The sequence below is a fragment of the Ammodytes marinus genome (assembly GCF_949987685.1).
Source record: "Ammodytes marinus genome assembly, chromosome: 23".
In the NCBI taxonomy this organism is placed as follows: domain Eukaryota; kingdom Metazoa; phylum Chordata; class Actinopteri; order Uranoscopiformes; family Ammodytidae; genus Ammodytes; species Ammodytes marinus.
Genome location: NC_137227.1, coordinates 9,258,708 through 9,330,796, shown reverse-complemented (window position 1 = coordinate 9,330,796; position 72,089 = coordinate 9,258,708). Strand labels below are relative to the sequence as shown.

The 72,089-nt window shown below is 39.2% G+C and overlaps 4 protein-coding genes across 4 annotated transcripts; 1 reads left to right on the top strand and 3 right to left on the bottom strand.

The window, feature by feature from the left end:
• The first annotated feature begins 851 nt into the window (after positions 1–851).
• LOC307269125 (BPTF-associated chromatin complex component 1) lies at positions 852–4,249 on the top strand. Its single transcript, XM_080051967.1, has 5 exons — positions 852–1,148; positions 1,550–1,644; positions 2,222–2,451; positions 2,873–2,980; positions 3,700–4,249. The coding sequence occupies exons 1-5, from the start codon at positions 1,128–1,130 to the stop codon at positions 3,762–3,764; spliced, it is 519 nt and encodes a 172-aa protein (XP_079908093.1). The 5' UTR covers positions 852–1,127; the 3' UTR covers positions 3,765–4,249.
• A 16,526-nt stretch (positions 4,250–20,775) lies between these two features.
• Positions 20,776–22,182, bottom strand: LOC307269473 (P2Y purinoceptor 3; the record flags this gene model as incomplete). Its single annotated transcript, XM_080052442.1, has 1 exon — positions 20,776–22,182. The coding sequence occupies one exon, from the start codon at positions 22,180–22,182 to the stop codon at positions 20,776–20,778; it is 1,407 nt and encodes a 468-aa protein (XP_079908568.1).
• Positions 22,183–25,844: 3,662 nt separating this feature from the next.
• On the bottom strand, positions 25,845–37,942 carry LOC307269124 (schwannomin-interacting protein 1). The gene is made up of 7 exons (XM_080051966.1): positions 37,621–37,942; positions 36,054–36,325; positions 34,502–34,623; positions 33,595–33,700; positions 30,880–30,990; positions 30,665–30,782; positions 25,845–30,109 (listed from the first exon to the last, which is right to left on the bottom strand). Exons 1-7 carry the CDS (start codon positions 37,682–37,684, stop codon positions 30,009–30,011), a joined length of 894 nt encoding a protein of 297 aa, XP_079908092.1. The 5' UTR covers positions 37,685–37,942; the 3' UTR covers positions 25,845–30,008.
• A 7,610-nt stretch (positions 37,943–45,552) lies between these two features.
• Positions 45,553–70,177, bottom strand: ache (acetylcholinesterase (Yt blood group)). Its single transcript, XM_080051962.1, has 9 exons — positions 70,048–70,177; positions 54,087–54,602; positions 53,201–53,424; positions 52,849–53,109; positions 49,518–49,740; positions 48,838–49,083; positions 48,366–48,558; positions 47,751–47,929; positions 45,553–45,698 (listed from the first exon to the last, which is right to left on the bottom strand). Exons 2-9 carry the CDS (start codon positions 54,517–54,519, stop codon positions 45,577–45,579), a joined length of 1,881 nt encoding a protein of 626 aa, XP_079908088.1. The 5' UTR covers positions 54,520–54,602; positions 70,048–70,177; the 3' UTR covers positions 45,553–45,576.
• Between the last annotated feature and the right edge of the window lie 1,912 nt (positions 70,178–72,089).

Below are 72,089 nucleotides of genomic sequence, written 5' to 3'. Positions count from 1 at the left end.
CTGTGTAGTCTACAACACCGGAAGTAGAAAGAGTTGTTAGTTCAGAAAAAGTTAGGCTGTAGGCTAGGCTATAACCGACTTAAATATCATATCAAATAGACAATTTAATAAATATAGGCTAGGATATTTGAACGAAAATAAGTAACCTACATAAGATAGGCTATTTAAAATAAAAACGTACTGTCTTATTTTAATTTTATTATTGATAATTATCAGTAAGGAAGTAACAGTGTATCAAATGTTAGATGTTTATTTAGCAACAGTTTTAACTTCTTCCCCCCGCAAACATGAAAAACATTATTTTGACGTTTACCTAGCCCTTATAGGCCTATCTATGCGTTTCTCTTTAGTCACGTGACGCTTCCCTCTGTTGACCTGCTGAATGTCTGCTAAATGACTTGAACATGGAAAACGCGACTCGGGGCTGTTGAAGCTTTTTAACTTTAGTGTTTAACTTGTAGTAACACCAGATGCATTGCCTAAAATAACTTATTGTACTGTCTAATGTAGGCTATTGAATGCTGCGTCATGTGTTACTACGCTGCATTCAGGTAGTGTCGGATATTCAAAAATTTTACACCTAAAGGAATTCAGAGGCAACAAAACGGAAAATGGTCGCCAACAATTATTCCTTGTTGTTTACAAAAAATAACAATACGAAAATATTTATTATGATATTAATAGCAATAGTACAAGAGTTTTATTTATGTATAGCCTAATCTAAATGTAGCCTACAGTGGAGTTTGATTTATTTAGCCTACAGTACAGTAGGCCTGGGCTACGAGAAAACATTGAAGGCAGCATAGTACCCGCCTCCTCGGTCTGTGAACACAACGAGCGTACCCTGTCCCTTCTGTCAATAGTGCTACTGTATTCACCGTAGACAAAAACTATCACAATATGTAGCGGTCTATAAAAACGAATGACTTCTCCATGTTCCGACACTAAAGAGCAGCTGTAAAGCATATTTGTAGCTGTGCTGCTGCATCAGGAGGCGCACCAAACGCTACCTAGCTGCATTGTTAGCATTTTAGCAGCTGCTCCGTCCACTTGAAGCAGTTATCATTGAGCCCCATTCATAGATTCAAAACAGTGTGTGGTAGTAGCCTACCACATACATCAGCAAAATGACGTCAGCTTCAACTAAAGTAAGTAGGCCTGTTTATTTTTTTTATTTTTTTTTTACACATGAACCAGTGAGATGAAGCATAATCTGAATATCATAATTCGACTCTTAATTGGTCCCGAGTTTACCCTTATACGTGTGTCCTTAATGCTTCTTCATACACTATGCTAAAGTATGTGGACGTCATCTTCCCAATTCAGCATCTTTGGTATGGCAGGCATAATGACAAAAATATGTTTATTTTCACACAAAACTGGATACATAAGCATAATGTGATTGTGTCCACCCCTTATAAAATGACACATAAGTTAAAGTATTTCGTGGAACTACATGTGCATTAGCCAGTGAACCGGGCAGCAGGAACTGTTGCATATGGTCCAGTTTTTAATCATGATAGGTCCATGGTTGTGTGTGTTAATACAGGTTGGTGAGATCTTCTCTGCAGCTGGAGCAGCCTTCACCAAACTAGGAGAGCTCACCATGCAGCTTCACCCAGTGGCAGACGCCAGTCCTGCAGGGTAACACACACACACACACACACACACACACACACACACACACACACACACACACACACACACACACACACACACACACACACAATCAGCTTTATTGTCTAAATACTGTATGTAGCACACTGTACATTTGTTCCAGATAGTTCGGCATAAAGGCTAGGAGTGATTCCCACTGTCTAAAAACAGGTTTAAAGGTGGAGTCAGTGATTCTGGAGAATGCTTGTTGTCAAAATCAGTTTGTGTCAAAATCAGTGAATATCTCATAACAATCCACTACCTGTCTGTACTAGGCTACTGTGTTTGCACTGAAAAACAAATCTGGGGCCTAGGCTCTGTAAACTGGTATGTAAACAGAGGACATGTAAACAGAGGGGGCCCACCGACCGTAGCTAGCGACATTCCAATTTACAGAGCCGTAAACACCAGATTTAGTTTTCAGCTCACACACATTACAAACAGGTAGGCTATAGCTGATCGTGAGGAGATATTCACCGATTTGAATAAAGTTGAATGAGTGCTGTCTTCCCCTTTTTAATGGAACATACTAAAGTCAGTTTAATTCCCATGTTCTCCCCTCCAGTGGTCAGACTAAGAGCACGGTGAAGAGGAAGCTTTATGAAGACGGAGCTCTGCCCGTGAAGGCCGTCAAGAAAGCAGCAGCCACCACCGCCGCCTCCTCTGTCGCCATGGCAACACAGCAGGCCACACCCACCACCGTCTCCGTGCCGCCGACAGCTCAGGTCGCCATGGTGTCAGGACTACAGGGTTCCTCCTCCAGCCAGCCGCGACTGAAGAAACCCAAGGCTGCAGGCAAGTGTTTTTTTTTTTTTTTTTTTTCGTCTTCTGTTTTTGTTGTTGTTAGTGTATTATGTGTCTTTTTGTTACCCAGCAGGACTTTTTACCAGGTGTCATACACACATCTGTACAAGCTAGAAGTATTCTGATGTTAACATTCCAATCGCTTGGTCTTCAATGCTGATGATGTTCTGACCTGTTTACACATGTTTTATGCAAATTTGAATAATTCAGAGTAATGCACAACCAATAAAGCCCTTAATTTTGTGTTGTAATAAAATCAAATAACAGAATCCACCCACTTTTATTATTTACATATCTCAAAATGATGGTACCATGGTTCAACTTGTCTAGCTTCAGTACTGTAGTGACGACAAGAGCAAACTGTATTTGTATTTGTGTGTGTGTGTGTGTGTGTATGTGTGAGTGTGTGTAGACGTCACCCTCAGCGCTCTCAATGACTCAGATGTCAACAGTGATCTTGTGGACATGGAGGGGCTAGGTGAAGGATCCAACTCCAAGAAACTCAACAACTTTGATCAAGGTGAAGCTAAATGTCCTAATCTTGACTTATTATGGCTGCTAACCCTAACCCTGTGTAAAAACAACCATTAAGCATCTGACAACTTTGGCTCCTTTTGTCCAATTAAACACGCAAAATAGTTTGGTAGAGAAACTTGTTCAAAAGTTTGGAAAATCATTTGGGAGATTGTATCGGCATTGATACACAGGCATCATACAGTATCAGCACTAGTGTTAACAAATGTTTCTTCATCACCATGAACACACACACTCTCCCTGTGTGCCAAATTGCATACTCTCTCTTTTTACTATTCTAGTACATACTACGGCTGATCATAACAAGTATTTAGTTAGCATGCAGTAGGCATACAATTGGGACATACTCGTACTTATTTAATTCATCATTACATTGCACTTGCATATATCTGTTTCTTTGTTGGTGTTTCCCTTGAAAGCTCCATCAATGTAGTCAACCGGAAATAGTAGGGCATCCAGGTATTTTTAAGCAATGCTGCATCTGACCACATATATTGGTACATCCTAAATCTTTTTTTTTAACCATACTAAATAACAGGGAAGTACGGGGATTGGAATGCAGCCTTAGCTTTTAATAATTTTGACTGAGTCCCACATACAGAACCCTTATCCTGCTACCCCACATTTTCACTAGACTAGGGCTCCATATGTTTACCGTAATAAATAGATATGTACAAACTAAATGCTGGTGTTGTGTCTCCATAGATAACCTGAACCTGGACTCCAGCCTCATCATGAACCCCAGTGACCTCCCTCTGCTCTCCCGTTGACTTTAACCTCCTGTGGACTTAACACAAATGATAGACAAAAAAAAACTATTAAAATAAGAGCCACGTTGTCATAAACTGTCCTTTAAGCCAGTTGATGCTGACCAACAACATTGGAGTGAATTGTATCATCATGTATTATACTGTAACTGTATAATTCAAAACATCCCACTTGTCGGGACTGTCAAAAATAGGTTTGCTGCGATCTTTTTTTTTTTTTTTCCTACTACAAGACATGGTTATTTTAGACCGTTTCTCCTCCTCTGCGTTGACGATTGATTTGTATGGATGTCCAACAAGCCTGTTTTGCAGTATATTTCATATTGCAGTAATTGTACACAAAGTCAGATCATTCACTGTTATCATTATTCATTCCAATTAAGGTGAAACTTAATTTGTCAAGAGTATTTTTGAGTGATATTTTAGGGCTTATATAGTGAATTAAAATAATAATTGTCTCCTTTTCTTGAGACAAATTGTTTTAGAGGTGCAGGTGATAGTGTAAATATTTTGAAGCCTGCGATATCAAAATGTCTGACAATAAAAAAAAAACTAAAAAACAACATTAAGCCTACTAGCTTTTTTTCACCCACATTAAAGTTTCCATGAGCAAATGTTTTTTATTTTTTACTCTAACTTTGGACTCGATGCACAGACCAGACTTATTTAGAGATGACCTTGGGAGATGATTGAGATCTTGAATAATTTATTTTATTTAAAACGTCATAAAGTAAAAAATAAAATAAAAATTCATCTCAAGCTAAGGTCTTTAAATGTCAACAACTTCTTACTTCTGTACTTAAAGACCCACTTCACCGATGGTAATATGAAGGTGTATTGAACTCTGAGATCCTATGTAGTGTAAATGTGCAAAATATTTAGAAATCGGTTCATCCTAGCCTGAGAAAAGGTAGAAAGTGTTTTATGGTCTCACTGTCTAACCCTACATTTTACTAGTGTGACATCACACCAGTAAAAATGTAGGGTTAGGATTAACAGGACAGGTGGGCCAAGGGAAGAAAAACCTCATTCATTATATTATAATAGCGATTTTATAATGATAGAACGCTGGTTCCGTATGGGTGAAGTATTCCTTTAAGGAATAAAAATGCAACCAGAGGTTTTATTTCTGTATGAAAGGTTAGCCAAGGATAATCCTACTATTTGTCTAGGCAGAGTTCTGATAAAAAATATCCCATATTCATAATGCATGTAGAATTAAGTAATGGAGGTTGAAATGTCATTGCAAATTATTTATTTCTAAAGTCAATATTGTATAAAAACAGTTGTCTGATGTATGTCACATTTAATGGACATTACCATAAAGCAAAAGCATGCTGAGAATGTATTATGTATTCTCTTATTTTCATTCTTGTGGTTGCCATTGGATTTTATCCATGTCAGTGATATAGGTATGAAAGTCAACATAAAGACACTTGATATGGAGTTTGGCAATCCATGATGCTGCTTTAATTGTTGAATACAGTAAGACATCGCATTATTTTTGTCCCAGGATATGTCAACACTCACCTTTAGAAATACACTGAACCCCAAATTCCTCCCGGTGTAGCACCCTCCGTGTGAGGTTGGATGTTCATTCACAAACATGGAAGAGCAGACCAAACCTTGTGAAACATTTCCATAAAATCTTCAACGTTCTACTGATGTGTCAGGATATATACTTCATAACCAGTGAAAAGTTAAGACAAGTTTTACCTGCACTGAGGCAAATCCTTCAATTATTTACTGAGTAATATCTTGTAGCACTCAATGACAACTGGCAAATATCTGCTGAGCTGGAAAACTTGTATCATCTAATCAAACTGTATTTGTATAGCACTTTTCATACACAGTGAAAGGTAACACAAAGTGCTTTACAGTAGGCATAACTTTAAAACAAAAATAAAGAGATTTTAGTCAAATGTCAGCTATTCATTTACGACACAAGATTTGTGAACCTCAGTATTTTTGATTAAGAATTTCTAGAGACACTGTGATAAAGTATTCATCTCAAACAGGTTTCAAGTCTGAATCATTGCACTAAAATGATGTGAAACCAGGTAATGTGAAAGGCAAGAAAATCACAAGTCCTAATCTCACATTTAGAGATATGCCTTGGGAAGTAATGATAAAATATGCAGAAATGGTGGTGTAGTAATTTGAAGGTGCATATAGGCTACTGTTTAATAGACTCCTATGGTGTGAGGGACTGTGTCATAGATCATGCTAATACAGTTTATTTATAGTTTGTACTGATGACTTTTTTTTTTGAACACGTGATTTCTCGACCGGCTGCCCTAATGCTCTGCACAGCCACCCCAGACGGTCAGCAGGGAATACGTCTAAATGCATGTACGTCATTATTTGATAAGCTAGTATGGTTAAACATGACTATAAATCATTATAACAATGTTTATAGGTCATAAAAGTCAAAAAGTATCATAGGTCCTCTTTAACAGTGCTAATCATCACATTGGTTTGGGTTAGCCTACTACTAGCCTCGTTCGACTTGGAGCCGTCTTGCTAAGACCTGCGCAATTATGACGCTCGGCTTGCTGAGCACACAACATTTTTCCAGCATTTTTGTTGTGCGCTCAGCAAGATGCGCGTCATAGTTGCGCAGGTCTGAGCAAGACGGCTCCAAGTCGAACAAGGCTAGTGTCTACAGCACTTGGTAGGCGGGGTTTATGCCTGACGGTGATAGCAGCTGTCAGAGTAAACACTAACAGTCTATGGATCAGCTGTTGAACGGCGCTGGCTCGTCCATAAGCAGATTGCTGTTTAATGTTTGTTTTACCTTTACTGATAGTTGTCCATGTAGTGTCTGTGCTGCCATCAGGATGGGTCAAAAGCTATACAGTCCATATTCAACATGCAGCGGCAGCAGAACAGAGCGTTAGCTCCTTAGCATCCTGCTAGCCTCCTTATCCGTTCAAACGAGCCCCGTGAAAATCCGCGGTTATACGATCCCCCAATCCATCTTGGTAGATAGGCTACTTGCTTGATGGTTACATTTTGTCTGGGAAGGACCTAGTCCTTTTAATGACATGATCAACTAGCTTGCCAGCCTAGCCTGAGTTGATATAAAGTTATCTGTGTTGGTCTTGAATATGACCGCTCTGGGTAGCAGACCGGACATGTGACTGTATCAGTCACTGTAATTGGTTCATTGTTTACTGTACGTAGGACCATGGTTGGGGCAAGCACCCCCTGAATCTCCATGCCTGAACCCCTAGAGATTGCATTGCGAGGCCTGCAGTTTGAAAAAACAAAAAAGTTTTACATTGATGTCTATGAGAGCGCTCAGGGCGATTTTCAACCAGCCTGAAATCGCCCTAGAGTGACGGTACAGAACACAGACGCTGATTGTAGGCCTACAATGATATTCAGACTTAGATGCAGGTAAAAACTGTATTGAAATCATAAATTATGGTTGTAAATAAATATATCTATATATACATTATCATTAGGCCTATTATATTTTTGTTTTTTGCTGATACGGCTCAAGGAGGGCGGCGCCCTATCGCCCTCTATTGGCGAGCCACCGCTGTTTCCTCCGTTCTTTTAGTGAAGTCATCTTTTCCACGGTCCAGTTTGAGATACTTCTTTTTCCCAAAGGCATTGGCAACTGGCCACTACTGGCTCTGTCAATGGCACTCATAAATTTAAAATAAAAACGTGTAAAAAACAAAAACATGAAAGTAGACATTTTGTTGTTAAAATATTTGGCTTTTATTAATAGTCCTTGTAACAATCAATATCCAAGGTTGTCTCTTATCTGTCACCTTTCAAAGACCGATACGTCGAACTTCAGTCATATTTACTAAAGGCTACATCTCATATTGTATTCATGGATCACAAGTATTAAAAAGGTACAAATATATTACTTGGATTGTTAGAGGGTGATGGTGTTGAAGAGGAGAGTGTGTCTGACAGGAGCAGCACATATCATACTGGCAATGCATAGAGAACTACCAGTAATGATGTGCTGCTATAGTCTGATGCACTGATAGCCTTAAAAAAACACACACATTTCAAGTGTCAGAATGTCCGTTGGCTGTAAAACATCTGTCCACTACTGCTACATTTCTTTTCAGAGTCTCTCCAACCGTTGTTGGTCAATGAATTCACCGTTTGTACAAATCATATCCTGTGTTTGAAATTTTTAGGAGGATTTGTTTTATGCAAAAATGATTTTGGATTTACAGACCACATATACCACAGTAACCACAACACAGACTCAGATGGCACATAAACATTAAAGCAATGCTATGTGAATATAAGTCTCCATGGAAAGTTTTAGTTAATTGATCTGCAAATATTCCATTGCAGTGTTCAACTGTTTTTGTAACTTGTTTAGAATAAGCTAAAATAAATATATATATATATATATGTTTGCACACGCAAACTAGTTAAATATGTTCCCTGGTTGAGATCTTGGCCCCCAAGATCTCATTGCTCAAGACTCATTGCTGAACCTCGTCCCGAGGTTGGAGTAGAAGTGGCCTCTCTCTTGACCCTGGATACCTGTTCAGATTTCCAATAGAGGACTTCCAAAGAGTCCTGTGATCTGCAGAAATATTCACATGACTAAGCAGTCGTGGGTGGGGTGTGTCAGTGCTGGACAGGAAACCGAGAAAAGGGAACTTGTAGACTGCTTTTCATTAAAAAAAAAAATTAAATTATTTGTTATTTCGCATTGACTTTCCTACCTCATTTTGTTTGGGTATGGAAGTAATTTTCTTTTGGAGATAAATTTAAGTTATGTATGTATGTATCTATCAGATGGCTAAATTACTGTGTATATTTTATTTGGGATATACTTTGCTACATTATTTAAATAAAGGACGTCAAAGATAACAAAATGTTATTGAACACGATTGACATATCTCACACTGAATTAAACATGTGAAGGGGCATTCAGGGGAAGGATTAAAATCCTGATTCGGATTTCTGACCTATTGGAAAAAAATTGATTGGTGTAGATAAGGTTGAGCTAATGTTGTTAATGTATGCCCAGTGCACAACTAATGTAAGAACTGTGTGTTGCAAATCATAAAGTGAGTTTGAGCCAATAAGGGCAGGGTATAATTTACAATGTACAATTGTATTCGATAGTTAATGCACCATTTCTATGACAACATAAACCTTAGGCCAAGTTTTTCGAGATAAAACTTTTGAGTTACCTGTTTATTTGTTAGGACATATAAGATATAATAGTATTTGAATCCTGTTCTGAGGATTTTTGTTTTATTATTCTTCAATATAATCTAGCAAGCATCTCAAACAGGCACTGCAAATTTATAATACAAATAATTTTCTTTATGGATCATAATTCACTGTTTTTTCTTCTTCTGAAAACCAGATTCATGTCCAGACATTTAAAATATGTCCCCTAACTGTGCTCAATCGATCAGTCCATGCTTACAGTTTAAACACAAATATTTCCACAATTTTTTCCCTAAAATACGACCCCACACAAGAAACATGCAAGTGCTATTTCATTAAACCTGGTTCATTTTGTCACCAAGTTTCCCAGTATTAAGTTAAACAATGATATTGAATGAGTGAATTAGGAGGTTGTCAGCTGTTCCTTTATTTTGTTAAAAATGCTGTTGTTTGCCTTTATGAAGGTACTGACAACCATTAGGACAAGAGCCACTGCAATGAGTCAGCTGATCAAATATCATACATGTAGCATATTCATTTGGTTTCATTAGTAAAAAAGTTTATTTTTGTCTGTAATTTTATTTTTTATACAATAAAGTGACATTCCTCTCTAAAAATCAACTTAACATGTCATTCATTATATTTTTTCTCAATCAGATTAGATTACATGTTAAATTTCCCAGACAAATAAACAATTTAGAACATTTCCACAAATAAAGTTTTCCTTTTCTTTATACTGTACAGTAGATTAATATTTGTTTCTATGTCTTTTGTTTTATGACACGGACACTCAATTATTTAAAATATCCTATAACGAACAACTGTTAAAATGATGTGGGCCTATTGGGCAGGATGTGCTGTTTGTCAGAAAAAAAGGGAGATCACCATTTGGTCCATTTTTCACAAAAAGTGGTTGAAGCACATGGCTGATCATTAAACATCCATATTGTTAAGAAAATGATTCATAATGGTGCAATGCAATTCCATTATTATTCGATTCAGCTGAATTAAACATTTTTTTTTTTTTTTTTTACAAATACCTGAAAACCAAATAAAGCAAGTTTTTCATTGATAATTTGAAGCTCCATGGCAGGCCTTCAGATGAAGCTGCTCTCTCACACACACACACACACACACACACACACACACACACACACACACACACACACACACACACACACACACACACACACACACACACACAGAAGTGGTAACAGGAGTCAGTGCAGGTGTAATACTGGGAGCTGTTCCCAGTGTGTTGTTGCTGGGACTCCCGGGGCTCACGGTGGCAGCACATAATGATTTGGAGTGATTCCGTTCATAGCTGCAAAACATGATGTGCTGCTAGAGCGCACCCTAGACACACTCCATTAGATATACAGCCTCACACTGCACACACTCTGGGGAAAAACACACTAGTTGAACACCTAATCATCCTTCTTTTTCTTTTAACTATTTTCCAATTTTGGAACCCATTAATTACAAATCTTATTCATTCTCCTAAAGTCTGCCTTGATATCGTACAGGAAAAATTTATTATACATGCATAATGGTTGCAAATTGCTTGGATGTAGGTTCTCTTCTGGAAGTTCACTTCAGCCAATATTGTTAGTGAACGATACAATTCATCAAATTAATCATAACATTTTCAAAGGAAATCCAACACACAAAATGGTTGGAGAGGACAAAATGGAGAAAGAGGAAGGAAGAGAGAGAGAGAGAGAGAGAGAGAGAGAGAGAGAGAGAACCTAATCAACTTTAGGACACTGTAGATAGATTGAAAAAATCTGTATTAAAGTTGATAGCTATGTGGAATAAATAATCTCACTTTCCCCTTTTGTGCTAAGTGAACAAAAATGTTTGTGTACATTAACTTGCTCATGTGTCTTTCCATGTCCTTTTCCCTTATAAAAAAAAACCTTGTGTTGAATATCTCTTTTTCACACGAAAAACATTTGTTTTTGTGTATCACAGAAACATTCCTAATCCAATGGAACATTGAGTATGAATATGCATTACTACTGTTTACCACATCATTCATTGATTTCAATTATACTGACCTTGATCCCTCAAATTGGCTTGTGAATTTGAAGCAGATCGATTAGTGTGCTACCTTGACAGCATCATTTTTCCAATTTAAGACAATTCTCTTCGTTTTAAAAAGATGACTTGAGACAGAAAACACCAAATGTGTATTATAATTGAAGTGAAGGAGAAAACAATATTCCATTTCCTACATTATCATTCAAACTGATAAGTCGTGGTTTTACAAATGCTAATATGATAGCAGGATTTTGTTTATACGGTAGTGTATAGGAGAGAGATGGATAGGTGTGATCAGCTGAGCAGCATCTTACCTGCAGGCCTGTGCAGACGGTCACACACACTGGAAAAGGAAAAGATGAGTTAGTGGTAGAGAAAGGGGGCTGGTGTGAAGTCAAACATTGCTGATGTGGTTCTTAGGAAATAATCAAGATTCATGCCACATAATTTGTATTAAAATTTAAAAATGTATTGGCCTCTCCATCCATATTCACAACTTTGATCAATTCACTATAATTACTGAATCTACCCAGTCTGAAGTTAGACTTTAGCAGACAATAATGTAATAACTTAACCAATTTTTTGTTTTTATTTTAATGAAAGCTGATTATGTAGTAACTTGCTAATAAGGTAATACAATCTCTGAACCAATAACGTAATAACTTTTTGCCAATATCTAAGTAAGTTCTTATTAGCCTACATTTTTGTAGGCTGGTTTCTACATTATTGGGATTTTTTTCTTTTCTTAATCCTTTAACTGGAGTGCATAATTTAATAATATACTTGTATCACTTTATTTAGGTTTGATTTATTGCTAAAAAAGTATCAGATTTCCTTACTATTAATTACTCTTTCAAATACCTGCTTAAAGATCTGACCACACAAATAACTACTTAACATTAAGGGCAAAGAGTGATTATGTTTCACATTATGGGCTTTTATTACACATCAAACAATGTCAACACTTCAAAGTTTGGTTTGTGATTGCTTATTTAATTTTGACCAATATATTCAATGTATGTATGTAGTTAAATGAGAAGTGTGAACTGTTTTACATTATCACTAAACCAGCCTGGTACAGGTCAGCTTGATCCATAAGTCAAGTATATTCGGAAACATAGGAATAAAAGTGTTAAATGTAGATTTATAAAGATATACACCTGTTATAATCTTCTCATTATCATCAGTGTATAATTAAATATGTGCAATATTGTAAAGTGAGTGATATGGTGAATTTTCTGGAAAACCAAATCTCGAAACTGTTTAACGGATAACACACCCAGAGGACTGAGTCTGTCTTTTGCTAATTAATTACATGGCAAATTAATTTCATTTCAATAATGCAAAAATCATAAAAATGTTTTATCATCATAAACTTTGGCCTCAACACACAAAACCGATTTCAAATCGATAGACACCTTGGTGAAAAATATATGATCACATGTTTATTTTTATATACGCATGGCTCAAACATTACTACTAAAAAATGATAATTATACAGTAAAGCTCAATTAATAACATTTTTGATAAAATGTCATTCGTTTTAGATTGGTTCAGAAACTGGTGCAAAACTCTCATTGTAATTTTCAGTCAAAGTACACAACTTCAATTGTTTTGTCCAACAATCACAGTTGTTTCTGATAATTAGTGGCTAATCAATTAAAATAGTGTTGTTTGCGCACTTCAGTACAATACACACAGAACAAACGGTGTAACTGCATTGAGATGTGTGTCCCTGTAAATGTTGTTAATTTTATTAAAGTAGCACTTCAGTGATAAAAATGCTTAGTGCTCTGATACAAATTCAAAATCTGAATATTAAATACATTTAAGACATAAAAAATTAACGATCAAGTGCAAAAAGCAGGGTCACCCATGCTGAGCCTCCACATGAATCCTTATAGAGCTGATGATGGAAGGTGATTGGATTTGAAAAACAAAAAGGTCACGTCAGCAGAGAGAGCAGCAACCCATAAGCATTGAATTCAGACCCAAAGTCGCAGCCTCATTCAAAGAAATGAAAAAACCCACACCATGTAACAGAGAGAGGTAGACAGAGGAGGGGGGTTAGGGAGACGAGGAAGGAAAGAGTGCAACTAAAACTGTGGTGGAAGGAAATGGAAGAGAGAAGCAACGCAGATCGGAGGAGAGCCTCTCTCTCTCTGTGGCCTGCTGCTGCTGCTCTCTTCATTCACAGCAACAGAGGCCATTTTAAATGCTTCAGAGAGAGAGAGAGAGAGAGAGAGAGAGAGAGAAAAAAAAAGATTCACTTACCGTAGTGCTGTGAGACCATAACCTCAAATGATGGATGATGGACTAACTAGCTCTAACTACCAACTGACTACAAACCTGGTAGTTAAGTGAACACACAAGTCCCCCCTCACTCTCTCCCCATTCAGTTTGTATGGTGGGTGCTCTTACCATAAGGCCACTGTAGTTATCACTAAAACCCCCAAAGAATAATAAATAATGCACAAACCAATTGAAAAGAAACAACACATATTCTGCATTTTAGTCTACTACGGGATGACACGTTAAATTAAAAATTAAAAACGGCATGCCTAGAAACGTCACTTAAAACACCCACACACATGCTCCATACAAAAATCTCAATGGGAATATAGTATACCCAATCTACTATAATGACAGTGAGAGCACAAGAAGAAAAAAAATAAGGCCTGTTAGGGGTTTCTGGTTGCCCCTGCTTCTGTTCCTATAAGAGGGGGGGATTGTCAGATGGGGTTTGAGGCGAGGGGTCCCAAAAATTGCCCCACACAAAAAAAACTGAATCCCCACCATCACCACCCACCTCCCCCCTGCCGGGCCCTTAACATCTTCACCTTCCTAGCCTATGTGAGTGTGTGTGGCTCCCAGAGTCCTCCTCCTCCTGTGCTGCCTTGCCTTTTGCTGCTGCCTCGCTGGAGCCCCAGCTACGCACAACTGACTGAGACAGTGAAGGAGGGCTCCGTAGGCATAAAAAACCTTACAGGGCTGCAGCCTTTTTCCCTGGCCATCACTTTCTACAATACAAATGAAAACATTTTCGGGGCCGCAGAAAAATCGGAAAAAAAATCGGCTGGCCCCCCCGGGGATGTGTGAGACAGGTGTGAAAGGAGGGGTCTGAGGGAGCTACCGTTCCGGAGTAAAAAAATATATTGTCGGAGGAGGCGAAGGGGGGCCGGCTGCTGTAGTGTGTCGAACACAGGGGCTGTACGCCTGCCAAGCTGCTCCGCTGTCAGACCGAGAGAAAAAAAGACAGAGGAGGGAGAGAGGGAGGGAGGGAGGGAAATAAAATGAAGAAAGTGTGGCTCTGAGAGGAAGCGCTCTAGATTTGGTGCGTGAGGTTTGAGAAAGTCTGCTTTTAAGGGGTTAAGATGCCAGAAAGAAAACCATAGAACCGCAGCAAAGACGTGAGGGAAGTGAGTGCAACGTGTCGGCTTTAATACAAGAACACACATAAGGAAAAGGGCTGAGCAAAGACACAGGTGGACTGGCATATACGCAGGAACATGCCGTTATTGGCCACCGATTGCCGGGCTAAGTGTGTGCCAAAGGCTCCTTTTTTTCTGGTGTTATTCAGTCATGAGATGAGATTCGACGGGAAGGAGGCCGGACCTCAGACAGCTGAAAGTGCAGCTCTCAAACTATACACCACTTTACCAGGAGGACACGGAGGCCCTGCCCACTCTAGCTTTCTGTTGGTTGAAATCTGACTTGAAAAAAAAAAAATCTTTACCCCAGACACAAAATGGACTGAATATACTCTAGCAATATTTCCAGTTTGACACTATAATCTCACACAGTGGAACATACAGGGAGACCCTAAGTATAGATTAGAGCATTCTGATTTCACTCTAATTCAATTCAATAGAATTGATCTCACTAACTGTAATAATAGCGTACGTACCACAGGCTCTAGACTCACAGCAACCCATAATTTTAACCAGGGTGTAATCTAGCAATGTAAGGCAATGCAAGGCATTAAAACTAGCTACATACGATTTTTTAAACTGTCTTTGAGAACCCTCTAAACAGTTTGAGCAACACCCGAAATGTTGACCTTAAATGTGTTCAAAGCAAAAACCGCCCACCTAAATATTTGAACTATATACCCCAGTTAGATGGTCTGACTTGTTGAGTTCAAATTTAAATAAAATCTTTTCAATATCTCGAAAATATGTTTGTGTTAAGACAACATTAAAAGTGTGATGCAGATATTTTTTTCAAGTAAAATGTTTTATGAAAAAAAAAAGAAATTGTATAATCTGTAAAAAAAAAATCAATGTGGACTGATAAATTATTTTAATATCAATACCTGGTTGTAGGTTTATTCAGCATATACATTTGAACTTCAGTTTTCCTTAAATATTAAAATGAATGTTAACTTTTTAATTGAATTGTTCAATTGTTAATTCATTGCAATAAAAAAAGGAAAAATCAAACATCATCGAGCTAAAATGAGAGGATTTGCTGCTTATCTTTGTTTTATATCGCTGAATATATTTGTGTTTCTGTTTATTGGTCAGATATCTTTGAACTTTCATGGGAATGTTTCACTATTTTCTGACGATTTATATACATAGTGGTTCATTCAAAAATATATGTCGTAGATAATAATGAAAAAATATCGATAGTTAAAGCCATATACTGTTCATTAGATTTCTTCCTAAAAATACAACAAGGAAAGTATTTTTTAAGTACTTTTTTCTTCTATAATAATGGCTCTGAAAGTTATGTCCACAGTGCAGTGTGCAGATGGCACATTTAAGATGATAAAAAATGGTTTATTGTAATATGAAAAGGCTATTTCATATTTTGACATTTCAGTGCTTCAATCATTTGATTGTTACATTTCAGTCCCAATAATCAAAAATGCAATAGTCACCCCCTTTGAAATTTCGGCCTACTTGCACCGTAGGCTACATAACTCGCTTTACCATTATGTTACTGTGTTTAGTTGTTCTACTAAATGATCAATTATGCTATTATACATTTTGCTGAAAAAATGTCCCTATGTGGATAGGCTACAACCATGCCAGCTATTGAGATAGCTCACTACGTATTCTGGCATGTTTGTAATGAGTAGCTTAAGTGTGGAAGGCCCTGTTTTAGTAGACTATAATATAACTTGTGACTAATTTGATAGCCCCCTACAGTAACAGTTGTAATGAAGTAGCTAATTAATATTTTAGCTACAATTGTGTTAAAAAGGACGCTTACTTTGTTTAAAGCAAATTATCATCCAGTTAAAGCCCATTATAAGGAAAATTGCACCTGTGACATTGTTTATAACGAGCTGTGGAAACGTCTATAAGTGTCGACAGTCTGCTTACAACGCAATGGCAGGAGGGAGACAGGGCGAGTCTGCGGCAAACTGCTGAGTCAGTGCTTTTTTTCCTGGTAAACCGAAGAGTTCGTTTTAGCTCGAGCTCTCTTTCCTTCACGAGCTTGGAGTTCGATTATAGATAGTTTTTCCTCACAATTAAGTCTCAAGAAGTTGAAGCTGTTTGGTTTAGAATACGGGTTTAAGACGTGAATTATAGACGGAGTGGACGGCAGGAGGGGGCTGGGGTCTTTGGGGAGGGGGCTGTGTCTGTGGGAGTGTCCGCTTCCTCAGCTTATTTGTGAAAACTCTTTTGAGGAGAAATATAAAACAATTCCTCTAATGTCAACGTCAGCCTATATAGCTGGAGAAACGCCGTACACATTTTTTTTCCCTTCAAACTGACCTGACTTGTCGACAAGGATAAGGCAGCAGCTGATCGTGGCCGTGCAAATTTGTGTTTGTAATGACAAACAGCAGTTCGGCTACAGCCTGCTAAGCACCATGGCTCCACTGTAATGTTACAGTTACAGTATCACCAAATCCACTCAGAAGTAGCTCTTTTTCTTCCCCTAGAACCATAACAAGCTACAACGTATGTGATTTAACTATTCATATCAATAACTCAATAAACAACTAAATGTATAACCTATAAAAAAACTTAAATATTTAAAAACTGATTTACTTACCTTCCCGAAGATAAAACTGTCCAGAAGAGAAATGGTGTTAAGATATTCCTCGTCATATAGTAATTATGAAAAAGAGAAATTAAGTTATGTGTAAATGTATTTGAAGCCGGACTCTCATTCTGTGTCAGTGGAGGATTTGAAAGTGGCGCCAACTGCTCTGCTCCTCAGCTCTCCACACAGCCGTCACACACACACAAAAAATAAATAGAAAATCAAAAGCGCATGCTGCAATATTACACTTTTATCAAAATGTGCCTCTCAACCAGCACAATCGATCCCCGTCGTCGCTTTGTAATAATATTGCTCCTGTGATTTTATTTTATTTTTTATGTTAAATTAAAATAACCGTCAGAGGGTTTTCTAGGCCGCGGTGCAGGACGGGAGATTGTTCAAGGCGGGTTGTGTTTTGAATTTCTAACCGGTTTGAGAGAGGAGGGCGGTGTCTCCCCCTGCAGGGCTGTGTGTGCGTGTGTGTGTGTGTGTGTGTGTGTGTGTGTGTGTGTGTGTGTGTGTGTGTGTGTGTGTGCGCGCGCGTGTGTAGCCTACTTGTCAATGCAGCTTTGTGAGGACCATCAAAGCTTTTAACTTTAATTGAGGACTGTTTTTTAATTGTGGACATTTTGGCTGGTCATCACTTTTTCAAAGGGCTGTTTGAGAGTTAAGACTTGATTTATAGGTTCAGGTTTAAATTAGTTTTCTAGGTTAAGGGTAGTGTAGCCTTTAGTCAGGGTAATGCATTGGTGTCCTCACAAAAAAATATAAGTAGGCCTACAAGGCTACATGTGTATCTCTTTTTGACTATTTTAACCTGAATAGGCTATACTTAGTAGCAAGTAGCCTACAAGAAATTTTTCAATAAGACAAAAATCTGAAATCTAAAAAAGTAGGTTACATATCAAATGAGATTTACATTTCCTCTTGGCAATTGCAAGGCCATAGCCATGATTAAGCAAATAATAATAATACTACAAATTAAATAGTTATACCTCAAACCTCATTACGCTTTTATATACAATGTTTTGACTAACCAGGAACATAGTTTTATTGTATCATTATAAAGGTGCTATTTTATTTTATTTTACTTGTGGCTTATATGTTAAAGCAGGCTCACATTTCATGGCAGAGCAGGCCCACATGTTCCAGCAGTGTCCTAAATGCTTTTCTGGAGCCCTGAATGTAATGTGTGGTGACTAGGTGTGGTATGATTTTAAATTAAGGGATCTTTGTTCAGTGTTTTGTTAAATCACTTATTTTGAACTCACCTGGAATACAGCCTTCTTTCTCTTCATCAACTATTTACCAGCCGAAAGTCCAAGAAAAGTGTCAAAATCATAATGGTTATCAAATAAAATATTTATAGAGTAAAAGTAATAAATGGAGCATACTTTTTTTTTGCATAAAAGTCTCTGATAATAGACAGAATGCATAATCAGGCTTGAACACATCTAAGCAGATTTCTAAAACTATGATTAACACTTTACTTGTACAGTTTCTAATACAGTTACCTGCACAATACATTGCACATCACACATTCATTATAAATGCTGCTATGAATCTTAATTTTACATTATAATACAAGTATAACAAAAGTCATAAGTAGTTTGGAGACTTTTGGGATGCCCATACACTTCCTAAAATCCCACTTTCCTGTTTTCTGATTCTACCTTTTGTACAGATATTCCTAGTACTCAGTGAATCCTAATGTGGTGATCCCAGGATATTTCCTCAAATGCCACCAAAAGGTCAAATTTGTACATTTGGACAACACATTGAGGCAAGTCAAGATTTATTCAATTGCATAATTACAAGGTGTATCATTTTACAAAAATACAATATCAGCACAAGTATAAACACTGTAAGCTGCAATAAGAGAATAGATCATTAAGAGAAAATAAGAGTGTTTAGATACAGTAATACCTAGTAAAATGTAACAACCTTTATGATAAAACTATGTACAGCAATGTAGATTAACAATAGATATTGGTGTGATCAAATGTTCTGTGTAAAATTTGGATTCTAGCAGCATTTTTGTGAACAATTTGCAGGCTTTTGATAAAAGACAGGCTGAACAAGAAACATTGACAGAAAGCAGTCAAGTCTGGAGGAAATGAATGTGTGAATCCCAAATAAATTATATGAATAATTAAAAAAATATACACTGTAGCCTATATGTTGCACTGATGACGAAACCTCTCAACAATAACCTTAATAGTTCAGTAGAATAAGTATACTAAGTGTTCTGTGAATATGCATTTGATGAAGGTCAAAGGCAAAAGTGTTTCAAGTTGTTCAAAATGGCCACATTTGGAGATGGGGATAATGTTGCAGTTTTAAGATCCCTCTTTGAAGGCATTCATTGAGTTGCACTTGTTTGTACACATACAAAAACATATCCACACACCTGCCAACCACGCCCCCTACATGCACTGTGAATTCCTCCATCACATCGGGAGGCATTTTACTTTATTTATTGAATGGGTGGGGTCTGACGGATGAGTAATATTTTACTCAACTTTCATCTTTTTGTTGTTCATCATTTAAATTACCGCTATTTAGTTAATTCCTATAATTCCCAATTTTGAATATTCCCAAAATTCCAGACTGAAAGTTCCCATGGAAAGTTTCTGTAAACTTTCCACCCCTTTGCAACCCTAGTCCACAGTATCATGTTAGTGTAGGGCGGGATTGATATATAGCATATTTCCATAGATGTGTGTAATATAGCAATCTCAGGGGTTCTCCTAATAAAGGGAAGGGTGTATGTTTTCAAGGTCAAAATAACTGCACCAGCACACTGACAATGAAATATTCCCGACACACATACATTTGAAATGCCACAACAGCATTGTACCGGGAACCACATTGTTAACACTACCTCAGCACCTGAGTGAAGGGCTGCTTGCTTGTTGAATCACAATTTATTCCTTTTCATCATATGTTAAATACAAAAATGCAATGTCAAATCAAATCAAATCAGTTTTATTTGTATAGCCCAATATCACAAATTGACATTTGCCTCAGTGGTCTTTACATTCCATACAATATGATACAATATGATACAATATGACAACCTGCCCTTACACCCTTAGCTCGGCTGAGGAAAAACTCCCAGTAAAAAACCCTTTACCGGGATTAAAAAAAAAAAAAAGATTGTCTAACACAGCATCAGAAACCCCCTTTCTGGCCGCAACAGTATATTTAACTAACTAACATACACAGCCACTTTATATCAGCAATTGGCAAGGTGTGCAAAGGTCTGAACGTGGGCATGGTTTGAACATCTCTCTAAAGCGGTGTTGTTGCAACTGCATTAAAATGTTCACCAATATTCCCATTTCAATCATCATTGCATCTCGCCGATCTCCAAAAGTGCAACCAATTGAAACAGGTAGAAACACCTTTTCCTTTGTGTTTGGATAATATGTCCAATAAACAACTTAATTTCTAGCATACCTTTGCCTCAGAGGAAATCAGTGTTGCACGTTTTACACCATAAATATGAACCCTGTGACACAAAATAACCGATTAAAACCATATGTTGAGAAGTCACATTTGCATTCATGTTGAATGTACCCTCTAGGTGACTTTCGAAGTATGAGTAGTAGCAAACCAGAAGAAAGGCACATACAATTAGAAATAAAAGGAATATTAGGATTCCTGCTTGGGTATTCTTTAATCATTTATTTTGCTATAGTGCTTATATTATATTTTGTATTATGTTTAGTTTTACAGTTAAAGACAAACTGAGGTGTATCTTAAATTCATGTTTTTGCAGTCCTCATGCAGACATTCATTCAACTATATATCTCACTTTTGTTCTGTTCATGTATGGCAGACTGTTGTGAAATTCTTTATTATCCTTATTGTTAATGCAATCTCCGATCCCTCCCTCTTCCGCACCATCTCCTCTTCCCATCACCCTCAGTGGCAATAGAAGCCCAGCATTTTGTTGGGTGGGGGTGTTTGCCGCCTGGCAGCAGTGAGCTCCCCCCTTGTCTTTAGTCAGGAAGTAAAGGAGGGCATTGAGCCACGCATTGAACGACGCCAAAGGCCTTGTGATCTTATAGCACATGGAGACCATGGTCATGGTGTGACAAGGGGCTCCCTTGGTCACTTTCAGCAGGAGGAAGATGGTTCGAGTAACATGAAAGGGGAAAAAACACAGAGCAAAGAGAAGGGTGATGGTGATGATGGTCCTGATAGATTTACGCCTGCGATTGGCATAAGGGGAGTGGGCCCCTAGAAAAATAGAACCTTCATCTCTCCCCAGCGACTTTGACATTCCATTGCTTCTTCGTCCTTTTCCAGTTATTGCAGGGCTACTTCTGTCTCTCCTATATATTCGTTCATGTCCTCCCTCTCTCGAATCTGTGCGGGATGAGGGTTGAAAATGCAGTGTCTTAAATATGGTCAGAACAACATGAGAGTAACACCAAGCGATTATAGAAAAAGGCACAAAAAAGCCCACCAAATGGAGTATGATGCCATAGGGCACATAATCAGGGAATTCCTTGTCTATGGCATCGTCCCAACAGTTCTGGTACTCCTCAATGACTCCTCCCAAGTGACCATAGCTGGCATTACCATTTATCAGTGATACCTCATTGCTCAGGTTTTCAATGCTGCTTGCATTGCTGCCAACCCCTGCTAACCGTGTCACGTGACCAGTCTGAGCAAACCGGAAGATAGGGCAGGTCAAAGCAAACACTACAATCCAAACCACAACGCAAGTGCTCTTGACAGCCCTCTTGGTCTCCAGTGTGATGACTTTCATCGGGTGGCAGATACCGAGGTACCTGTGGACAGAGATGCAAGTGAGGAAGAAGATGGAGCAGTAGAGGTTAAAGTAGAAGAGAAAACGGACCAGGCGGCACATGAAGTCCCCGAAGATCCAGCGGTCACGCATGATGTAACTAGCCACGAGGAATGGCAATGACAGTCCATACATGAAGTCTGTGGAGGCCAGGTTCACCATGTAGATCAGCGAAGCATTCCAGCGCTTGGTACGGCGGATAGACCGGTAGAGGATGATAGAGTTCAGGGAAATGCTGAAAATGAACGTGAAAGAGTAACAGATGGGGAGGAAGATATACTTGTAGGACTCGTCTATGCTGCAAGACGGAGATGGAGGGGTGGTGGACGGAGGAGGCGAGAAGGAGCTGAAGATGTCATGAGGCATTCCTGGTCCTGATGACATTATGATGGATTAGGTGATTTTCACATGAGGGAGAAGCTGAATAAGGCTGTGGCTTGCACGTTTGAGGTTTTTTCAAGCGTCTTCTCTGTCATTCTTGTCACTTCTGCTGTGTATTTTGTATGATCCTGTACAGTAGATCCACACTTCCAATGGTTTCAGAGGGTCAGATCCGTGAGTTTGTGCTCACCTAAAGATAAAGGGATTAGAATTAGTCATCCATCTGTAGTCATTTAGCACTTCACACACTTAATCGTTACAGCTGGTTTTAATCAAATACGCTTGGATACTGAAAAATCCAATTGTCGAATACAACTATTTTCACAGCCATTTCTCTTAGCAGTTATTTCACAGCTGTTTAGTTCCACAAAGATAACATTAAAATGCAAAAAAATAAAAATAATAATATAGCAAAGATGGTAAACAATACCAGTTGACAAATTGTCAACTATGTGAGTATGTTAGCATGCTGATGTTATTTAGCACCAAGTACCAAACCAAAGAAGTATAGCCTATTGCTTTAAAAAAGCGTAAATTTGTTTTCTTCTGATGTTGAAGTAATGGAAAGAGGTTTGCACTTCCCGCCTCCCTACCTCCCCCTCGTCTTTGAATGTTGACGAGGGGGAATGTTTACGCAATCTGTTTGACCTCCTGTATGCTGCTGATTCGTAATGCTTGTTTGCCTTCCTGTGTACAAGGGTATGCTGCTGATTCAGTTCTTCTTTTCACCCCATTAACTCAGCAATAAGTAACCACACTTCCCGTAGTGCTCTGTACATTGGTCCCCCTCCCACCTCAGCTGACTGTATACTATATCTCCTCAGTGCAGTCTTTATAATCCTGTGATGGGTTAAGGCATCGTTTATGTTCACACTAGTCAACTTAACAGGTGTACATGAATATCCGCACGCAGGCAGGCTCAACTTTCTGCGTGTTTGTGTTAAGTAAGTAATCCACTACACTATAGAGCTTAAGTGAATAAGGATAATGTGTCATTGTGCCATATTAACAGTACATCACAAACAAAACTTAGCCTTTAAATGATCGTACACCAATCTAACTGGCAGCAGTCTGATCAATACACTTAAGTTGAATTATTCTGTCATAGAGTTTGGAACAAAATATGAGTAATTAGAGCCGTTTCTGTAATGTTTTCAACTGTTAATGGTTACTGAAATACCCTCCTATTAATTTAGTTGACCATTCAGACAATCATTTACAAGGTAGTGTAATAACCCTTTTCAATGACCTGTTAGCATGTTTTTAGCTCTTAACTACGAAATGCTGACCGCTTTTGAATTCACATTTTTAGGCTTTTGGATGAAATGCAATTAACAAACTCTTAAAACTTCAATCATGTAACCTGTTGCAGTGAACATCAAGTCTGCAACAGTTTTTTCTGTCTGTGCTGCATTTTAATATGACTTCATTCTTGTTATAGTACAACTTTATTCCCGAAATATTGAGCTAAGACTTTTTTTCTCTAATACTAATTTATTTAAACTGAAATAGAGACTTCTTTAAAAGAAAATCTGACTTTGAATTAAATTATAACAACTACAAAAATGCACTGCTGTGTAACAATCTTTCCTTCCACCTTGCCATTTTGCTCTCTAAGAAAGCATGCTACTGTACAAAGCTAACTTTAACTAAGGTGCATTTACAGGTACAAAAAGGAATCCAGACTCAAGCATGTTACAAGAGTCTGCTAATAGCATTTACAAACACTTCACAAATTGTCATTACGTACCTAACCTAGGAGCTAAAACTTGCAAACTCAAGCCTATAAGACAAGTGTCAGTTCAAGACTACAGACATCATATTTGGTCTTGAGGATTATTTAGACAATTATTTAGTAGAGGACTTTGTTGAAAGCCATTTTCTTCTCTCTCCCGTTCAGTATGATATATTAGTTAGTTTACCAAGACAAACTTTATATTAGGTTCAACATAAAGGTTAGTATGAGATCAGCCTGGATGATTAAGTCCTTATGCTTCCAAAAGGAAAATATCTTTTTAACAAATTAACAAAATCAACGTGAGAATGACGGTTTTGTTAAAGATCATATCACTACAAAAGCACAGTTTCATTTACAGACTGGATGGAAGCAAAAGAAAAAAAGAGGATGTTTTCCAGGAACAGCTAATAGCTTCTGAGAAAACCCCAGGACCCATAACCCCCCCAGCCTAATGTATCACCTGCCACTGAATTCATATTCAATCTCATTAAGAAATGTTTACGGGGCACATTTTGCAATGCACTTAATGTTAGTGACCTTATGAGATTTTGAACAGTTTTACTGCTTTAGAGAATGCCTTGGACCGAAAATAACCACTGTGAAGTCATAAGAGATGCAGCGGTAGTTCAGTGTTTGTGTAAAGGGAACACAATCAAACTCATAAATACCTGCATCACTGCAATCTGCCCCTAGACAGAGAGCTTACCTGTAAATAGAGATGACTTTTACTGGCTCCTGTTCTGTTGACCGTCAGAAAAAGATCAGAAGAAAAATATGAAAGAATCCGGAATCCAAAAAAAGCTACGGTCTAAGTAAGCAGCTGCAAAACACAGCTCATCCTGGTTGTTTCAAAGGCTCAGCACTGATAACCAGTGGACAGTGTGCTAGCAGTTTGGGTGGGTGAATGGTGACCTTGACAGTTAGACCACTACAGCTCACCTCTGTCTGCTGCTTCCCTGAACAGTCCGATCAGTTTCTAGGGTAATTCAGTCCCTCCCTCTGCCCCTCACTGTGTGTGTGTGTCAACCATTTCTTCTTCCCCGCGTCATCTTCGTTTGTGTGTGTCTCACTCTCTTCTCACCTGTTGAGTTTAGCAAGACCCTATGAACACACTGGCATATGAATGGATCTAAATAATATAAAATAACAAATATATACCTATACAAATAGATGTTGTATTAGTTAAAAAGTTCATTGACTTTATTGACCAACAATGATTCTCAAGTACACCCTGGTTTTGTCTTAGTGCCGAATAACAACTATCAATTCCCAATTTTTCCCCAAACAACGTATTGTTGATGATTGGAAAGTTCATTGTATCTGGGCAGCCGAGAGAGCATTGGTGTCAGGAGCCATCGGGACCTTGCCTTTTTTTAGGGACTCCATAGAACCTTTTGAAAATGGCAATTCTCTACTAAAAATGGTCGCTAGACACCAGAGTAAGCCCCTCAACTGTTCCACTCAAGGCTCATAGTATGTGACTTTAAACCTTGTCTTTGAAGAAATCTTTCAGCTTGCCAATGATAGGGCGTTCACACTGGCATGGTTCTTAAACTTATTTTTTTAAAACCAGCCCGCATGTTATTTCCTTTCAATCCCCTCAACCTTTGAGGGGGATGAAAGGAAACGGTTGTCCATGTGATAAATTTAGCATCATTCCATTTTTTAATATAGCTTTTAGTTTGCCATCACCAAACAAAGTTTTGAGATACTGTGAATGAAAATCAACGTTTCTCTTGGATCGGTTTCAAATTAACAACATACCACAAAGGAGCTGTTGGTAGGCTTTTGAAAATGAAACACAATATGTGCATGAACGGTTGAGTTGTATTGATGGTAGTGTATCAGTGGTGAAAAAAAACCCAAAAGAAACATAAAATTAGAACTTTGTAAAAGAGATTTATTTTTTGAGAAGGAGAATGGTGATGACATGACTGAATTAATGACGGTAAAAACATTCTTTTTGTATAGTGTTTGTTAAACGAAACATCTCATTAACTTGTGCCAAGACTGAAATAAAATTGCAATATCTTCCCTTTCATATCCAAAAGCCCTCAATTCAAATGAAAAATTAGCATAAATTGTTGTGCATAATATTACATTTAGATCTTAACTAACTCCACAAAGACATGCAAGAATAAAAAAAGAAAATGTTCTTGACAAGGTCAGAGAACATTACATCGCTAGTAAACAAATGAGAAAACAAGGAGATTTTTCAGTTGGCAGAATTAGCAGCTTCTTAAAAAGGAGTCCCTTTTATATAGCATTTGTAAAACCTTTAGAAAAGATACTAAACGTTTGAAAACACTGCTCCAGCATTGAGAAAAGATATTCCTCATTTTAAAGATTGATTGGTATCTGTTAAATTGTTGTCCTGCAATTTGTAAACAGGGCCACAGAAAAAAAAACCTAAAGTGTTAAGAAGCTGTGACTTGAATGACAATGGAACTTTAAAGCAAAATCAGTCTGGTCAGACTATTTTCAGAGAGACAGCTGGCCAATTTGGAAGTAATTAAGCAAGAGTAATTCAGTTAAGTGGTAACATTTCTATATAAAAAAATTATTTGTGTTATGGTCAATTCCACCTCATGATTAAGCCTAAGGTTAGAGTGGTTGTTTGAGGGAGTCAATAATAGACAGCCAGCTTGAGGGCGACGCATACAATGGTAGATATATAAATATAAAAATAAAAACAATTATTTACAAAAGTTTTTAAGAAGTTACCAGGGGGAGTTTTTTGTTGTTGTTGTAAACATAGTAAGTTTCTCTTTACACTTACACAGTAAATTTTGAAGTGTTAAAACAACACTAAAAGAGTTAAATTTAACACCATTTCCGAGTGTATTTGGTCCCACTCAGAATTGGAGTTAAATTAACTCTCTTCAAAGTGTTACAATTTTAGAGTTAAATTAACTCAAAATAGAGTTAAAAATACACTGTATAGTGTTATTTAAAGCCTTATAGAGTACTTTCTACACCCCGTCTTTTAACTACCGAAATTGACACCAACACTAGGAGGCATTCTACTCCAGCTGTTGTTATATTAACTCAGATAGAGTTAATGGAGTTTGACACTGCATATTTAACACTGGGGAATTTACTGTGTAGTGTTGCAATCCAAAACACACAGTATGGTTTGAAACACAACATTTGCAATTTACCCAGGGGGCAAAACCCTCTTTTTTTGGAAAACAGACACGGGCTGTTGTAAAAGGTTGTTTACCAGAAATGAAATCTAGGACCTTCAATGATCACAACCTGGGTGGACAACCTGCTGGAAAGCTACAGGGGGCCGAAATAGAAAATCGGAACCATGGTTTAATGCGAGGGTAAAACATTTTTTTTTAACTTATAGATATCATCTTGAAACTTTGCCAGTTGATTACTGGCATTAAAACAATGATTTTTTGTAATGAAGTTTGTTTAATTTTCTTTTTAATATATATATATGCAAATTTAGCATATTTCACAAATTATGCACAAATTTGCACATCTTTAAAAACAAAAAATCTAGATATTGGATAAAGCCAGAGTTAAAATCTTTATTGCACGTTGACATTATATAAGTGTGTTAAGTTTCTACATAACAAACTTCCTCTGTGAGAAATGGTGTGATAATTCTGGTTTGATAGTGGTTAGATTGATATGATTTGATAGTTTTTTTCATTACTCTGACCCAAAAATCTCAACTTCTAAATCACTTACATCAACTAAACTTTCCATAATCATTCTTAGCACTATTCTGAATGTTATTTTAGATTTTTTACACAGCCTTTTTTAATTTTATAACTCAAAAACATACTATATACACACACAGGTCTTAAAAATGCATTACGGCATGTTTTGAAGAAGAAAATGTCTCATAAATCAGACTATGAACAACATATGAAAAAATCCTTCTTCAATATCCTACAGAATAGTGCTGAGAAAGATTATGGAAAGTTTAGTTGATGTAAGTGATTTAGAAGTTGAGATTTCTGGGTCAGAGTAATGAAAAAAACTATCAAATCACGTTTATTTATACACTATCAAACCAGAATTGTCACACCATTTCTCACAGAGGAAGTTTGTTATGTAGAAACTTAACACACTTATATAATGTCAAAATGCAATAAAGATTTAAACTCTTGCTTTAGCCAATATCTAGATTTTTAAAGATATGCATAATTTGTGAAATATGCAAAATTTGCATATATATTCAAAAAATTTGAAAAAAACTTCAATACAAAGAATCATTGTTCTAATGACAGTAATCAACTGGCAAGGTTTCATGATGATATCTATAAGTTAAAACAATTCAATTTTACCCTCACATTAAACCATGGTTCTGATTTTCTATTTCGGCCTGCTGTAGCTTTCCAGCAGGTAGTTGACCAGGTTGTCCACCCAGGTTGTGATCCTTGAAGGTCCTAGATATCATTTCTGGTGAACAACCTTTTACAACAGCCCATGTCCAAAAAATCACTTTGCCCCCTAGGTAATTACAGTATTTAAAAAAAGAACCATATACATTTAGGCTTACTAGCTAACTGTCTTTGATTCATTCTGAAGGTTTTTGGTCCATTTGGAAAAGCTAACTTTCATCAACTCTTGTCAATGAACATTCTGATGTATGGGGGAAATATGTTGGGTTCCGACCCTCAAAATGTGACATTTAATAAAAATGCTTCGTTCCAGTTGAACTGGGATTGTCTGAGTTCTCAGTCGTAAAGTTCAAATGGAACACCCACTGAGGTCGGAATTCCTACTTGGAAACTCGGAAAAAACCTCGCCAACCCAGAGTTCAATATTCAACATGGCTGCTCAGCACATGAACAGCAGTGAACACTTTGATAATAGAACATTTGAGCTCTTCTGAATTATTTGTGTCACATTAAATCACCACATACAGAATCATATTATATTATCAAGCCCGATCGCCAGTCACATTCAATTACCGCGGGAACTCCTCGGTCTTGCAACGTTGAGTATTGACGGACGTGAGCGCACGGAGCAAAACCGTAAAACGCACGCGCAGCCAGTGGGATTCCGGGGTAAGGCAGTTAACTCTTTTTTCATAGATTTCTGTGTGAGTAATCAGCATCCGACCATTAAATCAGTGTCAGAGTACACTATGTGATTGTTCTCCAGGACTTGTCTAAATATTGCAGTGATGATGTAGGCTACAATCAGCACAGGCTAAGGTCATCTTAACATAAAATTACCAGTTAAAGGCAATAGACCGGAATAGAATATCTCAAAAAACAAAGAGTGAGGGTCTCTGTAAACAACAAAAACATTAGGATCTAACCTCAAAATCACAAACCTATCGTCTCCTCATCGTGATTGGCTGAACTTTGACCAGAAGAAAAAATCAAATCAAAAGACAATCTTTACTGCAGAAGCTTAGAGGTGCATTTTTAAAGTGCAAAAATGTATTCACACAAATGTATCGCTTTTTTGCATCTGAGTTTTGGTTTTGAACCCAATGTAGAACAGCTTTTAGTATTGTGTGTTAAGGTGGGAACTACAGTACAGTACACACTAAGGGCGGAGTTTTTCCCTTTGCTTTCTCAGCTGAGTTAAACATGACACAGACCTTAAGCTGGGGCGGACATGGCGGAGATGAAACCTGTTCTATTACTCTTATCTGAACCAAAGTCAGAAGGCAAAAAGACCACATTTAAAAATTAAAAATAAATAAAAATAAATTGTCAGTTTGTTCCTTTTAGGCCTTAATCCACTGCCTGGAGGTTATGCCCAACTCCAAGTTTCAGTAGCTGACTGTACCATGCAGCTCTGACGGCAGGTTCATGCCCTCCAGAAAAACTGCTTCCCATATAAATATATACAACACAGACAACATTAAAAAAAGAAGAAGAATACTATGCTACTGAATGTGTCCAAGTCCTCTCAGGGAGTGACACTTCACAGTGATTGGCTGGTCAGACCCACAGCAGGAGGAAGAGGTGGGGTCGACCGAGATGTTTTGCGGAGGCCACCGTGTCACCGTCTGATACTAACAGACTGGGACACTTGGTTCAAGTGTTTTGTGTGCTAAACAAGAAGCCCATCCCAAAAGGTCAGCTCAGAGAAGGAGTGAGTGTCAGGCTCACACTGATGTCAGATCCTGGACCTCCAGCAGCATGGCATCCTGCTCTGTCCTCAGCTGGTCGCGGGCCTGGAGGAGACCCACCAGCTCCGAGCTCAGTTCTGATGTGAAAACAGACACACAAAAAAATGCACTTTCAATTTCACGGTCTCAACTCTCTGGGTTTCACTGAGTGTATTCCAGGCTTAGCGGGACGCCAAATTGTTGATTTTTTTTTCTGGTTGAAAAGTCTGATGAATGCATGCGAGCAAAAGCCCAGGCAAGTTTAAGTAAGTTTACAGAAGTGCGACACTGCTACTGTCTTTACACTTTGGAGGAATGCATTGATTACCAAGTGGGAACATTTTTTTTTTCAATTTATGTTTTAAATTGAGAAATACATATTTCCAAACTATCAATAATCTCTGCATTGTCCTTGAAAACCAAGCAAGTAGACTTCATAAAACAATTGATTTAATATATCGCAATCGCAACATTGTCTACTATAATCGCAATCGTACAATTTCACCACATCTTGCAGCACCATTGGCACCAAGCCTTACAACTTTTCTGGGGGAAAATAAAGACATTTTCTTATATCATGTTGATTAATTAAGGGTTGCGATTGAAATTTTGGACTAGATTCAGTGTAATGACTGTGTGTAGGCTAATAGTACCTTGTATGGCCTGGCTGAGAGATTTGGAATGAGCATTCAGGACTTTCATGGTAGAGTTTTGTAAATCACTGCGCTCCAGATGCCCTCGACGGACTACAGGATCACTAGCAGCTGCGGTCTGAGAGAGAGGAGGAGAGAGAGGTGAGGGCTAGAGCAGAGCTGGGATAAAAAAAGACTACAAAAATGGCTGCCACAGTTTCAGGTTCAGCGGTCACCAGTGTCTTGTTGTCTGTTCTCAGTCGGTCTCGTAGGTTCCTCAGTGTGTTCCTGAAGCCTCTGGACTTGGGTTTCTCTGGCTTGGCAGCTGGCTGAGGATTCTTATGGACCTGAACACCACCAGGGATGGATGTGTGAAGAACACAGAGAATTTCTAATACTATTAAAGGTTGAGTCAGCGATTCTGGAGAATGCTGTTTTCAAAATCAGTGGGTGAATATCTCCTCATGATAAGCTACCTGTCTGTACTGTATGCATGCTGAAAAAAGATCTGGTCTTAATACATAGCCATTCTATAAACCAGTATGTAAACAAAGGGGGTCCATCCTAGCTGGCAACATGCCTGTTTACAGAACATTTCAAGAGTGCCTATTTGCAGACCCCTGGGGGAGCAGAGCTCCACTGGAAACACGAAACCTGCTCCACCGGAAATACGCTAACTTCTTCTTCGTTTTGTTTTACTGGCGGCCAAGTGGCCAGGGGCCTATTTCAGGTAGCTGGTTTACTGCGGCAACATCATAGATAGTATAAGAAACAACATACGCCGTAGGTCTAACCTGCTGGATAGGTGATTTGACCTACTCTGAGTATGTTTTCACTTTACGCTGCAGCTCCGACTGAAGAAAGAGCAGCAGGGGTTGTAGCCGATTCAGTGGTCTGTACACAGACCATGATCTCTGCCACAGACCACTGTGTGCCACAACGCGACCCTGTAAAGTTTAAAGCAAAATCACTCCATAGAAATCTCCATCGGGATGTTTTTATAATTTCCTGATGATTTAACGTTTGATCGATCATTTATCTGATCAGTATCCTTGTTCTCAGCCCTCGTGCCGTTCATATGCGGCCACCTTACACATCGTGAACATGCTCTACATTCAGATTAATAAACCTAATGTATTGTATGTATCTCATTATTTATTTATTTATTAACAGGAGTTTTTTAACGGCTGTGCCACTGAACATAGGCTATTTATGTCAGGTTTAAATGTAATTCTGTGGCTGCACGCTATTACTGTTCACTTGCGTGATCACAAAGTCACAGACGAGCCTCGTTAAATAGCCTAATATGAATATAGAAATTATATAATAATTCAAACTGTGATCACTAGAGGACAAGGGATCTGGTAATAAATCAATCAGGATCTACAATGGAAACTGTCACCTTATGTGTCAGACGTTAATGTCTTTCATTCCCCACTTTTTAAAATTAGTTGTTTATTTTAATGTGGTGGCACTTTTTGTGTTTTATTTATAAGAGTTTATATTTGTATGTGATTGACCTACTTGTGATAATTGTGAATTAAAGAGACGTATTTCGGAAGATGTAGGCCTACACAAAGCTTTGTTGCTTCATTCATCTTCTGCCTCAACATCTACTTTTTACCACCGTCCTGGCCACTTGGGACCCTTAACAAACTGACTTATTTTACTGTCTACTAGCACCATAGCCGCTGGAAACTGTGTCTTGTTATTATTCACCGCTAGGTGATCGCCGATCGCCGCCAGTAAAACAAAACGAAGAAGAAGGTTTCGTGTTTCCGGTGGAGCTACGCTCCCCCATGGGTCCGCAAATAGGTGCCTCTCGAACATTTGGCTGTTAATAAACACTGGATTTTTTTTCAGCCCACACACAGTACATACAGGGAGCGGACAATGAGGAGATTTTAACAACAAGCGTTCTCCAGAATCGCTGACTCCACCTTTAAAGCGGCTACGAGTAACATTTAAATATCTTTTAAACAGCCTCATGTTTCCTCTGATAATCATAAATTACCTTTAACAGCAAACGAGACCATCAGTGCAAAGAAAGAAGTTTTTATTACTGCTTTTGGTCTGGTCGCACACCCAGTCCGATTTTCGGTTCGCTCGTGCAGGCTCTATGGTCACATATCCGTATTGGTTGCAGATTTCAGTGTGGCGCAGCAACGTGAATTGAGAAGCCTATCCCTCCAGGTGAGGGAAGGGGAGCGGGAGCCTTGTTTGAGACAGTTATTTGTTGTCATAATGACTGATAACGGGGCTGAACCATCAAAGAAAAAATGCAATGAAAAAAAGCTAAAAGGGAGAGTGATAAAGGCTACGGGAGGGACTAGGGTGTTGCCAAGCAACGTGTATACAATTTCACGAGAGCGAAACTAGACTGCAGTGTTTACTCCTAAATGAATGAGCGGTTGGTACTAACACAAAGTTTGCTTTGCTTCACCATCATCAGATAACCGTTATCTGAAATAGTAATTATTTACAACAACATAAACACATTACCTCATCGTGATCCATACTAACTGCCGTCTCTCGTTCATTCGCTTTCTGTGAGGACACGTAATCTTTCAGCTCCGTGAGAGAGAGAGTAGTTAGGTGACACTGCTGTATCAACTCATTGCAATCAGGTGTGTGTGGCAGTGACTGGCATTAGTTGATGAAGTGTCAAAACCACTCTCACGGAGCCGAAAAGAGTCCTCACACTTTCAACACACGGACATGCACTATATTGCTCCCTTCTCAGTTCACACTCGCGCACCTGGCACGCGCTAGGAAACAGCTTTGCGACAGCGGGCGTCGTAAAAATACTACCGCTTTTGTCCAAAGGGGACGCCAACGTGCCATGTTACTTGTAGTGGCTTTAATTCCCCTAATTGTTTGCTTAAACAATGGTCCAGTTACACCAGAGACAATACAGTTTGAGCTCATCTTATATAGTTGAGGGTGGTTACCCGTGTGCTGCTGCTTTCCTTTGGGCTGATCTTCACATCCTCCTCCTCTTCCTCACTCTCACTGTTGTTGATGAAGCAGAGCTGGAGATTCATCTGTGTCTGCAGGCTGGAGGACACACAACAGTCAATGTGGTGCCTTCATACTGGTGCTCATTGAATCAGAATCAGAATCTCTTTATTGTCATTGCACGAAGTGTGTATGTATCTATGTAATGTACTTAGCATGTAACTAACCAAGCATTGCATTCCAACTATAAACTGTATATCCATTTCAACTTTCAGACTGCGGGGCTGCATCTATAAGGGTTGCTAAGCGATCTAAAACAGCAGGACTAACAAAAGACAAGTTTGTCCTTTTGGCTTTGAAAGGAATAATTCAACATTTTGAATTTTTAGCCTGACTATCCAGCTCAAGAAAAGGCGACAGGGGGCGCCTTTAGCTCAGTTGGTAGGGCGTCCCCTCCATGGGCCTCGGCCAGCAGCGGACCCGGGTTCGATTCCAGCCCGCGGTCGTTCTCTGCATGTCACTCCCCTCTCTGCCCCATTTCAACTCTGTCTTTACACTGTCAATAAAGCATAAAAATGTCAAAAAAAAGAAGAAAAAAAAAAAAAGGCGACAGAAACCGTTCCTGTAACTGTGTGTGCATTTTTGATTTTTGAATGTTGAACTTTTCCTTTAAATATGGATTACTTCCTGTATTTGTATTACACTGAAAGAACCTCTACAAGCAGATTTCTATGCATTGAGGAAAATATATTATACACGCCAAAACCCAATTACGTCACACACACCCATAACACCAGTCATTATTAGTAATAGCAGTGTCATAGGAAGTGAGAGGCGTGTATGTATATGTGTGTGTGTGTGTGTGTGTGTGTGTGTGTGTGTGTGTGTGTGTGTGTGTACCGGGAGGTGATGGGCAGTACGTGGCTGTTGCAGGCGTAGTCTCCGTCCTCCCAGCTGTCTGCTCTCCTGGCCCTGTCGTCTGTCCAGCTGACTGGAGCTCTACCGCGCTCCAATGACACACTCTGACAACACAACATACACAGTGTTACACAGCCAATACAGAAGAAAAAAAATAAATCCAGTGATAATACACAGACTAGGCTCTATAAATAGGTTGCTAGCTACGGTGGGCCCCCTTTGTTTACATACCAGTTTACAGTTACTAGGTTGTGTATCGCCACCAGATTTTCTTTCAGCACACACACGGACAGTTTAGGAGATATCCACTGATTTTGACAATAAGCGATCTCCTGAACCGCTGACAGCCCCCTTACGTTGTTTAAAATGATGGTATAACTACAATTGACTGTTGTTGACTGTCCGTTGTTGTAACTGACACATGAGTAAGCTTGTATTGACTTATCATTGGGGTCTTGAGACCGATGGCCATTTCCATACAGATCACTCACTGTGTGTTAACTATTCTAAATACTCATTCAAGGAGATGGATAGCTCTTTCCCCAAAGGTTAACAGAACTTCAACTTACAGAGTCAGCAATTCTGCAGAATGCTTGTTGTCAAAATCACTTGTCAAAATCAGTGAATATCTCCTCACTATCCACTAGCAGAATGTACCTCGTGTGTGCTGAAAAAATCCAGGGCTAATTCAAAGAATATAAGCTCTGTAAACGCGCATTTTGCTAGCTACGGTGGGCCCCCTTTGTTTACATACCCTTTGTATACATACCAGTTTACAGAGCATAGGCTGTGTATTACAGTACACACAGTAGGGTTACTATATCTCCTCACAGCAGATCCTAAGGGGATATTCACTGATTTTGACAACAAGCCTTCTAGAATGGCTGACTCCACCTTTAACCTGCTTTCTGATTTGATTGAAGCCTCTCAAGTATAAAATAGATAGTAATGCTATGCTCCCTACTGGCTTAAAACTGTATTGCAGTTACTTGGAAAAGCAGATTTCAACATTTAGTCACCGGTGTAAAAGTCTCTCCTACTGCCATGCATCAAGGGGAAAATACAGAGCTTGGGGAGTATGGGGACAATTTATAAGATTCCTTGAAAGTCACCAAGCAAGGTGTTTGAAATTGTCATGTATGATGGCAGTGTAATGTTACCCAGATGCACAACATCCCCTTTGTTTATTTTGATAAATCAAGGACTTTGATGCTGTCCTCTGTGGGTGCTCCACCATAGACAATAAAACTGAACGGTTCCAAACCTATGACTAAACATCATCCCTGTGTTCCAATCCCCATACCTCCATACTATTTAATATGCCCGAAAAAGATTTCCAATACATGCATACACTGTCAAATCCACTATGCTAAAAATACCAAGATGTCCTAAAATAGGCCTTCATCAAATTGTATTTTGTAGTATGCAAACCAGCATGCTTAAGTATGTAGTATAGTAAAAAGAAAAAGTATGTGTTTTGGAACGCAGCCCATATTCCCCCCCCCCCCCCCCTGCCGAGACAATGATCCCTGACCTTAGCCTTCTTCTCCTCCTCTTGCTTCTCCAGCTCGGCGATGCGCAGGCTCAGGGCCTCCCAGTGCATGATGGGAAGTCCCAGGTTGTCCTCTCCACTGCCTTCCTGCCACAGCAGCGCCGCGCCCTCTGAACCGTCATCCTCTTCATCCTCCTCCTCCTCTTCATCACTCCTCCTGTCGTCTTCCGCCTCGTTACTCTCCTTCTCCTCTCGCTGCTGCCTCTCTCTCTCCTTCTCTCCCTCCATCTCTCCTTCCATCTCTCCCTCCATTTCTACAGGGTAGGAGAGCAGGATGCATGGTAATAATCTTCCACAAGTGTTAGAATGATGCCTCAAAGGATGTCACCATAGGAATTAAAGCTATAGTGCGTAACTTTTTTGTATAGATGAATGCCGGGTAGATTAAAGCCATCGCCAAACGAGTTGACCCAAAGTTGATTAAGCCTATTAGTTCCACGAAACTCTCTCTGTATTTCTCAGTGGGAAACTCATTTTGTGTTAACAGGTTAATAAAAATATTGTTTAACATGGAAGAGAGAAAAACTGTATTTTCCAGATGGTTCTTAAAGTACTTAAGGAATCTGGGAATACAATCAAAACAGCAGCAAAAACCACCTTCTTGGTTTTACAAATATTTCCATGGATATTGATTTCTCAAAATAACTGATGTTCAGGTCTCTGTAATGTTAAAATAGAAGGAGGCACAAAATGTTGGTAGCTTAAAAAAAGTGAAATGCTGTAAACAGCCTAGGCTCTATAAACAGGCATGTTGTTTACATACCAGTTTACAGAGTCTAGTGTTGTAACACCAGAAAATTGTTTCAGTGCACACAGTACATATGGTGACATTCACAGATTTTGACAAACAGTGATTTAGACAACAAGCATTCTCCAGAATAGCTGACTACACCTTTAAATAATACATTTAAAAACAGAATATTGACAATTTCAGGTACAGAAACCTGAGCCTTAGCACAATCCCGATTCAAAGAGTTCAACAATTGAATCAAAATGTTGTCAGTTGTCATCAATATTTAATTTAAGTAAAGTTTTGGTAGCCTATCTGCATTGGTTTAGACAAGACATTTTGACGTTTGAAAACCTGGCTACAAACAGAAACATATAGCTATGAGGTATTGTTTTGGTTCTGGAACCGAGACATAAGCTATAACATGTAGCCTATTGTACCACTGTAGAAGCTATACATATATCAAAAACAATATTCTGTAGGACATGTGTTTAAATCTACAGAAGGAAACCTAATTTACAAAAGTATCCAGCCCTAAATATACTGTAGGTCTTATATTTAAATAAATAAGTAAATTAGGAAATACCTAACTACTAAATAAGTTTGGTCGGGTACCTAACCTTCTTGTTGTCTACAAAAAAAACAGTATTTTTTTTCTTAAAAAAAGAAATAAATCCTGGGTAAGGCCCTGCCTAGACTTAAAGTTATGTCCACCAGGTCTTACCTAAAGCTTTTAGCGGAATTGTCTGACGACACATGGGCTTCAATAGGCCTATATCACACCAAACTGTCCATAAAGTGCTTCAAATGTAAACTTACCACTTTCACCGAAATACATACACAGCTCTGCCGTAGTAAGAGAGGTAGTGGCGAGTTTTGCCATGTAGTTAGCTCAGCTTCTTCCTCGGCTCCTGCTAGTTATCTCCCCCCTCCCCTTCCTTTCCATCAGGAGTTTCACTCCCAAAACAAGCGGAAAATCTGTTCACAGGAGCCGTTATAGTCTGACCGTCTCAGTCTAAACTCTTACTAATTATTAGCCTACTAACTTAATAGTTTTTAATGGATTTTTATTTTTAACGTGATATTAAGGAGACACGTAGGCCTATCTATATAACTACTTTGGGTCCAATGTTCAAACAAACGGAACAAAAGGCTCGGACTTGAGGAATTTCACCCACAGGAACAAGTTGGCATTTCAAAATTCAGCACTGGCGGTCTTTCCTGTCGCCGCCTTCAAAATAAATGCACACATCAAGCAAAATTGCATATTTTCGATAGAGGGGGAAACAATTAGGCTACAGATCTGGATAAAAAGAAGCACTTACATTGTAATGTATTTAAGTACAATGTAGCATACAATGTAACATAAGCCTACTGTTAGAATGTAACAAAGTTGAATTCCATGTTATGTTCCATGACCTCACCTTTAATACTGGTTGGCGATAGCCTTTTTGATCCTTACACACTAGCGAAAGGTTGACAGAGTAGCCTATAGGCTACTAGAATATTGTTGTCTCAGCCTACTTTGACAAAAAGTGTTGCTTTACGCAAGCAAAAGTGGAAGTACTAAAAATGTACTTTGATAACGGTAAAAAAGTAATGGTAAGTGTTTAAACGGCAATAAAAAGAGGATCTAGAGGTAATGGGGAAACTCACAGCTCAGGGGCCTCATTTATCAAACTTTGCGTAGGATTTGCGTTAGAAGGTTGCTTTCGTAGGATTTAGGGCAGTGCGTGCGAAAGATATTTTCCGATTTATGAAGCAGTGCGCACTCACGTCCTACGCCTATTTCCCTTTATAAATCACAATCAACTCTAAATGTGGCGCAGCCTTTGCGGGCTTCACGTACCGCCCATATTTACCCATACATAGTCATCGACACGCCCGAATGAATATCATTTACTGAGTGCATGAAGGCGGTAGTGGCAATCGCCGACTGAAAGGGAAATGGAAAAATAAACTCCACACGGTGTGGATCACTGCGGTCACCCCGAAGTAGCCGTTGGAGAAGTGGCGAACAGGGAAAATATAGTTTGGTGGCAGTGTGAGCGTAAAGGCGACAGAGTGCAGCCTGTGGCGATCTCTGTGAACGCTGTGGCCGAAATAAAAAGAAGTGATCCGACATAAAAGTGGACGCAAACAAGTGCATATCCTCACTCACACAACAGTGTTTGTGCCACGAGCGGGGGGCACTGAGACCCCCCATGAGATACAGATTCGGAGAATTCATCCAGGGGCAGTGACGGGCGGCGGAGGGTTAATAATAAACTTCACAGTCCCTTTCAAAACACAATTGCGACGTGCTTAAACACAAAGAAAAACACATAAATAAAACGGACTAAAAGCCGTGAAAAAAATCACAGTAGCCTATGTGATGTACAGTAGGCTTATCATTAGTGTATGAAAAGGTGCACTCCTGTCTGCCTGACTGAGGCATCGAGAACAGCGTCAGTGTAAAAGTAATAGGCTGTATTCCACCTCAATATTATCAGAATTAATTCCACAACATGCAGATAGGTTATTCTTTAATAACTGCAGAGTTTATTCGAACGTTGCTATTTTGTTTTTATTTGCACTCATATGTCTCCGTTTGTAGGCTATTTAAGATCCTAATTCGTTTTGTTTTTGTTGGTATCACTCCATGGAAAAATCGGTCGAGGCATATTAATTGTAAGAATGGCTTTATCCGTTTTGCAAAGGAACTCCCGATGTATGACATGCATGCATGGCTTAATACGATTAATTTTACACAGACACATTCGTTCTCGTACTTCATTCATCTGCCGACTGGAGTCGCCAGTTCTCCTTTCTCCACTTTTTGTCCGTACGCATGGGTTATATTGTGCGTGGAACACCGCACTTCTTCCCGTCAAGTATACTTTTGATAAATCGCAAATGTTGCTTAGTGAGCCACGTACGCACTCTATTGTGCGTACGCACCGTTGATAAATGAGGCCCCAGGGGTCTACCATGTCGAAATGTCTTTAAAGGTTATAATTGAAATAACCTGTGTTAAAACATTTAGATGTGTCTAAGAAATATTTAGCCTTAAAAGGAAAGTGAAGAAAACTATTTTCTTTCCTATGGAGTGAAGTCATATGTCATGTCAACATGTTCCAACAGGCAGGTGAAATATGGCCCGCCCCACACCCTCCCTCATGTGTTGCCTGAAATGTCTGATTTAATGAAAATGTAATGTAACGGGAAAGCAATCCTGTTTTTTTTCTACATACTGTAGAATGCCACAGCTGTCTAGATGCCACAGACTTTATTATAGCCTACTATTCACTTTGGCCAAATGAGTGATCTAATAATTGAACAGGAGAATGTATACCCACACTATAGACTGAGGAAGGTAGTTTAATGTGGTCCCAGAGTCTTGAATGATATATTTATTACAACACATTTTTTTCCCAGAGTCATTTTGTAATATGTACCTTAAAATTGGATTTGTAGGTCCAAAGGAAAGCAGATATTTGTTATTTTCCATGCAATATTTAATACAATGCACTTAGAGACAACTACAACTACATTCCATTGCGCAATCCTATATTATATAACAATAATAAAGCTGAACCTGAAACCTTAAAGCACATTCAATATGACTATATTCAGTTGCTCTCAGTTCACAGGATGGACACCAGGTGGCAGCATGAAAGCACCACCAGTACAGTAACATCACCTATGAACATATTCATTTGGTCTCTCATCTCCCAGTATCTATTGAGCAGGATTATTCTTTATGACAAATAGAAACATCTCAAAAAAATCATGGTTTCATAATTACCACTGACATGTTATCTCATCATTTACACTTACTGTGAATATTTACTACTTTTGTCATTTTTTCTCATGATTTTCCACTTCTTTAAGTGGGAATGAGCTGCCCTTAAAATCAACAGATGCAATGAGGTGATGTACCGATCATCGTTATGAATTGAAGTAGGAATTACTGCAATGTAAAGTCAGGCCCCCCATTAACAGGGTATATTAAGTAAATAAAATGGAAGTCATTTAATTCCCATCATTTTAAAGTGCCATTTCTATTTGTTTTGACCTGCATTCAATCATTGTTTATACAATGATGAAGACATACAATAGCGTGCTGCTCAGAACCCTTATATAAAAGAGAGTTTGAGCCCTTAGAGTTTTCATTCATAGGGTACAACTATCTTGTAATCATGTATCATTGGTCTGGATGATGGTGCATGCGGAGACTCAATAAAATGCTTGAGGTGGACGGAAGCAGCAGGGTGTCTTTATTTCTGTTGCTATAGCTTAACCAAGTCAGCATTCATGATACACAGAGACACATTGGGAAGCTACAGAAGCCTTTAACACTTACAGTACTAGTGACCCAAACAGACAATGATGAGGCAGAGGACAGAAACAAGTCAAAGAAACCAAAAAGAAAAGAAGAAAAAAAACTATTATGGCACTCGTTTTTAATTTATACTCAGAATAATATTGCTTTTAAAAACACAACTTCTACCATTCATCATTGTTGTTTTATCACGATATCTTTTTACTGCATTTAAATATCAAATATATTCCTTTACTGATGTATAGACGTTATTGCTAACATTAAATGTACATAACATTAGAGATATATGACTCACTCTGATAATAGTTTTTGTTCAAAAGTACAAATTTTTACAGAAAATAACAGTCCAAGTTTGGTAGGATATACTGGGGGACAGGGTCAACTTCAGGACATGCACGAGGACAACGGGAAGGAGGTTGGGCTTAAAGCGGGGTTTCCCATTGGATAAGAGGAGCCGGAGGAGCTGTCACTCACACAGCCAGTCACACATGCATTCTTCACTGGTATATTAGACATCAGGTACAAACCTTTACTCATATTGAATTATTTTTAAAGCTAAACTACACTACTCCATAAATAGTAGCTTTCACATGCTTCAGCCAATCGGAGCACTGATTCAGATCCCTTCCCGTGTTGAAATAAACATGGCAAACAGGTTGACAGACAGGTACAGTGAGTTATTACATTACACACCCAAACCCACACCCACACACACACAGACAGACATAGTGATATCCAGGGTGGCAGACATAGACAGACAAATGACACATAACCACACTCAGGATGCGCTATGAGAAAGCCAAAATCATATAAGAACATGTTTATAAGTTATCCAGTGCACAAAATATAATTTTTCAGGGCTTTCAAGGCTCTGTGGTAATCAATATCATCTTATATCATCAGTTAAGTAACAGTCTGGGCCCCATAATAAGGAAATTGTTACTAACCACACAAAATACTTCAATTACTAGGATTATCTTCCAACATTTCTTACAATCAAATAATTTAACCCTGTGAAGCTGTGTTTTTTTCCGGATGGGGACGATCCAGTAAAAGCCTGGTTCCAAGCAGGAGATCAACACTAAAGGTCAGCTACTATGCAAAATATACTTTTTCATGGTTTTTCCAACAATAATATGGGTCTCTGGTATGATGAGAGACTCCAAAAGCATGAGTAAAACAATCCTTTCCTCCACACAAAAACACAGCGCAAAGAGGAGATTCAGCAATGGCGCTGTGAGAAATATAAAGGTTTTTTTGGACACTACACCATGAAAACAGTTTCTAGTAGAAACCCTTATAACATGTTGAACCTGAAAATTTGCATTACATGTGAACTTTTAAATCAACTGGTATTTTTTTGTCATACTGAGTATGAGGGTTTCAGCCTTTTATTACATTTGAATGATTTTTTACATTATGAGTGCCTGCATTTGTGCAAGCCGCAAACACAGTTCTCGCAAGGACAAAGTCTTGCGTAATAATATATTTCTCTGGCTGTCTTTTCATCTTTCCATCACATCTCCACCTCTCCTTCTGCGCTCTTCCAACCCCCCCTCCCGTCTCTCTCCTTTCCCTGTCCCTCTCTCATTGCCTCATTTCTCGACCTTTCCACCTCCATTTTCCAACCATCCATCCATCGTGTCCTGTTGGCTTGGCAGGCCAGAGGGCTGAGCCAGCGCTCTGTCACATTATCCCACCGCTGAGTGAATTACTCTACCTCCATTAGACTAACGAGAAAAAGCGGGGATGGAGAGAGAGAGAGAGAGAGAGAGAGAGAGAGAGAGATGGGGGCAGGGACAGAGAGCACAAGGGGGAGGAAGAGAGAGATGCAGCTGAGAAATGGTGGAGGAAGATGTAAGGAAGAGAAAAGTTAGATGAGGTGGAAAGAGATATGATAGGGTATAAAGGAAGGATAGCTAGAAAGGAGAGGAGGAATAGCGAAGGATGTAATAAAGGGTGGGACAGACAGGAGGGTGGGTGGACGTTGATCGGAGTTGAAAATGAAGATGACAGCCGGAGTAGAGAGCAAGATTGAAGAGGAGGAAGATGGAGAGGTGGAAAGCAAGGCGAAGGGGCCGGACAACAGGAGATAGAGTGATGGAGGGAAAGGAATAGATGAAGGAGAAGAAGAGGACAAGATGGAGAAGGAATGGAGAGGACTTGTTTAAGAAGAAAAATCTAAAAAAAAAAAAAAAAAATGTGAGGTAGGATAGGGGAAAACAGGGAAATGGAAGGAAAGGGTAAAAACAGCAGAGAGGAGTGGGATGAACAGAGAGAGGTGTGTCACACATTCACACACACACAAACTGGTAATGAAATACATCACAGCTGTACACGTCACTGAGTGGACACACACATACACACACAAACACAAGACAGTGCACACATAACTCAGTGCACAAACACACACACTCAATGGTGTTAAATGATTTGGATTTTTCATATTTTATTCATTCAGTGAAACAAAGATGTCTGAATGCTGATGACTGTAACAAACCTCTTCACATTAACTGATAATACAACAATGTTGCCAGTGAAATGCTGAATTATTCACCTATTTGTTTGTTGGCCTCAAAGCGATCACATTTAAATATATCAGGTCTTAAAACACTGTATTGAGCCTACACAATTCACTTTGCCATCATCTATTTTATTTATTTAAGAGTGTACTTCATGTCCAGGCTATTACAATCCCAGAAAAAATACAGATGACCTCAGTGACCTCACTGTTCTCAACAGCACTGCTCCCACTTCTTACATCTCAACCAAAGGTCTGGATTGGAATACACACACACACACACACACACACACACACACACACGCGCGCGCACACACACACACACACACACACACACACACACACACACACTCACACATATACAAATAACTTTGATCATGTTGACATTGAATGAAAAGAAAGTTGATAGAAGTCAATGTATCCATTTAGTCAGACAACCTTTATATCTCCCTCAAGCATCTGATTCCACTGCGATGTAAGAATTTGTCAAAATTGAACACAAATAGGCCTTTACACCGAACCTTGAATACTTTACCTTATAATAACGTACAGATAAAACAAATAAAATGGTATAGTACACTCATTAAAGTAAAGTGGCACAATGGTGGTTTATAATTGGCATATTCAAATGTAACTGATGTTTTACTTGGGAATACGGGGTACTCTGCTGTCTGACACAGAGTCATTCAGAATGCTCCCACCGAATTGTGCCAAGATGATAAAATAATAATAATAATTTAAAATCCAACAGACGGTGATTTTAACCATGGGACCATGTTACCGGGGAAAAAAATAAAACATAATCATCATAAAGCAGTAAACCACACCATTGCTTAACTGAACACAGTCTTGGTGTGTAGCTTATGGTAGCTAATATGAGCGGATTTAAGATTGTAGCTGCAACGATTAGTCAAATAGCTCTCCAACATTTGAAACTCTTTCACTCACTTTCCCCTTGGCATTGCTAACGCATATGCAGGGATATTTCATCACATTTTGACAGTCTTTTTACAGCATCAGTAGTACATACTATTGAAATGAGTTGTAAATTAGGCACCAATTAGTTGGGCTGCATGTCATGCACCATCTGCAGTACAAGTGGAAGGATCTAACTTACAAACCTACACGTCACATCAAACTAACATAAAGTGGTTTTCCCAATGTTTCCTTGGAGCTTTATCACACAACATACTTGGTTGTAATGCAGCCTATGGCTTAACCACAAGAGAAACACACAAAGCAAAGTCAAGCAGAACACAACAGGTAATGGAAATAGTGGTCGTAGTAGTAACAATGAACAAGAACAAGACTAAAAAGGCTTTGAAAGAAAAAGTGAAACGGAAAAAAACAGTGTTGTTGAGTCCAAAAAACAAAACCCTGATATGTTGGAAAGAAGGAATCCTCAGAAAACAAAAGATGAGTTAATGAGATCAACACATAGATACATGTGTGTGTGTGGTCCAGTGGCATGTTCCTGTACAGATTTGAGTTAAACAGGAGGCTTTTAAGCCACACACACACACACACACACACACACACACACACACACACACACACACACACACACACACACACACACACACACACACATACACACACGACACACGCACACAAACAAACCCGAGGTAATGACACATCTTTGAAATTTCTAATATTCCTCCCATGTTAATGGCAAGTTCCCTCCACAGGCCTTCATTTCCACAGAGACACACACAAATTCAGAAAACAACACACAAATAAATAGTATAAATAATATAAATAAAGATCAACAGTGCCTGTGTTGTGTGTAGTGAAACAGAAAAAACATGACAAAATAAAAGGTTTAGTAAAGTTACACTTCACTGAGGGGCTATGGAGGGGAAATGGCCATAGCTAGTTCTCTCTACCTCCCTCCTCCCTCCCCGGTATTCTTTCGTCTCTCTTTCATCTCTCAGAGGTCAGTGCAGCGCTCCTGCTTGCTGTAATGGTCAAACTGGCTCTTCCAGTGCATCATGTAGGAAGACCAGCGGTGGAACTCCACCTTCCATTGACGCTCTGCCTCGTCTATGTTGTCTGAGAGAAGACACAGTGGAAAAGAATGGTTAGGAGTTGAGAGCTTTAACAACATATTGGAGGTGTTGTTTTTTCAAACTAATGTTGTCCTGTGGTTTATGTCTTGGCCACAGATTATCTTTTTTTTATATGCCATATCTATCTATCTATCTATCTATCTATCTATCTATCTATCTATCTATCTATCTATCTATCTATCTATCTATCTATCTATCTATCTATCTATCTATCTATCTATCTATCTATCTATCTATCTATCTATCTATCTATCTATCTATCTATCTATCTATCTATCTATCTCTATCTATCTATCTATCTATCTATCTATCTATCTATCTATCTATCTATCTATCTATCTATCTATCTACCTACCTACCTACCTACCTACCTACCTACCTACCTACCTATCTATCTATCTATCTATCTATCTATCCATCCATCCATCCATCCATCCATCCATCCATCCATCCATCCATCCATCCATCCATCCATCCATCCATCCATCCATCCATCCATCCATCCATCCATCCATCCATCCATCCATCCATCCATCCATCCATCTTTCCATCTATATATATGCAAAATAAAGGATTCTATCAAACATAGAGTTTTGTTAAGTGTATGTTATGATTGGTCCGAATATAAGACAGGGTTTTTCCCCGCAAAAAGGTTGTATAAAGTCGGGTCGTCTTATATTCAGGGTCTAACATTCGGCATCCTGTAATGGACTGCCCATTACCAGAGCGATCATTCAGCTTAAGGGCCTGTGTCCATCTTGTTTCCTTTCCTGTTTTTTCTGGTGGAAAACACTGGCTGTGCGGCAGCGGACGGGACAAGCGTTTGTGTGCTGGGAGAGAGAATGCTGTGTGTTGAGTGAAAAAAGAGCCACGGGAAATCGCCAAAGAGCTCAACATCCCCAGCACTGAATTCAAAGCCTCGATGTTATTATGTTGCAATTCAACGTGTCAGAGGCATGAAAGCGATCGACTTTTACTGTGGCTTTTTTGATGCAGCAGTTGTAGTGCTGAGGAGAGATTGCCAACTGCGCTGTCCTTCTACACACCACAGCTGCCGCCATAATTTTCAGATTTAATCATTGGCATCAAAGCCCTTAAAATAAAATAAATAACTTTCTTTAAACGCTGTCCATGCGGTGGTGGTGATAACGTTAACCTGCAGGAAACCCCAGTTATCATTTTAGCCTTATACCACAGAGTTTTTCTGCTCGGCGACTCACACTGGCGAGGTCTCACTGTGCATGTCACCGTCACAATGTTTTACTGAGTGAAGCGCTGCTATCCAGCAACTCACAGAACAAGTTTAGCGCACCGCCGTACCCCTCACACTTTTTCAGAGAGAAGCTTTCGTTTCAGCACTAGGCTATGTGATTAACTATGAGCATTACATTAATACTGCGTCTCAAATGCCTTGGACAGCAGCGAGGATGACTATGGCTATGCCACGGCCCGAACCAGAGCATAGGAGAGACGCAGAGGGGCAGAGGAGTGTGAGGAATAGTCTGTGGTTTACACATCAGAGTTCGGCCTATTTGCACTACTGTTTAGTTGCAAAGAAGAAAAGTGTTTAGTTCTATGCTTTTTTATTTTCTTACATTTTTTAAATAAATAGAAATCATTTCTTTATAAAAACAAGATCTGGTCTTCAAATCTTTTTTGCAAATATGAGTTTTGAAAAATGGGGGGGTCGTCTTACAATCAGGGTCGTCTTATATTCGGACCAATACGGTATTTTGAATATATAAGATAAATATTTGTTGCGCCTTGATCTTGCCTTTTGCTTTTATATCTATATGTCGCACACCCAGTTGTTTCATACGGAGGCTCCGTTGATGTGACATCACTTCCGGTGCGCACTGGATTGTGGGTCAGAATCGCCCAAATACCATGCTGTTTTCAACACTAAAAATCTCGCCAGATGTAGTAGACTAAGCATACTAAATCTGACCACAAGAATTGGGACATCCTAAATATTTTTTTTTCTACCATACTAAGTAGCAGAAAGTATGGGTATTGGAATGCAGCCAGTGTTTACCAGTGATGTTGAGGAGGCGTGGCAGGAAGCGGTTCCAGAAAGCACACATCTGGTTCCTCAGACCCTTGTGGATCTTCATTGCATCAGCATTGAGTGCAATATGTTTCTGCTCGCTGAGAGTGAACAGAGGCCAGCGCCTCTTGCTGTCGACCAGCCCGTCATGGTTGGCATTGGGATTTCTGACAGAGAGACGAGAGGGAGGTGAAAAACATACAGTTAGAACAAAACATTGAATTGTATGTATACAAATAATAGGGCTGTTGTTGTTATTCGTGATTAATTAAAGTCTGAGCATAACATGTTCTTTTTTTAATGGTCTGCTGCTAATTTGTCCCTTTGACGCACACTAACTGTCTCCCCTCTGCCATGGCAGAGGAGCTGATAAGTTTCACTCTAGTCAATGTGTGCCAGAGTACAGGGCATCAATTCAGCAATCCTGCTGAGTGGGTAAGTTACTGCTACTGCACACGTGCTTAAGGTTGCTGACGCCTGGTGTAACCTCTGGTCTGCTCTTTAACTGATCACTTCATGTACTGTGTGGCTCAGCAACCTAGTTTTATCAACTCCTCATTGTAGTATACAGCAGATCATTTGTTAGAGTCTGCAGTCCCTCACCCAGTTCGTGCAAAGTTGGCCCAGTATTTCATCATGCGTCGGCTCAGTTTCTCCTCCTCTAAGGTGTAGTTGAGTCTCTTCTCCAGTGGCAGGCCGAAAACAAACTCAATCTCATAGCCGTGGATCACACCCATCCACTCAGGCCAGGCCAGGTTGGATGCTCGGTGGTCGAACAGGTAGAGGTAGGTCCCACCTTGAGGAGCAGGAGGAGAGTGGTTAATTGTCTATTGTCTAAGCATTTACATATACTGGTTAAATCCTTCGTTGTAAATCAAAAATGTACTAAACATGCAGAGTCACTTATTGATAATTTCTTACAAGCCTGAGCAACTTTTAAGATATAAATATTTAATACGGAGGTATAATATGAAGGGGACCCCCCGGACAGGGACAGGCAACTATCTATCTTTCAACTTATAAGAACCACACTCCACTGACGGTGAAATGGAACACACACGCTGGCATATCTTACCTACTGAATTTCCTCCACTGTTCATCACCCCAGAGTTGGCTCCTCCCATGTTAGCCCTGAGGCTGCTGTGCTGTGCGTAGGAGCGAGCAAAGTGAGCCAGTGGGCAAATTACATTATGGTCGCCAACAACGTCGTCCATGGCATCGCGGTTCTTCAACCCGTTATTCTCATCCATCCAGTCAGTGTACTGCAGCACCACTGCCTCCAGACCAATATCGTTAGCATGTGGTACGCTCAACTTGACAGCTGGAAGAGTGAGAATTACGATTTTAGATGCATTATAAAATGACAAAAGTGGCATAAGTGGAATTTGATTGTGGAGATTTCTACAATTCTCCCTGATAACTCATATTAACAGAATATTTACGAAGAACTCTGTGTTTCTACAATCATATGTTCAGTTTAGAAACTATTGCTTTCCTTACTGATTTGTGGTGTGGTTGTTGTTTTATGTGGCACTCACACCATTTATTTAATATATAGTAATTTTTGTTGCAAATTTTAAGAACTGCACAACTGAAATTTGCTGTATGGATCATTTGCTCTAAACCATTTGTCATTTCACACTGTGAGAAATTAAATGTTTGTAAGTGTTATTGGAACTTTGTGCTACTTTTGTGAATCACAAATTCTGCTTCAACAAAGCATTTTCTTAAACAGAATTTTAAAACATCTATAACCTTCCAAGAAGTCTTCTCTGGAGATGAGGCTCTCGTTGTCCTTGCTGAAACCTGGTGCTCCGTAGAGCAGGAAGTAGGAGCCTTCATCCTGGTTAACCCCAAGCAGGATCTGTGTGTCTTTAAAGTTGCCTGAGTTGACCATGGCCTCAGGAGTATCAGGCAGAACCTCGCCATCAACAACAGGGACAAATGAAAACCGGAACAGGGCTGACCATGGCATGACCTGTTCAGAACAGGATGACAAGCTCAAATGTACCATTGAGTTGATCTGTGCGACTGTGAAATGACATGCAAACACATGTAAAGAAATGGTAAATTACACTTCAGAGTAATTTTAAATTAAAAAAAATCCTTTAATTACAATTACATTTGACACTTTTTAATCCACTTATAAAATAAAATAAGATTAAAGGACTCCTGCGTCTATGCCAGCACTCCAATTACCTTAAACAACAGTCCATCTTGGATGTGCCATGGCTCTTAAATCATCCCACTGCATGAGACATTTGGAAAACTTTGGACCTAAAATATGTTTTGCAACTCCTTGCTGGCTAAAAAGAATGCTGACATCTTATTGAACTGTCCACACTGCAATACATGTGATTTAAAGTGAACAGAATTTGATTCAAGTTCTATCAAAACAGATTTTCACAAGAAACTGATTGTGGATTATTGGAACCGTAAGAGAGAAGGACATACTCCCACCACCGATAATAGGGCTATGGATGAGAGGCAGCAGTTTCACGTTCCTCTGGGTTAAAGATCAGCGAGGACCAGACCTATAGACTCAATACATCAACACCATCACAAAGACAACAAGACAATGGCTCTTCTTCCACCGTAGGCCGTTGAGGTTCAGCATGGACTCCAGGATACTCTAGGATCATCAGGGACCAAAATCATCCTAGCAACAAGCTGTTTCGGCGCCATCAGTAACAATCATGATGGGAGGCCTCCTGGATCTAGTGTCTAACATGAAGAGCTGGGCATCCCAAGGGCTGGATATGATCCACACCTACTGGCTAAACAAGCTGGATGCACTCAATGGACGCCTGGCAGCACAACTGAACGGATCTGTTTTTTTTTTCTTCTTTTCTTTCGTTAACCAGCCGGACATTGTGGTGGTCAACAAACAGCAGGCGAAAGCAGTTGTGTTAGATGTAACAATTGATTTATCTGGCTGTATGATATTGTTATGGGCAATGTTGTTAATCAATGACTATATCTGATGTTAATATGATGTGTCAGGCATTATCTTGCTGGATTAGTCAAACAAAGGTATTCCAGTCTGGTTCTTCTAATAAAAAGAAACAGACAATGGAATAATCCACATTTGGTGCTCTTGTTTATCTTGACTCAATCTGTGTTGATAGTAATCAACGGAAATGTCATATCTTTTTTTATTGTTATTCTTTGTTTTGTACTTCAATATATGAAATTAGGTGTTTACATTGCCTGTGCACATCTGCAACATCATTAAAACAATCATCTGCAATGGTTGACTATTGATCTTGTAATTTGTATCTGGATTTGGCATTTGGACTGGGAGAGAGATTATTACAACAACATCTAAAGCTAATTGTTTGTGGACCTGAAAAGCTGCATTCCATTGGGAATTGCCAGTGTGTCATGGCCTAAAAGGTGATGTACAGTATCTCACAAAAGTGAGTACACCCCTCACATTTCTTCAAATATTTCATTATATCTTTTCATGGGACAACACTGAATAAATGACACTTTGATACAATGTAAAGTAGCGTGTGTACAGCTTATATAACAGTGTAAATTTACTGTCCCCTCAAAATAACTCGACACAGAGCCATTAATGTCTAAACTGCCGGTTACAAAAGTGAGTACACCCCTGAGTTAAAATGTCCAAATTGGGCCCAAAGTGTCAATATTTTGTGTGGCCACCATTATTTTCCAGCACTATCTTAACCCTCATGGGCATGGAGTTCACCAGAGCTTCACAGGTTGCCACTGGAATCCTCTTCCCCTCATTCATGACAACATCACGGAGCTGGTGGATACTGGAGACCTTGCGCTCCTCCATCTCCTGTTTTAAGAAGCCCCAAAGATGCTCAATAGGGTTTAGGTCTGGGGACATGCTTGGCCAGTCCATAACCTTTACCCTCAGCTTCTTTAGCAAGCCACTGGTCATTAGGAGGTGTGTTTGGGGTCGTTATCATGTTGCAATACTGCCCTGCGGCCCAGTTTACGAAGGGAGGGGATCATGTTCTGCTTCAGTATGGCACAGTACATGTTGGTATTCAATGAACTGTAGATCCCCAGTGCTGGCAGCACTCATGCAGCCCCAGACCACGACACTCCAACCACCATGCTTGACTATAGGCAATACACACTTGTCTTTGTACTCCTCACCTGGTTGCTACCACACACTCTTAACACCATCTGAACCAAATAAGTTTATCTTGGTCTCATCAGACCACAGGACATGGTTGCAGTGATCCATGTCCGTAGTCTGCTTGTCTTCAGCAAACTATTTGTGGGCTTTATTTTGCATCATCTTTAGAATAGGCTTCCTTCTCGGACGACAGCCATGCAGACCAGTATTATGCAGAGTGCGGCGTATGGTCTGAGCACTGACAGGTTGACCCCCCACCCCTTCAAGCCCTGCAGCAATGCTGGCAGCACTCATACGTCAATTTTCCAAACCCAACCTCTTGGTATGACGCTGAAAACGTGCATTCAACCTTCGTAAACTGGGCTACAGGGCAGTATTGCAACATGATAACGACCCCAAACACACCTCCAAGACGACCAGTGGGTTGCTAAAGAAGCTGAGGGTAAAGGTGATGGACTGGCCAAGCATGTCCCCAGACCTAAACCCTATTGAGCATCTTTGGGGCTTCTTAAAACGGGAGATGGAGGAGCGCAAGGTCTCTAATATCGACCAGCTCCGTGATGTTGTCATGAATGAGTGGAAGAGGATTCCAGTGGGAACCTGTGAAGCTCTGGTGAACTCCATGCCCAAGAGGGTTAAGGTAGTGCTGGAAAATAATGGTGGCCACACAAAATATTGACACTTTGGGCCCAATTTGGACATTTTTTCTTAGGGGTGTACTCACTTTTGTTGCCTTCAGTTTAGACATTAATGGCTGTGTGTCGAGTTATTTTGAGGCGACAGTAAAATTACACTGTTATACAAGCTGTACACTGACTACTTTACATTGTATCAAAGTGTCATTTCTTCAGTGTTGTCCCATGGAAAGATATAATGAAATATTTGAAGAAATATGAGGGGTGTACTCACTTTTGTGAGATACTGTAGTTAACTTCAGTGACTGCTTAAGGACGTGGTCTGCCTTACCTGCCACTCCTGGTCAATGAGTTCCTGTGGAGATTTACTGCGCATACAGTCAACTAGCTCGGTGTCATTGCCTCCGTTGCAACCAACAAGTTTGGCCAGCAGTGTTGCACGTCTACGGGCCTCAGCTGGGCTGACGGAGGCCCAGGGACAGTTGGGGACACCACTTTGAAGGATGGCCCTGGTGAAGGTTGGCCGGCTGTCAGGAGACAAGAGGTGGAATCCTACTGAAGCACCACCAGCGCTCTCACCAAAGATAGTGACCTGTTTAACGAGTAAAAAGAGAAACAATAGAAAAATCATGAGTAGAAACAAAAGGATAGACAAATCAAGACAAAAAGAGTATGAAACTAACCTGTTTTGGGTTTCCCCCAAATAAATGGATGTTGTCTTGAACCCATTGCAGAGCCATCCTCTGGTCCAGCAGACCTACGTTGCCAGGAGCCTCAGAGGAACCATGCAGAGCAAGGAAACCAAAGGCACCAATCCGGTAGTTCATGGAAACAACTATGACTGTCTCAGTGTGGGCTAGGTACCGCCCATCATACACGTCCAGAGAAGAAGAACCACTGTAGAACCCTGGAAATGTTAAATATCACAGTATTGTATTAACCCATTGCAGGGTTTTCCCTAAGTTTTCAGAGGGCTTAGGTGCTGTCTTGGTTTGAAATAATGCTAAGCAAATTTTCAGTTATATATATTGTTGTTCACTTTGTTTTCAACCTTTATCGTTACCATATTTGTGAAAAATAGCCACATTTATTGGACTTATTGTCATAAGTCTATTCATGTCACCAAATAACATAAAATAAAATAAAAAGTGGATTCAGGGTTTGCTCAACTGGACAAGGCTAGCCTTGGGTCAAAATCCCAAAAGTCCTCATCTGAGGTAATTTTACCTTGGGATCTTTTTTTATTTTAACAGACGATTTATAGATAGATTTACAGACATACTATATACATATTATAGCTAGTTGGAATTTTTAAATAAAGGGTACAGCCTCATTGGTATCTCAATACTGTACACATTACTAATGACCATTTCCACAGCATGCTGTAGTGTTATCATTTCCTCCTACCTATATATTGCTATTTTTAGCTGGATAGTGTGAAGGCTCTTCAAAGGGGCTTTGTTTCTGTAGTTTGCTATCAACTGCTGACCCCATGTCCTCACTGGATAGATTAGTCATGTCTAACCTATTTATATTTTGACTCATTTTGAGTAAGTCGTGACCAAGTACCTCCGCCGTAGATCCACACCATGACAGTGAGATTATGTGGTCTAGATGAAGAAGGCACCCACACATTCAGGTACAGACAGTCCTCATTCATCTCTCTGTTGGGGTTCCACATCTCGCTGCCCTGGAAGCCTGGGTACGAGGTGTCCACAAACTGGAAGCAGGCATTCGAGTAGGCATCGGCATCGTACACCCCTTTCCATGAATGCTTGGGCTCAGCGGGACGAAAACGCCTCTTCCCTACTGGCGGCTCAGCAAAAGGAATGCCCAGGAAAGCGGTGACGTAGTTGCGGTCCAGCACCGGCAGGCGGGTTCCTCGGACTAGACCGCTACGTGTCTGGACAATGAGGTCGGATTCACTCTGGGTTGAGCACGTCGGGATGAGGAGAGATAGGAGGAGGATTAGGGAAAGGAGGAGAAGAATGTAGGTCTGCATAATGGAGTCTGTGTGGCTGGAGCCGTGGTCGTGATTCCCTCTCCAAACGGAGCGGGCGGGGACTGCTCTGCTTCCCCTCTGCTCTGAAGACAAGGAGAGAGAGAGAGACATAGTAATGTGATTACAGTAAAGGAGAGTGGTGGATAACAGACAGAAAGAGGGAGGGAGAAATCCAATGAGGAAAGAGATGGCAGCACAGAGGAAGTAGGAAGTGTCATCATGGTAGATTTATAGATTGGTTCAGACAGGCAGACAAAACAAAAGGATTATTCACAAATGGAATTCATTCAGAATCAAACCACATCTTTAAACACTATTTTCGGGTCATGCATGTACTACCATCCAAGGTGCTGGTCTCAACACCCTTATCAGTGGCTCACCCACTTGACATGTGGACAGGAGGAGATTGGGATGAACCAGCCAATGGTCAACCCACTACCTCCTGAATCTAAATAAGAATAATCTAGAGAATCAACAAAATCAGTCCAATGTGTTTGTCCTTCAAAAGCTGCAGTATTTTTTTAATGTCTGGCATTTGGTAATGGTTTCTCCCAGGACATTAGTAAGCAAAGTTGGTCAGTGCTGACCTATCGGTGCAACGATGAGTTTTATTCCTATACATCAGAACCTGATTGTGCCTGAATGGGCCATTTTTCTTAAACTGTCCAATCTCGTAAAAGCTTATTCTTTCCTGGCATTGCAACGTGCTGCTCTGATTAATTAGCAAGCAGCAAACATACAGTGTGATTGATCGATCAATAAACTGGTGGAGCAAAATAGACAGCAAGCGAAGTTCTTTGACAACATGTTAATCCCTTTATAGATCTCTATAGTTATTGGCACTTCATGGTCACAAGCATGGCTGCAAAACCATATGCCAAGATTTAGCCTGGATGAACCAAGCCGAGTTTGCCAGTGATTTGATTTCGCTCTGCAGACTAGTCTGGACTGAACCCCTGTTTGGCCCAGTTTTCTTCAGAGTAGGAAATTAGCAGGGGCGTGGGGCAAAATGCCACGAAAAAACCTGAAATTGCGCTTAGTAACAACTTTATGCCCCCATAATTTAGAGAATCATTTTGGGATTTCAAAAGTATTTAGAAACATTTGCAAAGCCATGGTCAAAAACAGACGGCTAGGCAAGGCATCCGTAGTAGGCAACTTTCCTTCAAACACAACTGAGTTGGGTCTGATTTCAGAGTGGGAAAAAATCCCAAAACTTAATTCTAATTGGTATAAAAAGAAACAGGATATTTCCAACCATTAGTGTCGATAATAAAGCGACAGCGGATCATTGATCTGGTTGGTTTAAGATCTATCCAATTGCGTACTGAGTCACTGACTGAGGCATTTTGATGTACGTCCCTTGACGTCAAGTCGGAAATGACAAAGCTGATTACAGACCCATCGGTCTGGCGATAGCCAGGCTAGCCAAGACCATCATCAAGGCCAATCAACACAACAAGTGGCTACAACAACAAGCTATTGACAAAATTTGAGCCATGTGGCAATTCAGGCAGTGAACAAACCACAAAAGAATAAATCTCCAAGTTCCATATTTGCACACTAGAACCCTTGCCAGACTGAAAGCAGACAATCTACTGCAGGCGTACCCACTTCACAAAGACCTCAGATCTGGTTTCTGATACTCCGCCGGCAAGGAAGCTTTACAATGAGCTGGAGGACATCCAACACACAGAGACCTTAATTAGATGAATCAGGCCTTCCATTTAGAGTTATTGACAAGGAGAAGAAGAAAAAGTATCCAAAGACAGTTTGTTGGAATGGAGTGCTACCTTGGAGTAATCGTGAATACTCTCTATGTTGCTCACACTGCATTGATCACATACCCAATCTTATCTGATTACTTGATATCAATATCAAGGTATCAAATGTTTTGCAATAGTTGGTATTGCAAAACATTTGTTATGCTACATTGTTAAACCATAAAAGTTGATTTTTTCACTTATCCCATTTCAATTAGGGTTGAAGAAGACTTGGGTTCGGGGGGAAAAAGATTCACACAAGAATTGTGATTCATATTTACAATGCTTTCTTTCTTTCTTTCTTTCTTTCTTTCTTTCTTTCTTTCTTTCTTTCTTTCTTTCTTTCTTTCTTTCTTTCTTTCTTTCTTTCTTTCTTTCTTTCTTTCTTTCTTTCTTTCTTTCTGTCAGTGATAACATTATGGTTTCTCCTCACTTATTTACGTAAATAAACTGCATTATATTATATTACAATATAGCCTCTGAACAATATATTAGACAATAATTTGAATCTCATCTTAACCCTTTGAGGCATACAATCACATACATACAACTTGAAATGAGTCTGTATTAAAACATACTTTTGTATTTATTTGTGTTGTTTCTACTTGGAACGATTTTAAAACTCGTTAGCAAAAAGGGAGAGATAACAATTAAATTAAATCTAACCAAACAGTATTCATTCAAACTAGATAATTTATTCAAACCTTACCAAAAACACAGATCAAAGCAACAAAGAATGCATTCAACAAGAAATTCAAAACAACATACATTAAGGAGCACTTTTGTTGTGACAGTCTTGTTCACTAATTCAGGCTAAGAGCTTTGGTATGGTATAAGAGCAACAATATGCAACAATCTCGCCATGTAATCTTGTGGGGAAAAGCTTTTTTTAAAAGGTACATCGTTCTTCAACAACCACATTTTACAAAACTTTCATCCTATACTGTTCAAACAAATCCAATTAATATAATTTGTTTTATTTCAGAATCCCGCAGTTTCTTAGTTAGAAGTCACTGTAACATAGAGGGTGTTCTCCATTGCTGGGGACATAACATAAGAAGCAAAAATGGCAAAGCACTCCAGAAAAACGTCTGCTTGAATACAGGCTGCTTTCTTCAGGATATTTTCACAATCTTCATATTGACTCCACCCAACACTCAGCCCAATGTTAGTCCAACATCAGCTTGTTTACATTTTTATCGCCAAATTATCAGAAAATTCACAAGGCCCTAAGATGTTGATATGTTTGCTAGATTATGACCAGCTTTAAGTCATGGTACACTATTCATTCCAGACACCTTAATTGTATTTATGTTTTTAATACTTTATTGGACAGTCAGAGAGAAAGATAGGAAACGGTGTAGAGAGGGGGAGGACATGAAGCCCGGGCTGCAGCGACAGGCACTCAGCCTGAACTCATCCAGACACTAGTTTGATGGAAAATGTATTTTAAGTCCGATAGCTGAAAGGAAAGAGAGCATATTTTCTGTAGACATATTTCTTATGTCACAGTACAATCACATTATAAGAACCTTCTAGAATGACTTGTCCCCTTTTGGAGGAACTTCAAATAGGCTATGTAGTATATTGAAACCCACGATTGCTGAGATCTCTATTACAAAGTTTCCACTGCGAAGGAGTTATTCTCTTTCAGCATGCAGACAAGTTCAAAGCCTCCGTACTCGGAAACAAAGCCTGCGACAGGTATGTGGTCATGAGGGGCACTATAAAAAGGCACCAGAGTAAAACCCCAGTAAATGCCACCTCGTTTGATAGATTAATATGGTACTTGGCCAGTGCAAGACATGTAATGTATCTCCTCATAGTAGGAAACCTAAAAACAAAAAAGAGACTGTATGAACATTATACTTTGTGGGTGCTGGGGGAAGAATAAGGGAACATGTTTAAATTGGTTAAAAGGTATGGTCAGCCAGTTGAACATAGTAAAAATAAACCTCCCGAAATGTGCTGTATTGGATAATTCATTTGACTAAATTCTTATGTTGGTCTTTTTATTTAGTTGTTTTTTTATACATGTAATCTATGGGGCCAAAGTTAATTATCTTTAAACTATGAATATACCACACTGCAGTTTGTTTGAAGTGGCAGCATCCCGAACGCAGATTCAATATCAGCAAAAATCAGTATAATGGTATATAATATGAATATGTTAGGCACAGTATGACCCCACAGACAATACTGGCTGGGTAATCTCTTTTTTTTACATTTTCTTACATGACTATTTGGGAGGAACTCAACAAAGACAAGGAGAAAGGGAATCAATCTTCTCTTTAGCTTTTTAAGTGAAGGAATAAGTCATTCTATTCAAGGTCCATTGATCACTTCCCAGTTTGTTTGAATGTGTGTGCGGGACAGAGAACGGTGACATCACCAAAAATAGATTCTGTATATCTCTATACAACTGAGAAGGACTTTGTACAGAAATAGTATCAATTCACACACACACACGCACACGCACACGCACACGCACACACACACACACACACACACACACACACACACACACACACAGCTGCCCCCTATCCCTTACAGCACCTCCAAGATAATCCTGTCACTATGACAACCATACATTGCGAAACATAAACAGCTAATTCCAACCTGACAGGTGGGCGACAACTGTGTCCGGGCATTGTTGCACATTTATACGCAAACACAAAACGAGCTAAGACACTGTGTACATTAGACTTCATTGTAGCAAGGTGGTGTACGGTGGACAGAGTCAAACCTTGACCTGTGTTAGGTGCTCAAGACAGAGATAATGGAGCTCAACAAATAAGATGGATGGCTTTTGGGGAGACTTCTGGTAAAACAAGGAGTTGACTTTTCTGATTTAACTCGTTAGCCTTTTTAATATACTTTAGATACTTTTGAGAGTTTAGCCGACAGAATTACTCATGGGGCTGCGGTGCCAGAAACTACGCACTATAGCTTCAGGACATAATGGATAAAATACCGCAGAACTTAAAAGATAGGAATACGATATAATTTCGTATTTTACAATATAACTTTTAAAGTAGGGGAATTATGACTCAGATGCCCTATTCCACTGGTACAGTGAAGCACACTTTAGTTGCGGGCAACATGGAGGACTGTGAAAAATATATGAATATCAGTACAACTCTGCATGGGAGCACAGCTGTAACATTGGTAGATTATTGTTTCATACCCATGTTCCTGTTCTAATGTCTAATTCTCTTATCTCATTCGTTCTCCTTTGCTTTATGCTTTTTAACATTAGAAGCCTTTCACTAGAACAACCTAATAATAAGGCTTTTATGCTGAAGCAGCTGCTGAAGGTCCTGACTTCTAGTGACGTCATCTACACTTGATGGCATATTTTTGGTACTGTATTTATATTCACGCTGCTTTGTATTTCCGTCCATCTCGTCTGCATGTCTCACATGTCAGTATCTACAGTAGTTGGACTGGACTCAGAGCCACTGCATTGCTGTAAAACGGGAGTGAAAGCTGATGTGCCTATAGCCACGACCTGACACACCCACTCAAAGTGTATAATAATGATGTCATTCTTCTACCATTTTATAGGCACACTGTTTGCAATAACTGTTAGAATACAGACGGACCACAATGTGGCTCTGTTGGTTTGGTGGTATCACTGTCCCTATGTTCAGTCATCTCAGAATCACAGTCATTTAGCATTGTGTGTTGATACATGTCTACATTGTGGCTTGGGCAGGCATTTTACCAAATATGAATCCAGTATCGCCTCTGAATCCTTTGAAGTCTCATATTAAAAGGTGGTGCCTGCTTAGGCCTAGGCTGTGTAATAACGCTAGATTTTTTTTCAACACACACCGTACGAACAAGAAGTGGAGATGAGGAGATATTCACCGATTTTGACAAAAATTGATTTTGATTCTGTCCAGAATCGATGACTCCACCTTAAATCGAATTAGGTCAAGTGTTCAACATTTGCAAGTTACTAAAGTTATAAATAAGTAAAACTCCTTTTCTATTATCCCGTTGATAGGCCTTAAATGTTTAGGTGGTAGATTCTACAAAAAATAACATTAAGCAAGAAGCTCTATCATTTCATCAGAGAGAACTACATAAAGCTAAGTACAGACATCGGCTTGAAGGAGCACCTTAACCAGACAGCAGCCAAAAGTGTCATAAAAGCAATTTCATAAAATGTTTTGTAAGTGATTCTTGCTAATAACACCAATGAGGAGAGATACGTTTTAAAAGATTTGTAAGCATCAGACCCTAGCAAATCTGGGACTTTTGCCAAATTCGAATTTGATTTCAAAATGGAAACGGAAATACGAACCCAAGACTATTTGTCAGCATAACACTTAGAAACGTAGATATATAGCCTCAGATATGCAGGGAATTCAATGATATTCTTGTAGTTTTATTCATGAAAGAGGAGAGCTGAAAATCAAGTGAGGGAGGACCCTGATGTGGGAGAGAGGGAAGAAAAAGAGAATGCAGGAATGGAAGAAGGAAATGTGTTTTTTATGGAGGAGGGGGTCACAATTATTAATAGCTGCTTGGTTGCGACAGCTGCACGGCAAGAACAACAGTGAGGAGGTGAAACAGCAGAGAAAGTGAGGCTGCGTAGAAGTAGAGAATAAGGATGCTGGAAAGGGAGAGGGGAGGGAAGGAGGAAATTGGTGCTGAGCCAGAGTGGTTTAGTCTGAAGGCTTGTTCATTAGGGCTGGGTACTGGCAAGGCCTTAACGATATGATGCGATGTCACACCATGATATATCACGATACTTTGCAATAGATGCATATTGCGATATATTGCAATATTCCACATAGTTCACTGAAGATGCAAAAACAGCTGAGATACAAGTTGCTTTGGTACGATCTGGGTGATCTTATCATATCACATCATTTGATAGATAATTCAACAGACAAATTGAGTCAATGCTATTTCATTCAAATTCAAAACGCAGTACATCAGGGCAACTGGCTGCACTGCAACAGGAGCGTTGTAGCTCACAACCAGTTTGAAACTTTAACTTTTCTTTTTCTTAAATATCAATTTTTGAAACTGACGATACGATACAGATATCACAATACATACCGTATGTTTTGCTCTCAAACTGCAGTGTAATGTGTCAGGAGTGGGAGGGTAATGGAGGATGAATATATTGAAATCAAACAGAAAGCCATTCCTCAAGCTTCCGATATACAGTATACCATAACATGCGAAGGTAGTTAAGAATATAAAATCAAACTCTGTAAAACCAACTGAACTGATGCTCATATCAAGCATTTTCTTCATGTTTTAACCTCGCATGAATATTTGTTGTGTCTACTCATGCAATTTAATAGACATGAATTACTTAACTCTATAGCAATAATATTCAACAATAAATTTAGATTTCTGGGACTTATTGATCAACATAATTATGGCTCATTAATGCTATAATTTCAGGCTCAATAAAATGCAGGGCATTGCATGTGGAATTGTAGAAGAAACTAGCTGCAACGATTAATCGACAAATCGATTATTAATGGATTATTAAAATAATCGCCAACTATTTTAATAATGGATTAATCGTTTTGAGTAATTTTCTAATAAAAAATTTCCAAATTCTCTGATTTCAGCTTCTCAAATGTGAATATTTTCTGGTTTCTTTAATCCTATTATGACAGTAAACTGAAATATCTGTGTGTTTTGGACATAACAATACATTTGAGGACGTCAACATGGGCTTTGGAAAATTTATCAAAATCTTTCACCATTTTCTGACATTTTACGGACCAAAACACTAATCGATTAATAATCGATTAATCGAGAAAATAAATCGACAGATAAATCGAATATCAAAATAATCGTTAGTTGCAGCCCTAAACTAGTGTACCCTTGACACGGCTTTTTGCTTTCGACTGTGATAGTTTTTAACAGCACTATACTAGATGCATTTACACACTCATTTGGACTCTCAAATGAAATGGAAACAGCATACAATATAGTGCACTGTACGGTAAACAGGGGGTAAATTCATTCACACTGTGAGATTTATATTGATTATACAAAATAAGCAAATAAAGTGTATTTTCTAAAATGTTTAACTATTCCTTTAAGTAGACCAAGTAGACTTCTGATATTTTTGAAGGAAAATGGGGGGGGGAAGTGGAATAGATGAATTGAAAACAGGCAGGGGGTGATGGGAAGAGGAGGAGTTCCAGTGGGTGAGGAAATAAGAGAGGAGGGCAGAGGGAGACACTGAGTGGGGGGCCTGAGACTGGGTGGGAGAAGTGTGTCACTTCTCAAATTAGACTGAGGAATTTGTGTATGAAGTTCACAGGAGGATTGGTTTCACTGGGGGCGGGTGCAAGTCATCTGTCTCTTAGGGGGAAAAGTGGAATATCAGTGTATGGAAGACACTACGCTGCCATGTAGTTATCAGTTAACTTGATCAGTCATTATCTAGGAATGTTTTAGTATGCATGTGTATTGTCTAAAATTAGGGCCCGACAGATTTATCGGCCGGCCGATTATATCGGTCGATTATCGCATTTTTCGTAATTATCGGCATCGGCCGTTTTTTTGCAGATTTTTTTCTTTTTTCTTCAAGCAATCATGTGTGAAATGTATTGCTGCCATGGAGGTAGCCTAAATGAATAGCATTAATGCTATAGCCTATTTATAGCAGCAGCAGGTGTGTTGTAATACATTAGATTAATTTACACTTGAAAGTTCCCCCTGCAACCAATAGCAGAGGCATTGGTCATCGCTTGACTGTTAATAATAATAATAATAATAATTGATAGAATTTATATGGCGCTTTTTTGGAGGTCATTCAAAGAAAAGTTACATCATAGAGAATCATAAATGTAGAAAAAGAAAACAAAATACAGAAAAAATTAGGTCAGGTGTTATTATGCTTCCTTAAAGAGGTGAGTTTTGAGTTGACTTTTGAATGAGTTTATTGAGTCTGTGATGCTGATGTTTGGGGGGAGGGAGTTCCAGAGGGTTGGGTGCAGTAAGATAAAATGCATAATGTCTAAATTTAGACATAATTATTACACTTTATTTTTTTTAGACAATGTGTATTGCAATAAAGAAAACGTTCCTGTACACATTTTCGACAGTAAAAGGTATATACAGGTCCTTCTCATATAATTAGCATATTGTGATAAAGTTGATTATTTTCCATAATGTAATGATAATAATTGAACTTTCATATATTTTAGATTCATTGCACACCAACTGAAATATTTCAGGTCTTTTGTTGTTTTAATACTGATGATTTTGGCATACAGCTCATGAAAACCCCAAATTCCTATCTCAAAAAATTAGCATATCATGAAAAGGTACTCTAAACGAGCTCTTAACCTAATCATCTGAATCAACTAATTAACTCTAAACACCTGCAAAAGATTCCTGAGGCTTTTAAAAACTCCCAGCCTGGTTCATTACTCAAAACCGCAATCATGGGTAAGACTGCCGACCTGATTGCTGTCCAGGAGGCCATCATTGACACCCTCAAGCAAGAGGGTAAGACACAGAAAGAAATTTCTGAGCGAATAGGCTGTTCCCAGAGTGCTGTATCAAGGCACCTCAGTGGGAAGTCTGTGGGAAGGAAAAAGTGTGGCAGAAAACGCTGCACAACCAGAAGAGCTGACCGGACCCTGAGGAGGATTGTGGAGAAGGGCCGATTCCAGACCTTGGGGGACCTGCGGAAGCAGTGGACTGAGTCTGGAGTAGAAACATCCAGAGCCACCGTGCACAGACGTGTGCAGGAAATGGGCTACAGGTGCCGCAAGGAAATGCCAAAATGCCTGAAGTCCAGTGTCAAGTACCCACAGTCAGTGATGGTCTGGGGTGCCATGTCAGCTGCTGGTGTTGGTCCACTGTGTTTTATCAAAGGCAGGGTCAATGCAGCTAGCTATCAGGAGATTTTGGAGCACTTCATGCTTCCATCTGCTGAAAAGCTTTATGGAGATGAAGATTTCATTTTTCAACAAGACCTGGCACCTGCTCACAGTGCCAAAACCACTGGTAAATGGTTTACTGACCATGGTATTACTGTGCTCAATTGGCCTGCCAACTCTCCTGACCTGAACTCCATAGAGAATCTGTGGGATATTGTGAAGAGGAAGTTGAGAGACACTAGACCCAACACTGTGGATGAGCTTAAGGCCGCTATCGAAGCATCCTGGGCCTCCATAACACCTCAGCAGTGCCACAGGCTGATTGCCTCCATGCCACGCCGCATTGAAGCAGTCATTTCTGCGAAAGGATTCCCGACCAAGTATTGAGTGCATAACTGAACATAATTATTTGAAGGTTGACTTTTTTGTATTAAAAACACTTTTCTTTTATTGGTCGGATGAAATATGCTAATTTTTTTAGATAGGGATTTTTGGTTTTTCTTTACTTTTTTGCCAAAATCATCAATATTAAAACAATAAAAGGCTTGAACTACTTCAGTTGTGTGTAATGAATCTAAAATATATGAAAGTCTAATGTTTATCAGTACATTACAGAAAATATTGAACTTTATCACAATATGCTAATTATATGAGAAGGACCTGTATATATTTAAGCGTTCAAAAAAGTAACTTTTTTCAACATATATTTTGGGGATTTATTATTTTATTTAATCGTCCGATTTAATCGTAATCGTAATTTTTCTCTGAAAATAATCGGCATCGGCACTCCAAAATCAATATCGGTCGGGCCCTATCTAAAATGCTGGCAATCGTGTAAATACAGCACAGATCTTTGATCAGCCAGGGGTAGCTTTATTACAGAGATCAATTGAAGGAGACCCATGTCGTCAAATAATACCTAAACACCCAAATGACATTGAAAAGATAAAAGATGCTACGAAGCATAACTGCAACAACAAAACGGAAGAGTTAAAAGGCTTAAGCTATCAAATGAGTAGTGCTCTGCATTGCAGAGATGGAGGACAGACAGACTGAATGATGCCAGAGGACAGACATAACCAACACCACTCAACCAGTTCTGACTATCGTGGTTGTCATCATGCACAGATATAATCCTGCAATTAGTAACGAAGGCTACCTCAGGGACAGAGATAATGGTGGTATTATAAAATACACAACATTGGGCTATGGAAACCTTTGATTAGAAGCTCTCATTGTCAATGTTAAGACAGATTAGCAAGTCATAGGAAAAAGTAATTTTACTTATAAACATGCAAAAAGCTGCATGGTTATCATCATCCCAAATTCATGAAATATATGGGTTTGGGTAAAAATGAACAGAACCGAGGATAAAATAAACAGAAGAAAGAAAATACGTTTTAAAAGCTATAATAATTTAGTTTTTAAATAGTTAATTAGGCTTAGTAGGTAGTAACTAGGTGCATTGTAAGTTGTATTGCAGTCTCAATGTGATATTCATTGTTTGCTGTAGGCAGAATTCTAAAAGATTAGCTATACCATACTATGTGCTTGCTGTAGGTTTATCGGCTTGTTTAAAAAATGTATTGACAGCTTTAAGCTTAAACTTAAATTAAATCTACTGAGGTTGGGGTTTTCATAAAAGCCTCGTCACACTAGCATTTAAAAAGAAAACATTTGCAAATGCGGGCTTTTATGTAGCCTACCTTATTATCTAACCTTTATAAAAGTTAATTAATTCATGCTTAAAAATGACGGACAAATATAGTTTCATTATAAAAAATGCTAACTGATATCCAAAAACATTGTAATTGATTGTAATTTTTAGCCAATGTTAATCAAAAAGCAGGAAACCAATGATGGATGAATACACATTTGACGCTCTAGTGAGTATTTGGGGCAGAAGGCCAGTATATTTGGGAGTGAAAATTAGATAAGTTTTAGTCAGTGCATGACATTTAGCTATATCGCATAATAACCATTTTTATTGGTTTTAATACAAAAAAGAGAGAGGCTACACAAGATAAATAAAAATGTATAAGCTGTGGTGGAAAATCCTATTGTTTTTCAATCAAGTTCACTGAGATTGTTATATTATAAAGATTAAGCAAATAGCTGGTACTTCTAGTGACTTAAGACAGAGACCTCAACCATCCATGTATCTTCTGTTCAATCCATATCCGTTTTAGAAATTAAAAGTTAAAACGCAAAATACAGACAAAATCATGCCAGGCAAGTAGGTGGCGATAACGTGTCATCTCAAACACCAAAGAAGAAAGTTGTGAGCATGCACATTGAGCGTCGTCTTGAGCGAGCTGCAAAACAAAACTGGAAATGCCAAAAGCAAAAACCGATGCAGACTCAAATGCTTGTGTGCAGTATATTGATTCTCCTCTGCTAAGCGTTGTAATGCTGTAGTACAGTTAGGTCACCTAGGAAACCATTATGCGACTGAGAGAATTCCAAGTCGGGTAGATAGACATGGGTGGGAAATGAAGACCGACTGGAAAATCAAGAGCTTGGGCATGGGACTCAGTGCCGCATTACTGCAGCCTCTGCACCCAATGGTCGGACTGAGAGGAGACCCCGGGGCAGACAGGACACGCTGGAGAAACTATATCTCTGGGCTGGCCTGGGAAAGCCTGGGGATCCCCCAGGATAGGCTGGAGGAAGCTGCTGCGGGAAATGGGATGTCTGGGCTGCTTTGCTGGCTGTGTTGCCAAAGTTAAACCAGCGTGTGGTTCATCTAATGCACTGGTGATGTGGGTCTAGCGTTTAACCTTTTCAAATTTTCTGTTTGTCTCATAATCTTTTTTTTTTTTTTTAATACAAACATATTTTGAATAACATTTTAAATCAAACTTGTTTTTTTCATTTCAGAATGGATTGAACGGAAGATACAGATTCTTAACATATCTTAAATTATTAAATCTAATTTGTGAGGGAGTCCGTTATGGCATTGGTTACACCACAGCGCATTATACTGTAGTTAAGGCGGCCGCCTAAACAACGCAAGCAGCCCGCCATCATCAACCCGATCATAAACATTGAAAAAACATTAGGAGACATTTTGATAGCCGGTTTAAAGGGAGAAATGATTCCAGGCTAGCAAAGCCCATTACAAGAGCATTACTAGGGCCTAGTTGTTTAAAAGTTATCTGATCACATTTCAGCTTTTCCATTGGATCGATTTTCGATTGGATTAATAATTATACAATTTGTCAATTAATAGATTTGTATCATGTAATAAAGAATACCACTGGGTTGGTATGTTCCTGCATGTACACATAGTATTGTAGTTTATTATGACTCAATCCCATATACAACCTCCTGCTGCCAGATATACTCATAAGAGTCTAGTGCATAACAGAGTCTAGTGAGTATACCATATCTGGCTATAGTGACTAGAGCAACAAAAAATGGTCTAATCCGCTGCCTAAAATAGTCCTCAACAAATTAACTATTTTGACCTGCTTGGTTATTATTGTGAGACATTCTTTGAGATCGATGTCATCCGTATGGACCAAGCTTATCTTGGTGCTATGTTTCACAGACAGTGTTGGAAATCAGAATGTATTGAGAGATTAATGAGAGATGGACCCATACCCTGCTTTAGGTCTTTTGGGTGATTTTTTGACAATAAAAATAATAAAAAAGAAAAATACAATCACACTAGCCTTATCCTTCAATCCTCTGAGGTGGTCAAACTCCCAAACCGTGGCAAACATAAAACCACAGAGGGGATCATGCAAAATGCAGCATCAGAATTCCACATACACTTTTGATAAATGATTCAAAACCTGCAGCATTGATTAAACTGGAAGTCACTCCACTGAGGATGTAGATAATGAATGTGCACCGCCGCCTGTCAAAACTGCATTTACCGTAATGACTTTCAGAGGCAAATAATTCAGGCTGCAGCGAACCGCAGCAAAGAGGGAGGAGGGAAGTTTGAACCACCACCACACAAACACCAACATCGCCTCGTCTATTCCCTGCTCTCGGCCAACATGCTGCATCCCTGAAAGCACTGACTGTTATGCAATACGCAACACAGTTGGAGATCCGAGCTGCCAAACACATCGTTGTTTGAGTGTCTGAGAGGTTAAACAGAATAACAACAGCTTCTGTAATGAAATAACTGTCACAATATGCTGCGTGTGCTACTACAGGCGGACCCATTACAAAGGCCTCTGCCAGAAAATAATGATATTATCCAGCGACAATACTACCATTGGATAAAGGTGTCATGCAATTGTACTAAATAAGTAGCAATGTAATATCAATCAATAAATAGTGTCAAATACTAGGATATGATGTTGTGTTCAGAAGGGTGTTCAAAATCTGCTTATTCCAACTTTCTTCTAAAATATTGTAGATCTGGCCGGACGAAGGCTTCCTGTGTTCCTTCAAATTAGACATAATATATTGAATAAGTAATAACCACATTACACAATTTTAAAAGGGTTTTATCTGTGGAAATGAATGTGTTAAACTATGGGCTATTTTATATTCAACCAGCTAAATGGAAAGTAGAAAGCAGAACTTCCCAATACACCACCCCCAAAACTTAGCAATATGAACTATATATAATTAATAGGAATGCACAATCTCGTTAGAAATGTAGTACAGAGGTCTCAGTATCTCAAACAGTTATGCAATACGCAACAACATGCAGATTTTTACAGAAAAGGATCAAAACAGAACGAATGCATAGGCCGATCTGACTGTGTGTGTGTGTGTGTGTGTGTGTGTGTGTGTGTGTGTGTGTGTGTGTGTGTGTGTGTGTGTGTGTGTGTGTGTGTGTGTGTGTGTGTGTGTGTGTGCAGGAAATACAGAGCCAGCCAAAGTGAAGACTCCAACAACACACAGCAGCCACATGTGTCTCGCAATTGAGGCACGTCACACACGCACAGGCACACACACACACAGGCACACACACACGAAAGCACACACACACGCACACACACACACGCGCAAAGACACACACGCACACACACACACACACACACACACACACACACACACACACACACACACACACACACACACACACACACACACACACGTCGATTTCCCTGAATTGTCTCCTCCAGCTATAATACACTTATACATAATATATAAAGGCTGTCATGCTGTGTAGGCCTACATGCCCCAACCTCATGAAAAACATTTAACCAAACTGCTGTGTAGTACAATTTTTTTTTTCTTTAACAATATAAACTTAGCAAAACAGGTGCGCGTATAGCTGTGTGCCTAAATGTAATATCACGAGACGTTCTCTTATATAGCGTGTGGGCAGTATAGAGAGAAGCATCTATCAAGTCAAACATTTTTTATTACTTTGGCTAATTGATTGGTTGTCAAGGGCTACATTTAAGCCGAATGTACACTTGTCAATTCAGAGTTTATGTCCATATGAGTTCGGTAGATTGGTAAATAAGCGTGAGAATCCTTAAATTGTAAATACATTAAATGGCATTTGGGGTAACGTTCTGTCCATGTTGGACTGGCACAGTCCGACTTGGTGCTGGATCTGCAGAGCCCGGAAACATGGCTAGTAACCTGGCTACCGTTGATGTAGCAAAGCTTTAAAGGGAATCAAATCCGTCATGCACGAGATAAATAGATTAAAACGGCACACGCGCTACAGGGTGTTTTTTGGGGTGGAAATAATAGATACAGCAAATTCAGAGACTAAAGCTGTATTTCATTAGGCTATGGTTCTTATTGTGACAATGCCGTTCTTATTAGGTTCTTATTGTTAAACAATGCCGTTGCATTTAAACTCAAACGGGTTATCGAATTACATTAACGTAATGAGCTAATAAAAAGGGTCGGCAGCAGCAGCAGCAGCAGCAGCAGCAGCAGCTGTGTTTCTCTCTTACCTGGCTACCCCCTGAGCAACAAACAGGAGCCGTCGACCCGCTAGCTTATTTCTTCCTTTTCCTCGCTCAAACAACGACCCCGTGCTGGAGTTCTCGGGCGAATATAAACGTTTCCCGACGGAGAGGTGACTCTGGCCGGCTGTCAAATACGAAATGTCGGTAATGTCTTCTCCCTGAAGCAGCAGCCAGCAGTGGCGCGTTTACTGAACATTCGCTCGGCCGGACTAAAATCAGTGACGGCAGGGGGAGACTGCTGCTAATAAATACTGCTTGTAAACCACCGTTGTAAACATAGTACAGACCTCTCCTCTCGCGAGAACACCCATGTTTGAGTTCTCCTGTCAAACAGTATGGAAGTGCCTGTGTGCCAATTTTTCCAACCAAGGGGTTTGACAGCCAGTACTCATAGCCATTGCTTAGGCCTACCTAATTTCACTAATTGTGAAAGAAAGGAAATTAACAAAAACATTGCATTATAAAACGATAATAGTGCAGTTGTAGTACCTAATGCATGTGTTATGTTTGTTGTTATAAATGTTTTAAATGTCTTTAAAAAACAAAAACTTACAGATAGGCCTAAAAGGCATTGTATGGCTCAATGTTAACAGCTCCACTATCAGATCAAAAAAGAATAACAGCATTTCACAAACCACTGAATGTCTGGTAGGCCTAGACCTACATTCAGAAGGCCAATTTTAATTCATACAATCTTTTATTTTTCAGAAAGTTTGTTTGTTTATCCTCCTAGTAGGCCTACCACAGCTCTACCATTCATAGCACCCTTTGGTTTTGTTTAGCCCCTTTGTGGTTTTTGGGAGGTGGTATCATGTTACGAGCCCGATTCCAAAAAAGATAGGGTGTAGGCCTAAAACTACGGCCTATATAAAACACAATGTTATCATTTGTAAATCAGATTTGATATACATTTAAGTTGAAAACAATACAAAGGCAATATATTTAATGTTTTATCTTATCTATTAAATTATTTTTTGTAAATATATATGCTCATTCTAAATTTGATGCCAGCAATACATTTCAGAAAAGTTAGGACAGGGGCAACAGCAGATTGGGAAAGCTGTAGAATAGTAAAAACCTGTTTGAACATTACTCAAATAAACATGTTAACTGGTAACAAGTGATATTATCATGAATGGATATTAAAGGGGCATCCTGTAAAGATTCAGTTTTCACAAACTAATAATGGGGTGAGGTTCACCACATTGTGAAGAGCTGCATAGGAAAATAGTCTACATTTTTTAAAAACAACATTCATGCAAAGAATTTAAGGATTACACCATCTTCAATCCATAACATTATTAAAATATTTAGAGAATCCGGAGAAATCTCTGCACGTAAGGGTGAAGGTCGAAAAATTAAAATGTAATGCTCATGACCTCAGGTGGCACTGCATTAAAAAATTACATGATTTGATAAAGGAAATCCCTACATTTTTTTTTGTCTCGGACAAATTTCTTCCCAAGTAACCCATGGAGACTGCTCATGCCAATTTTCACACTTCTATCACAATTTGAAAGATTGTAGCATTTAGCCGATACACTAATGGGCCATGGAACACTTCAGACTCACACTTTTCAGAAAAAGAAAAGTTTCTGTAAACACAATTCGTCACTACATCCACAAATGTAAGTTAAGACTCTACCATGCAAAGTGAAAGCCATATCAACAATATCCACAAATGCTGCAGACTTCTCTGGGCCTGGGCTCATCTGAGATGGACTGTCGTAAAATGGAAAAGTGTGCTGTGGTCTGACAGGTCTACATTTCAATTTTTTTTTGTAAATCATGGACGTTGTGTCCTCCGGGCTCCAGAGGGAAAGGACCATCCAGATTGTTACCAAAACAAAGTTGAAAAGCCAGTGTCTGTGATGGTATGGGGATGGGTTAGTGCCCATGGCATGGGTCATTTGCACATCAGTAAAGGCGTCATTAATGCTAAAAAGAACATACAGGTTTTGTGGCAACATGCTGCCATCCAGACAACGTCTATTTTAGGGTCATCCCTTCTTATTTCATCCAAGACA

Bases quoted from the DNA above. Each gene is read 5' to 3' on its own strand.
- ache (XM_080051962.1), bottom strand. From the start codon at position 54,519: ATGCAGACCTACATTCTTCTCCTCCTTTCCCTAATCCTCCTCCTATCT. The intron at 53,110-53,200 runs GTTAGTTTCATA...CTCGTTAAACAG, and splicing joins TTGGGGGAAACCCAAAACAG to GTCACTATCTTTGGTGAGAG. The intron at 49,741-52,848 runs GTAAGGCAGACC...TGTTCTGAACAG, and splicing joins TCATTGACCAGGAGTGGCAG to GTCATGCCATGGTCAGCCCT.
- LOC307269124 (XM_080051966.1), bottom strand. From the start codon at position 37,684: ATGGCAAAACTCGCCACTACCTCTCTTACTACGGCAGAGCTGTGTATG. The intron at 36,326-37,620 runs GTAAGTTTACAT...CCTACCCTGTAG, and splicing joins TATGTATTTCGGTGAAAGTG to AAATGGAGGGAGAGATGGAA. The intron at 33,701-34,501 runs GTACACACACAC...TGTGTCCTCCAG, and splicing joins GTACTGCCCATCACCTCCCG to CCTGCAGACACAGATGAATC.
- LOC307269125 (XM_080051967.1), top strand. From the start codon at position 1,128: ATGACGTCAGCTTCAACTAAA. The intron at 1,149-1,549 runs GTAAGTAGGCCT...GTGTTAATACAG, and splicing joins TGACGTCAGCTTCAACTAAA to GTTGGTGAGATCTTCTCTGC. The intron at 2,981-3,699 runs GTGAAGCTAAAT...GTGTCTCCATAG, and splicing joins ACTCAACAACTTTGATCAAG to ATAACCTGAACCTGGACTCC.